Source organism: Saccoglossus kowalevskii, chromosome 18 (genome assembly GCF_978046115.1).
Source record: "Saccoglossus kowalevskii chromosome 18, keSacKowa6.1, whole genome shotgun sequence".
In the NCBI taxonomy this organism is placed as follows: Eukaryota; Metazoa; Hemichordata; class Enteropneusta; family Harrimaniidae; genus Saccoglossus; species Saccoglossus kowalevskii.
The window spans coordinates 12,613,535-12,685,623 of record NC_140658.1 but is presented as its reverse complement, the minus strand read 5'-3'; the positions used below and the strand labels follow the sequence as shown (position 1 = coordinate 12,685,623).

At 37.0% G+C, this 72,089-nt stretch overlaps 1 protein-coding gene and 3 long non-coding RNA genes across 4 annotated transcripts; all 4 read left to right on the top strand.

Annotated features, from left to right (window-relative positions):
• Positions 1-117: 117 nt before the first annotated feature.
• On the top strand, positions 118-13,098 carry LOC146731572 (uncharacterized). Its single transcript, XR_014926991.1, has 3 exons — positions 118-190; positions 8,675-8,760; positions 12,844-13,098. It is a non-coding gene; the product is annotated as an uncharacterized LOC146731572 (long non-coding RNA).
• A 12,320-nt stretch (positions 13,099-25,418) lies between these two features.
• On the top strand, positions 25,419-34,807 carry LOC144360470 (uncharacterized). Its single transcript, XM_085492875.1, has 3 exons — positions 25,419-25,505; positions 28,040-28,110; positions 32,170-34,807. Exon 3 carries the CDS (start codon positions 32,310-32,312, stop codon positions 34,341-34,343), a length of 2,034 nt encoding a protein of 677 aa, XP_085349001.1. The 5' UTR covers positions 25,419-25,505; positions 28,040-28,110; positions 32,170-32,309; the 3' UTR covers positions 34,344-34,807.
• A 7,755-nt stretch (positions 34,808-42,562) lies between these two features.
• On the top strand, positions 42,563-50,894 carry LOC144360469 (uncharacterized). The gene is made up of 3 exons (XR_013422257.2): positions 42,563-42,650; positions 46,394-46,464; positions 50,640-50,894. It is a non-coding gene; the product is annotated as an uncharacterized LOC144360469 (long non-coding RNA).
• A 7,006-nt stretch (positions 50,895-57,900) lies between these two features.
• On the top strand, positions 57,901-66,692 carry LOC146731571 (uncharacterized). The gene is made up of 2 exons (XR_014927075.1): positions 57,901-57,987; positions 66,438-66,692. It is a non-coding gene; the product is annotated as an uncharacterized LOC146731571 (long non-coding RNA).
• Positions 66,693-72,089: the final 5,397 nt, after the last annotated feature.

Genomic DNA, 72,089 nt, shown 5'->3' with positions numbered 1-72,089 from the left:
TGTGATGACCTGTGATACAAAATCATTTAACAAGAGCGCCATCTAGAGGCAATACCACTGTTAATAAATGTTGTCACCGTAGAGGGCATTAATTTGAGGTTAACGGGGTTTCCGCCATTGCGCGATTGAGTGCATGAAACAGATTTTACAGGGCGAGCTTATGTCAGGACTGAGGAATATTCCGAGCGAAGTAAGTGATCTATATCTACGATTAGAGTATACTCGTTAGATATTCATGTTTGAGTTATGGACCTCGTGAAATTATAATTAATACCTGTGAACACTGTATGTATGAACAGAACGCGTTTGTTGTCTCAGCGGCGTGTAATCTCAACACATGCGACCATTCCGTTTCTAGCTTTGCACTGGTGAGGAATAACTGATGGTAATAGTCTCACAGAATCGGGGGCGTTTCCTCGGTATATACGAATTTGTATATACAAATTACAATAACAATACAATTACAATACTTAAAGTGCCTGTGAAATGGCTGCTATTTTCACGTCTAAAATTATCAATTGATACATAAATATTATTAATTTGTATGTTTCTAAGCATAAATTATTTTTTTTAAGTGAAAAAATGTGTTTTAAACTCAGTCTACAGCAACTTTATTTTTTGTATTTTAAAACGAGGCTCCTCATTAGCTATTCATTTCCATACAGAAATTCCCCTTGTGACGTCAGAAAGGGAAGTTGCTGGGCAGCTCGCATTGCCGATACATGTAAATAAGGCAAATTTCTTGTGCAGTTTTCTCGTCTTTGACTAAATTGTCACTTATGTACTTTTTCGTCGAGGAAGAACGGACCATAATGAACACTTGGATATCAAATTTGTTGCATGGGGTTGAGTTAGCTGCGAGATATGTCCGTTCTGGTGTGGCTGGTCGCAGTGATGTCACCGTCCTCAGCGCACGTTTGTAAACTATCGCTGAACCTCGGCACTGGACAACTTTCGAGTCGGTAAGAAGTTCTAGTTTTTTTTGTTCTAGTTGAGCTTACTACTCTTTATAAAATATCTTATCGATAACTTCAAAGAAGTATGTGTGAACTCTTTATTATGCTCGATAAACTTAGATCGCGAATTTCCTCAGAAATATTGCCTGCTTCGTTCAAACGTGCATTGGCATCCATATTGGATTTTCGTTCATGGTCGAAGGCGTGAGTGTCTCGTGTGGCCCGAATGTCATCGGCGTTTTACTTTATCACGTTCGATTTTTTTTTTGCACAAATGAAACTCTTATTTTTTTCCACCATCAACAATTTCTGATATGCTTGTTAGGATCGGCCGACGTCTCTGTGGGTAGCTGCGGTTCCGTAGCTCTTTGATGCGACCTACAATCGAATTTTGCCTTAACAATTTCATTTGGACGTCTTTTTTTTAATTTTGTTGTTGTACGTCGAACATAGAGCTACGGGATCTATCACCGTTTAAAAACAGAAATCTGGCATACGTAAATTAAATCGCTTTTGCTTTCGATTACGATGGTGTGACATACCTTTATTGTGAATTGATAGCTGGATGAATAACATACAAACTTTTGTTTGCAATTTGTGTTTATAAATAAGCAATAATTTGGGATATTTTACAATTACCGCGGAAACCAAGCAAATTACGAGAAAACGACAGCCATTGACATCCCACACTCCTTAGCGCAGAATAAATGTAATCTCGTTTGGCGGTCATGTGATACAGTGGTGGAAGAATAAAACTCACTCTTCCCGTTATTCTAATTGTTCCAACAAAGCAATCACATACAGTATTTATAATTGTATGATTTTTGTTTAATAATAGAAACTAGTTGCGTAAACGCAATTTATCTACTGATTTCGGTCACGTGGTACAAAATTATAGGTCTCGCGTAATTTGCTATAGGTCTCGCGTAACTCTGTGGTCCAAAATGGCGTCTTTCGTCTTGTTATTTTTCTGCGACTCGGTGTACGGTAAATAAAGTCAATTTGTTATGACCACCGTCATCATTTCACAGCGCAAATAGGTTCTGGTCATTGTTTGGAAGTAAATAAACATAGTGAGTACTTTCGAAGGTCTTAAAATGTGATTTTCGCGACGACCAAATTTGGCATGTGGATTTTAACCGGTATTCAGTCGCACAAGGCCCCATAGCCCTATGGGCCGGCCAGAGTCAGTCACGTAAATAATGCGGTCGGCAACATAGGGCTATGATTCCACAGCTACTCTGTGGGCTGCTCTACACACGTAAAATGCCCAATGTTTTGACCTGGCTTCCCTTCACACGAAGCGCGGGTGTGCATTACATCCGCAAGTTTCAAAATTTTAAACGTAAATTTGAAAAATGTTTGGTGAAATAAAATTGACATATTATTATGAAAAGAAAATGAAGGAAAAAAAAATTATTTTTTGAATAATCGTTTGAGAGGATTGGGTGGCAATTGCTTATACTTATGTACTAATTGTAAATGTGTTCAATATTTTTTTCATCCATAATTCAAACACATATATAACATAATAATAGTTTATTATAGTAAAAAAAGATGCATCATAAAACGAATGAATTACGTATAAACAAATGCCAAATAAAGATTGTGACCTTATTTATTTTCTAAACCTCCACAGGTTAACGAGGGGATACTTGAAGTTCCTTGAAAAAGACTACAGTACTACCAGAGTGAGCAGTAACAGATTTATCAATATTTATGTCAGAGAATTATTTAGGACTTAAATTACCAAATCTTGGTTTTTCATAGATTCCAAAATCTGAAGATGTGTTTCCTTTTTTTCATTGTCACACAGTGTCACTCAATTAAAACCATATACTATAGTAATAGTAATCCATGTACAAATTATATTTTATTCACATTATTTTCCTCACATACATGTACAGACAATCCATTGTTTACATTGTCATATTTCTTTGTTCATCACAAGTCTAAATAAAATTTGTGAACTGTGTAACGTAGCCTGTTTTTTATTAGCATAATTGTTGCAGCATCTGGAAATGTATTTACACTGTTATGTGAATCTTGTAGTGTGGCGATGAACTGCCGAGACTTTGTCAGGGTGGGCATACTGGCTGTTGAGTGGCAGGGGTGCATCATCAAGTGTATGTAATACACAATCTCCTCCAACATACAAGTCTAGTGTATTGAAGAGCTCTTCTACGTAATCTGTAAATTATAATGAGAGCATTTTGATTCAACAATAGTAGATAGAAAACCATAAAGAATCATATCATACATGCTCTATTGAAGTACATTTCCAGTAGAAGCATCAAAATTAAAATAAAAAGAAAACATATTTTGACATTCTAGACGTTAAACTATAGTGATCAATAAAATAGGGAAATAACTAAAAAAAACGACAAATCACAGTTACTAAATAAATGACCGCCGCGTGGAAATAGATTCAGTTGAAATGGGTGAACACGTCGGGTCACGACGAGGACAAGTGCGTGACTGGTGGCGTTTAATTGGATAACAAAAATAATTGAGAGCAACACACATACAGACAAATTCAGAGTGGACTCGAGTTAGCGTGATTGTCATACTTATTTACTTGGTGATAACGCATTGACAGCCAAAGCCCGGATTCTTATTCCATAAATGATTTCTAGACATCTCGACCCAAGACATTTCGACCCAAATTGAACATATCGTCCCACCGCATCGACGCGACCCTGTCTCAATGTGGCGACGCGAACCTCTATCTAGTTCAACGTTGATCGACATCTTTTGATTCGAAACATCGTGTACTATCTACTAGTATTTCCAACGCGTGTGGTCGGCGCCTTTGATTGCGTTAATTTTGTTTTTTATTCGCGAAATCTATCACTGGCAGCGTTTGTTTTGTCATGTCTCATAACTGAAAGTCCAAGCTGACATCAGAGTTTTGGCTGTAGGTATGAAAAACGGGTCGGGATTTTTTGGGGTCGAGATGTCCAGTACCCCGATAAATTATTTCGCAGATCAAGCTAGAAGGAAAGTAACAGAGGTGTGAATTCGACATTCAGCACCAATCACCAAACAATTCAGAAACTTTTAGCCTGCGAAAATGAAAACAATTAGCAGTGTGTGAGGACTGCGTAATTTCCTGTTTGTCCGACGCGTCGTTTTCGTGTTACTATCAAAAATTATTGATACCTTTACATAACGCAAACTTAATTGTCTCTATAAAGCGATAATCAGGATGACAAAAAAAGTCAAATGATTTGAAACACTTACCCGACGTCTCTCTCTCTTCTGAAATCCGCCTCGGTGATCATGGGCTGGTTCGGAATCTATTTCCTTCAAAATTGTTGGTATTGCGCCAGGTTTAAGTTGTCGGCGCTTCTCTTTAAAACCTAGTTGTTTTTTTCACGGCCGAAGACAGTTTTTCGAAAAAAGAATCTGAGGTGAAGTGGACACTACATATGACGCTGTAAGGAGAAGGTCCACCCCAACCTTTTTTCGTTGTTTTCACGGCTTTCGTCTACTGACGTCGCACCTTCGGATCGTTTGGAAAAGTGTGAATACTTACACTATGACTATACGTATTACTGCAACCGCCCACAACACAATGTTTAACCATCACAAACGTTTGTTCTGAAAACAACTTCTAAAAACTCTCTATCTCAAAAAAAAAAAAATTGGCAAAAAAAAGAAATGCCGACCGAAAAATGTATATCGTTTAAATGTATGTTGAATCACGCAGTGTTATATAAGTACAACTCAATAGTATGGCTTCCTCTCATATGTTGGCATTTGGTGGCGCACTTTCGGCGAGAGTCGGAAATCCGGAAACAGTCGACCGTTTCAGGATAGGTGGGCGTGGCTACAGCACGAGATATATCTTAAATTTACTTGGATATGAGTAACCATTTTGACAAAAAAAATCAATAACTGCCCACTTCAGTAAGACACGGATCTAAAATAGTTAACGTGAGAGTGGGCATTGCACAGGCACTTTAAGATGTTACACATAAGGTAAAACAAATCACATGACAATATGATAATAACGGTAATAAATCATAGCTTAAAAGTTGAACAGAACGATGAAGGGTCACGTACTTCGTTGCAAAATGGTCGTATGGTCATTTAAAATTATTAAATGAGAGTTGTCTACACCAAAATAATTTGTTCACACATTTATTCTCTCAATTTAACAACTTGTAATTGTGGCAGTTAATCAAACGTGTGTTGTTTACACCAAAATAAGACTCAAATATTAGTCCATACATTTATTCTCTCAATTTAACAACTTGTAATGGTGTAAAATTATTGAACGAGAGTTGTCTACACCAAAATAAGTCTCAATTTATTGTCCACACATTTATTTTCACAATTTAACACCTTTTAATGGTGAAAGTTAATTAAACGTGACTTGTCTACACCAAAATAAGTCTAAAATATTTGTCCACATATTTATTATCACAATTTAACCATTTGTTAATGGTGGAAAGTTAATTAAACGCAACTTGTCTACAGCAAGATAAGTCACAAATTTTTTTCCACACATTTATTCTCTCAATTTAACAACTTGTAATTGTGGGAATTAATCAAACATGAGTTGTTTACACCAAAATTAATATTAAATATTTGTTGAGACATTTATTCTCTCAATTTAACAACTTGTTGTTGTGGGAATTAATCAAACATGAGTTGTTTACACCAAAATAAGTATTAAATATTTGCTGAGACATTTATTCTCTCAATTTAACAACTTGTAATTGTTGGAATTAATCAAACATGAGTTGTTTACACCAAAATAAATATTAAATATTTGTTGAGACATTTATTCTCTCAATTTGACAACTTGTTGTTGTGGGAATTAATCAAACATGAGTTGTTTACACCAAAATAAATATTAAATATTTGTTGAGACATTTATTCTCTCAATTTAACAACTTGTAATTGTGGGAGTTAATCAAACGTGAGTTGTTTACACCAAAATAAGTATTAAATATTTGTTGAGACATTTATTCTCTCAATTTAACAACTTGTAATTGTGGGAATTAATCAAACATGAGTTCTTTACACCAAAATAAGACTCAAATATTAGTCCATACAAATTATTTCCTCAATTTAACAAGTTGTACTGGTGTAAAATTATTAAACGAGAGTTGCCTACACCAAAATAAGTCTCGATTTTTTGTCCACACATTTATTTTCACAATTTAACAACTTGTTATGGTGTAAAATTATTAAATGGTGTAAAAGTATTAAATGAGAGTTGTCTACACCAAAATAATTTGTTCACACATTTATTCTCTCACTTTAACAACTTGTAATTGTGGGAATTAATCAAACGTGAGTTCTTTACACCAAAATAAGACTCAAATATTAGTCCATACATTTATTTCCTCAACTTAACAAATTGTACTGGTGGAAATTAATTACGCGCAACTTGTCTACACCAAAATAAGTCTCAAATATTTTTCCACACAATTATTGTCACAATTTAACCACTTGTTAATAGTGGAAATTACTTAAACACAACTTGTTTAATCAGTTGACTTCAATGCAACTTACTCGCAGACAGTGCACAAAAGAGTATCATTATTGAACAATTATTAACAGGAACGTGTCTTGGCATTAGGGTTAGGGTCGGGTCAGGTATGAACAACGCAAATGGAAAACACCCAATTGGCAGGATGTACACTAACGGGTTATGGGATGCATATAGTTTACACAAGTAAAAACACAAAATGGGCAATTTTTTGGACAATTGTAATTCAAAAATAGAAACGTGTTATATTTCTATATATATGCACACTGTATAGTCTCATCAAATGCAAACACAACCAGTCAATCCATCGTGGTCTTGTGGGTCAGTTGTCAAATTCAAAGTCAAAGGTCATGCACTTTGTTGCAACCTGGCCGTGATTTTAAAACTAGGTCATGGCGAGACAGACAAAGAAGACATCATCAACACTCAAATATTACAATAAAACAGGGAAGTGGTAGCATATTACAACGTAGCAAAATGGGAAATAAAAAAACAAAATACAAACGCCAAGGGTGTGAATTACACTGGATAAACAGATGCAAATACCAAAGCAATCGTTATAGCTTTCCCATTCAACTAATCAGAACATTGAAGTAGTCAGCAAAATGAACACTAGTCAAAGAACAACCCTGTGGAATGGTACACAAATAAAACAAAATTAGCTTTAAAATCAAATAAACTGAAAAACATCAAACCATAAAATGTAAATAAAGAATATTAGAAAAGAAAAACCGCATGATACGCTGCCATGCAGAACTAAAAAAATAAGTAAGAAAACAGCATATTAAGTAAACATGGTAATTAAACTGAAAATTACCTGATTTTGACAAGTAATAAACAGAAACAAAGTTAGTTTTGCTCGATATTAAAGTGTCGAAATGGTGTGCCCTATATTTGCAAAATCAATTCAGGAGAGAGAGGAATACCCTCTGCGGTATAGTGGTATTTATACCCTATGTGGAATTCATTAAGGGTTTGAATTCAGAAGTTAACATTTTTTCAACATCAAATATTCATTCTAAGGATTTATTTCTTTATCTTATGTACTTGCAGTTGTGGAAATTAATCGAACGAGGTATTTACACCATAATTATTTTTTTTCTCAATTTAACAACTTGCGTTCAAAAGTATAAAGAAAATAAATATGACAACAAAAAATACTAAAACCGAGACTTCTTGAAGGAAATGATAAATTTGAAAAGTAATTAACTATCAATGGATCTACCATCACGTCGTTGCCCATGGAAGACTTAACACAATAAAGGATGCTTATTGGTAACCAGAAACACATTTTAATCAGCTATATATTTGCTCACTAATTAGTTCAAGAGTACGGTTTAATTGTTTAGCAAGCACAATTAATTTGAGTAGGAAAATAATTAACAATCTCCGACTTAGATGGATACTTCCTAACTACGTTGTTTTGCATTAGATGTATGGTATGTAAATTACCGGCACGTGTTCAACGCTAACAGCGGAGCATTAAAACAAAGGCTTAGTGACAGAAGGGCTCAAATTTACATAATTCACACCAAAATGATGTAATGATGATTTCAAAGTTATGATTTTATGTTATTTTATTTTATGTAGAAGAGCTGTTGGAGACTGGGTTATACCAATGACTTGTATTCATCATTCAAATCTCTGAACTCTTTGTAGTCTCAATGATTTTGTTTGCTTTATTGTTAATCTTTTGTGTGTAATCAGTGTTTTCCCAAGGTCACAAACAGCTGGTAGCATTGTCATGCTTGGTGGTCAATGCCACGCTCCAAACCATTTCAGATCTATTGTTAATAATTTCAATTGATTATTGTTCTATAAGTCAGAAAGCAGCTAAGTTCAATTAGTTCAACATGTATGTGTAATTAGTCTGGTACGTGACTGGCTAATCATCTCGATGCCAAAGAAAATATTTAAAAAAAATGAAAAATAGCAAATTTATGTCGAAATGTACAACATGCTTATGGTACTTCAGAAATCACGTAGAAATCACGACCAACATCTGATTTGAAAAAAAACGTTTGAAATAATACTAATTCTGGTGTTGAAAATAAAAGTGCTACTCGTACTGAAGAATAAATTAAGCAAATTGCTTGCTAAATATGAGGCAAATTGTTCGCCACTCTTGACACAACCAAACACTGGTATTTTTTATCATTTATACTTTAAGTACTTTAATAACTACATAATCTTTTATACTATTTTAACTTAGATATATATATTGGATAGAATCAGATTGTATAGTGTAGTGTAGTGTAGTGTACAGACTAAAGGTTTCACATGCAGAATCCACTTCAGGTAAGTGTAGTTCATTTCGATAATTTTAAATATGTATATATGTATATTGTTATGTCTTATTCTACTTTCATACATTCTACCAACATTTTATCCACATGTAGCTATCATGCCAGGTTTTGTGGATACATAGAAAACTAGCGTTCTATAGAAAGATATCTCAATACATTGTGTCTACATATTGGTTCTGCACATGAAACTTGTATTCTACCTAAATAGGCTGCTCTGATATCACACCATACTTTTACTTTGGTACATTGCATCTACATTGTATATTATCCATGCTTCTGTAAAGACACAGATAAAACAAGCATGCACTACGTTCAATTACCACTGTAGGCATTATTCTGCCATTCAACCAAGGACGAAGACAAAAATCTATGTCAGGGAAAGCCCTATGACTTCATATATTTTTCTTCCACATCATGAACCACGTCACCGAGGCAAGGCAGGGGACATAATCTTGCCTTATGACTTCACTTCTGTTTTTCTCTGCATCAAGTGAGCATCCTAGCAAAAACAGTGTGATTCAGTCTCCAGTTTTTCGACTGAGATTTCTGAAGAAGCTGTGAACCGTTGGTAACAGTAGACGTAGTGGCTGGTAGGCTAATTTGTTTTTCTTATTTTTGTGTGTGCAAAAGAATTCAGGTTTATCTGAGCGAGCTACAAACGACCTGGCCAAGGCAAATAGGGATTCCACCAATGCAGCCTACGTCCTAAAATGGCGGGCATACGTTGGTGTAGTGGAAGGGAGGTTGATCCATGCCATCTCTGTTGACCATGTAGCTGACGTTTTCATCCATTTGTTTGACGAGTTGGGCTTGTCCTATGCAGCGATCATTGGCCTTGTTACCCACCATCGAGAATTGCTTCTATGCCCAGTTTGGGTGTTGAGTTACTACGAGAATCGTACTAAGGAATCGAGGCATGGCAGCAAGCACATGTTTATGTGTTATGACTAGGGTAAGCAGGACAAACCATTCTCCCCGACTTCCATTTCCTGGTGGATCACTGCGGCAGTGTGCATGATTTATTACTATTGGCTATATGCCAGCATTGTCACCCATCATAGAGAATTGCCTCTATGCCCAGTTCGAGCGTTGAGTTACTACGAGAATCGTACTAGGGAATCGAGGCATGGCAGCAAGCACATGTTCATGTGTTATGACCAGGGTAAGTAGGACAGATCAGTCTACCCGACTTCATTTCCAGGTGAATCACTGCGTCAGTGTGCAAGGTCTGTGACCATCTGGCATCCTCGACACAGGGTCTACAGACACACAGAGTACGAGCACATGGGCTTTGTGCGATCACTGAATCATTGGCTCTTGCATCAGGTGCCCTCCCACTCTAGCATATACCGAGGGCGGGCATTTATTACCAAAGAGACACCCAAACAATTGAGGAAGGTCCTTTTACGGTGGGACCCGTTCTAGTGGGTGAGACTTTGGTTACTGAGCAAGCCCAGATGAACACAGGGATCACTGCGCATAGGGGAAAGAGTAGTCTCTGCTACAGATTTGTGCAGAGAAGTTTCTCCCGTCAGCACTTCTTGGACATGTCCAGGTCTCATTTTCGGCCTATGCCCTCATGCAGAACTGTTTCAGCCTCTTTTTTTTCGGAAAGCAAGTCACTCAAGCATCTGAGTTTAGGTCTAGCATTGTCGGGCAACTCTGTCACCATTTCTGCAGTTGCTTTGTTATGGGTACGACACTGTCAAGTTAAGACACCGTCACTGGTCTTATCTAAGTGGTAGTCGTAAGCAGGGAATATTGTGCCGGGCTGGGACACCCTTTTTTGCATGGAAACCCACCATCTTTCTGCGTCTGACTCAAAATGGTCATTCTAACTGACAAGGTCCCTACTGTGGAAGAAAATCTATGAGCTCATGGGGCTTCCCCTGACCTAGATTTCTCTCTCTGTTGCTGGCTGAATCACAGATAATGTTGACTGACATGAGTCTATGGTGGGTATGAACTATGTGAATAGATGGGTTGAAAACCCTCTGCATAAATTCACTATGATAAATTACCCACCTTAGACTCCAGCCAGTGTCTAATTCTAGCTATATAGTCTGCTATGGTATCACAGCATACTATTACTGTAATACACTGTATCTACATGTATGTAACATTCCAGGCCATTCCATGTATAAGGGGCATACTAGCTAGATAACCTATTACATCACACCATACTTTTACTTTAATACATGTGCATCTACATGTGGGTAAGATTCCAGGCCCTAAAGGGACGCATGTATAAGGGGCATACTAGCTAGATAGGCTGCTCTGATTTAATAACATACTTTCACTTTAATGCAATGCATCTACATGTAGGTAATAATCCAGGCTCAAAAAAGTCAAACATATAACGAGCATTCTAGCAAGCTAAGCCCATCAAATTATATAATACGTTTACTTTAGTACATTGTATATACATGTAATATTTTTGGTTTTACAAAGACACATAGATAACTAGCATTTTGGCTAGTTAGGCTGCTCTGATATCACACCATACTTTATCTTTATTTTAATAAATTACATCCACAATTAGATATTGTTCTTTGTTCTACAAAGACACTTAGATAACTAGCATTCGAGCTAGATAGGCTGCTCTGATATCACATCACACCATACTTTTACTGTATAAGTTATGTGGAAAGCGTCAACAAATTGTTGATTGTTTTTCATGACATGCGCATAGAATTTTATTCCAAGCGATTCTACATTGAACATAATTACTAATAACCGTGAATGGAACGAGATTGTCGATCGACCACACACCATCGTGTGGAGTTTTACTGATGAGCGCAGTGAGCGAAGATTGTTGAATAAATAAAAATGTACATCGAGTGCATATACTAGTATATCATAACTACAGGCAAAATTGTTATTACGGCTTAAGAATGCCGTTTATCGTAGACAAGTTGACTTCAACCACCGTCTGTGTTTTCAGACAGACACTATATATTCTGTCTGGTTTTGACAAACTCTGATTTCTTTCCTGTAATTCATTCCATTGTATGTATCAGCAATGCACCGGTAGCGTTTAATACACCTCATATTCAAAGTAGGCATTTTGAAAACGATGTGGGTGGGGCTTACAGTGCCGGCAAATTGGAAACTCGACGCTTTTGAAAACCATTTTTCCGGCAAAATTCATTACTATTCTTTTTTTATTTATAACTAACCTGAACATTCATGGCGCCACTCACGTTTGAAAAACAGAAATATAATATTTTTTGTGGAGCTTTTATACACAGATATTAATGTGAGTGAGGCGACTTTACTTGAATAATAAACTCCACCCGCGCCTGTTTATAAACCATGTCGATCTTTAATACATTGTATCTACATGTAGGTAATAATCCAGGCTCTAATAAGACAAATATGCAACGAGCATTTTAGCCAGATAAGCTGATCTGATATCACATCATACCATACGTTTACTTTAATACATTGCATCTACATTGTATTATCCATAGTTCTGTGAAGATATGTAGGTAATATTCCAGTCTCCAAACAGAAACGTAAATAACTAGCATTCTAGCTATGTAGGCTGCTCTGATATCACACCTTTCTTTTATTATAATTTTTTATTGTACCAAATGTAGCTATTTTCATAGACTCTGAGACACACAGAAAATTAGCTAGATATGGTGCTTTGTGATCACATAATACTTTTACATTGATACGTTATCTCTAAATAGTATTTACATGTAGCTATGTTGATAAACTCTGTAGAGACACATATAAATCTTATATTACAGATAGATAGGCTGCATTGTTATCACACCATATTTTTATTTAGATACATTCCACTTACAGTGTATTTACATGTATGTTTTATCCTAGGTTCTGTAGAGACACATATAAAACTAGCATTCGAGCTAGACCCGCTTATTATGCTGGAATCATTCTTGTCAGATAACAATCTACAATACCAGTTAATAATATTTTGATAGGTTTAGGCTAGGCTTTGTAGAAGCACATAAATACATGGTATACTGCAGTTAGATATCCATCATTTCATGATGTTGCACTCCAAATATATTTTGTTGTATTGTTTCATTCTGTTATTTTGTAGGTGAAAACTGAACTTGCTGCCAATTTATAGATGAAGAACACTTCACACAATGAAGCCCTGGAACACAATGTAGTACATTTCATTTCCCAAGATTTTCAAGATTTCCAGAGAAGTGAGACGAATTCCTAAACATTTGTATACTCAAGTCACTGAAAATATATATGAAACTTACCAACATATACACATAGAGAATTATGCTTGCAATGTCACATGGTATGCTTTGAATTATTAATGAAAACAACAACACAACTAAAATGTGCGATATTAGAATTGTATATTAGTTCATTGGGGGGAAATGTGTAATGTGATTGCTTGCTGAGTTTTGTTGATTTATTACAATCTAGTATATTTCAAATTTACCACATCCAATAAGATTACCTGCATACAGCATTCTAACCCGTACGCTCAGCTATACTTATATAACCACATAATGGAAGTAAATACAGACTGCAAAAGGCCATATACCAGTACAGCTTTTGACAAAATCAACAGAGAACCTAAATGTGTGCAGTCCATGGAAAAGGTGTTTCAGTGCATGCAATGTAAAAATAGCTTCACTCAGTCTGGTGGTCTAAAACATCATATGCTTACACATACAGGATCGAAGTCATTCCAGTGCAAAACATGTAAGAAGTGTTTTACTCAGTCGTGCCATCTAAAAGACCACATGCTTGTACATTCACGGGTGAAGCCATTTCAGTACAAACAATGTGACAAATGCTTCACTCAGTCGGGTAATCTAAAACAGCACATGCATACACATACAGGATGTAAGCCATTTCAGTGCAAACAATGCAAGGAATGCTTCACTCAGTCTAGTAGTCTAAAATATCACATGCTTATACATACAGGATTGAAGCCATTTCAGTGCAAACAATGCGAGAAATGCTTCACTCAGTCTGGTGGTCAAAAATATCACATGCTTACACATACAGGATTGAAGCCATTTCAGTGCAAACAATGCAAGAAATGCTTCACTCAGTCTGGTGGTCTAAAATATCACATGCTTACACATACAGGATTGAAGCCATTTCAGTGTAAAAAATGTAAGAAGCGTTATACTAGTTTAAGGTATCTAAAAGAGCACATGCTTTGTACATACAGAGGTGAAGCCATTTCAGTGCAAACAATGTGACAAACGCTTTACTCAGTCTTGTAATCTAAAACAGCACATGCTTACACATACAAGATTGAAGCCATTTCAGTGTAAACAACGCGGGAAATGCTTCACCCAGTCTGGTCGTCTAAAAAATCACATGCATACACATACAGGGCTGAAGTTATTCCAGTGCAAAGAATATGACAAGAGTTTTGTATATTCAAGCGATCAAGGAGAGCAAAGGCACACTCGAAATATCCAGTTCATAAAGACCGCTAATCAGCTGGAGAAGAGATCATTGGTCGGGTTAGAATTTTTGAAAAGTACTCAAGAGGACAATAGGAGTGGCATTAAAAAAGTGAGCCAGGGAACAGAGACATTCAGAATGTGCTTTCGTTCTAGAAATAAGAAGGCATTAAAAGGGAATGAGAAGTTGAGCTATAAAATTAATAAACTGGACCAACATTTTGTAAAAAGTAAGGGCACAGAAACCTTCAGACATGTGGTATTTTTCTAATTCGCCATGTATCAAAACGTGTGATGACATTTAGATCATGATATTTTGATATGAAATACAACAGACAACGTTTTTTATTGAATAAAGATGATTATAGGATTGTAAACATGTACATGTTTGTTTTTAAATATAGTGGATAGCAATCTAGTGTGTGTTGCCATTCACATCTGGTCCCAAGGTATAGGTATTGGTACAGTAGGATTATTATTAGTCATGTATCATTGAAAAACAACTTTTATTTTAATTTTATTTTGTACTGTCATATTTAGTATGCAATATTAGAAAAGTATTCCAGTTTATTACTGCATACGTTCCAATCTAGATACATTTATGCAACAAATGTCAACATTAAACAGGAATCTGAGTGTGAGTAAATTTGTATTTTGAAAATATACACATAATGTAATTATAATATTTTAAAGTTTGTTTTAGATTGTTACCCAGTAGTCTGCTGGTAGAGGCATTTAGTACACTGTCAATGAATTATTATTAATAACAATAGTTAAAGATGATTACAATAATATTTCATTCTGTGGCTGATAATTATTTGTGTGATATGTTAGCTATTTATTTAATTTGTCATTAAGTGTTCTTTTCGTACATCAAGTGGATGTAATACTTAAAATTGGATTATACTTTTCTTACATGGACAAGTATGGTGACATTCTCATCTGCGGAAACTCGTGGTATATTATTCGTATTGAATTCATACCACGCTTTGGTCATTGATATTTTTAGCCCGGAAGTACATGGGTATACTGGACTGGAAGTTATAAAAGATTAAGGTCTTTCACAAAGTTCCCGGAATTGTGTGACACAACTAACCAGGATATTTCAGTGTAGTGAAATCGAGATTGGACTGTCGAAAGTCGGTCGTACCTAATATTAATCTGTTATTATTAATAAAAATTGTGTATAAACGTAATAGGCCTGAAATAATTGCAAACGCTGGGACAGAAAGTATGGAGTGCCGTAAGGCACGACCGACTGCCCGGTGCTGCAATTCACTGGTAAGATTTCTTACCAGATCCGGGTACTTTCATATGCAAATGAATAGTCACGCAGATGTCTATCATTTTTACAGTGGCCAATCGTAAAAAGGACCAGGGGTCGCTGGTGACTAGAATCGATAACGACTTACGCGAAGTTTGTTTTGACTGTGTGCGATCGCGACAATTTCCACAGCAGTTTTTGATATCATAACACAAACAAATCTTGACGAATGCATTATAAAAGTGCTGGAACGTTTAGACTACCATGATATTTCTTGCAAAGAATACAAGCGAGACATTATTATCGCAAACTACACAGAAGGGAGAGATGTGTTCGTCTGCGTGCCGTGTTGACATTCGTCTAATCAAAAGAAACTCGTTTCGAAAGCAGGGATCCCTCACTTTCAGTTGCCATTCAGTCGCCTGCGACCTTTCCAATAACTCTCGCTTAGCTTTCTGAAATTCCTTCCTGAACTCATCCATGTTTTATGCAGAGTTGACGCCCTCAGTCTACATTTTCTGCACGCATACGAACTAGCAAAGTGTAGATCGATCGTCTCTGCCACAACAAATTCGCATGTCGTAGTTCAGTTGATCCCGCGAAACAGTACAGGACCGATAAGCAGGACCGATTTGAAACACACATGTGCTTTTAAATTTGTCGAGGCCACTGATTGGGTGGTACCTATGAGTATTGGCATTGCGATACACGATAATAATAAATGTAACTCTGTAGGAAGGTGGTTGTAGAGCAGGGGATCGTCGCTAAAGAAACTAAAGTGTGATGTTACACGTGGCTTATTTTCGATAATTACGTTAATAGGAAGAATGGAGGTGTGGATATGCTAATAACTGTTATTAATCCCTTACATAGCCTATGATTACAGGAACTCGTAGTATATTTACGAGCCGATAGCACTAATACCCATGGGTATCAAGTGTATAACGAGCCAATAAGACTTGCTTCCATAGTGCACAAGTACAGACCTTATCTACTTTGGAATTCCAATGAGAAAATTGATAACGGAACTAATATGGAACAATACAAAGTCATGTGGCATTGATCATTTCTTTGAATTGTGTTTATTTCAATAATGGCGTTCGTCTGAAATGCAGATTTGTCGTTTCATGTACATTTTGCCACCCTCGTATCGTTGTACTACGATGCCACAGCGATGTCCACGATGCCCGTATGCTTAGGGTGTTGTCATGTACACTGCAGTCAACAATTAAAAACAATATTCACTACACGAAGAACACACTTTCGCTCTCGTAAATACAGCTACTATCACATGGAAATAGTAAAGATAATGCATCACTTCGCGCGGCGAAAACCCGGAGACCTGCCACAGCCACTTGTAACGCAAAACAAATGTTATATACCAAATAGTGTACATTTCCTAATGTACATGAGGCCTGTTTTACAAAAGTAAGTCGAAACTTGTATTATGTAAAAGAAATATTTTAGTCATTTGTTCACCCATTTTTAGCGTGGCTACCAATTGTAAAGAAAATAAACATTGTCACAATTTAGCCCGTTAAAAAGCCACCACGTAGGTACACGTTTACAACAGGATTCGTTCATAACCGACAAAAAATGGATTCGTCACATGTAACATAATTGGTCCGTCATCAGCAACTCGAGGGCTCGTGTGGCCCGAGGATAATAATCCCTGTTCCATTTCATGAATACAGTGTTTACCGCCACGTGCACGCTCTCGGGACATAAAAATTAGGAGTAAACAATGCTAACCACAACAAGTAACCTGCAGAATTTTAAACTTATAGTTGCTGTCGACATAGGAAGTAAAGTCAGCAAATAACACCGAATAAACGGCAAGGTAAAGACTATGTCTAATTATAGTAAATACGTACTGCGTGCGTGACTCGAACCGGCGCTCGCGTACGGCACCAAATCGCCTAGCTTCACGCCACTACACGTCTTCCCCTCGGCCACCGGGCATCCCCAAAAAAGGATGCTTAATAACCGAGCTTATTACGTGCAGAGAACATGAAACCCGTCCACGCGATACGCGCCACACAGCATGGCCAGAATGCGGCAAAGGCCTTATAAAAAAGTGTCAAGTCTCCATAGAGTATATCGGAAATGGCATTTTCACTTGGATTTATTTTAGCGGAAAATGTGCATAAAGACGTGTAGTGGCGTGAAGCTAGGCGATTTGGTGCCGTACGCGAGCGGCGGTTCGAGTCACGCACGCAGTACGTATTTACTATAATTAGACATAGTCTTTACCTTGCCGTTTATTCGGTGTTATTTGCTTACTTTACTTCCTATGTCAACAGCAACTATGAGTTTAAAATTATTTCTCAGTACTTATTCACTGTTACAATGCTGTACCATTACTTTCACCATCCTACTACAGCCAGATCTGGAGGCCTTTGCCTTTGATATATATATAATTTTAGAGCCTGTTATTATGTGATTTTTCTAAGTTGTGTTGAAGACTATTCCATAACGAAATCGCTGAAATTAGTTTATCTCATTGTAAAAGGAACGTTGTTGCTTCGACGTTGTTGTCCACGAACGATTGACTTCGAAACGTTCCACCGAGATCGGACGGCGACCTATCGTGCCAATTCTTCGCCATTGTATTCAAACGAATCACGTGTGCGCTGTTCAAACCCGGGATTCTACCAGTAGGGGCGTTTCAGTTAAAAAAAACATCGTAAAGCATACAAATTCAACATTTTCAAATCAGTATACTAAAACAGAAATGCTTAGGAATGCAAAAGGAAGATAGATATAAGTATAAACAAAAGTATTTAAGTATAAACATCTCTGTTGATACAATCCCCCACATATTCTGCTCCCAATTATTCCTGTGTAATATAGAATAGCCCCTTTCCTTGTCAACATTCTGAGCAAAATCACGTGATAGGAAATTACATACTCTTCCGCCGGTCTGGAAAATTTGTTTAATTAGCTCTCTTTCAAGCAAGAATGCAGATATCCCAGTGGGAGTGAAACTGGTTCGACTCTTCCATCGAAAAATAGGGATGTTTCAGCATAAAACGAATAACCCTGGGGTGCACACAATCCACCGAATTTCGGAACAAATCTCACATCAGTTAGAGCAGCAGAATACCGCAGAAATATCAGACAAAACATGAAAACACTACATATTATATAACAGCCTGAACCCTCTCTATTGTAATTCCAGGAATAACCCCCATTTTCCGCCTTGGTATCACCCACTCCTGAAAACATACTCTTAATACCATTCTGACGCGTTTAGTAATGATCATTTCATTGAAAATGACAAAAGGCGTGTATGTACCTCAGGTAGACCTCTCATAGATTTGTTGATTTCATGATGATATCTTCAATTCTCTAATTTTGATGAATATTTGTGTTTTTTGGTAAAAAGTGATATTTTCGACTTATTGCTGAAAACTTTAAGTCTGATTGTTTTGATACATATCGGTATTACATGTGAACTGCTCTCAGATTTGTTCATTTTGTGATTATATCTTTGATTCTCTAATTTTGATGAATACTGTAAAACATGTCTTTTTCGCGAGCATGTCTTTTTAGCGAATTTAGCGAGAGAACTGATTCGCTAATTCAAGATGTAGCTAATGACGTTATTATAAATTCAAAATGTCCACCAAACAACGTCTTTTTTTCCTCAATCACACTTTGTAAAAACAACACAAAGTAAACGTACTGACATAATGAATACACTTTATTGAAAAGTAAATTAACACATAAAAATAAACGCATTCATTGTGGTCATTATTTCAATGAAAATAAATAAATGAATAAATAGCACCAATGAAGTTATACTGATATATAGTTTGTCTTGTCATGCAGTTGATAACTGCGCATTTGTTTTGGCACGCGACAGACAAGTATTGTGAAAACGGGAAATGAACAATGACAAGACAGATTCGCTAAATCAACATTTCGATATTACGTCATTTTACCACAATTCATAGACTTGCTTTTTATTGTTATGATCCGTGGCACGACTACTCCATCCACCGTATGATGTATATGCAAATTTGCGAGCCCAAATATGGCCGGTAAAGTGAGGGCGCTTACACTGATGGCAAGTCTGTTTGGATTTCACAGTCACATGACTTTCGCGTTCATCACTTGTTTAAGTAATTTATATTTATTTTTTCAAGAATGGCAACAGACTGCAAGCAAGTCAACGCAACTCGCTAAAATTGCATGTCACTTTTTCAATGTGTTTTACAGTATTTTTGTAATTTTTGGTAAAACAAGGATATTTTTGATGTCTTGTTGTAAACCGCAAGTCTGATTACTCTGATATTATATAAAAATATCCTACATGTGTACTTCTCTCAGATTTGTTCATTTTGTGATGATATCTTTGATTCTTTAATTTTGATTTTTGTCATTTTTGATGAAAAGGAATCCGATTGCCTTATAATACTATACATATTGTTCATTGTTTGACAATGGGAGTCTTTGTAGTTACCCTATATGTATGTGTGTGTGTCTGACTGCTCCACAGATATCTCAAGAACCGTATGTTGGTTTTTAATGAAACTTGGTGTATAGATACTCTGGGTTAATGTAAAGATTTGATTAGGTTTTAGCTGAAATTCATACATATTAATTACATGATTTGCATGATAATTAGCTATTTTGTAGCTGTTCCTTGACTGTTCGATTGATATCTAAAGAGCCATTCATTAGATGTTAATGAAACTTGATACATAGATGCTCTGAACTAATGCACAGATGTGATTAGTTTTGGGTTAAAATCAGTGCATATTTAATTACCTAATTTGCATAATGATCATATTTTCAGCTTTTACACTGATATCACTAGTACTAATTATTCCTTTCAATGAAACTTTGTATATTGATGCTCCAGAACAATGCACATACCTGCTGAGTTTTTGGGTAAAATCAGATCATAAAAATCATATTTTTTTGTTCTAATCACATTTCAATGAAACTTCGCACATACATGGTCTGTGACACTAATTATCTCAATTCAATGAATCTTGTTACATATTACTCTAACACAATGTGATGATCAAATTAATTTTAGGTTGATATACATCTATAATAATTACCTACTTTCAGCTTTCCACAAATTTTGTTAGGATTAATCATCACATTATAATGAAACTGTGTACATGTGCACCCTGAAACAATATACATGCATCTATGCATAATAATTGCTTAGTTTTAATAATAATTCATTTGGTTCATTGAGGTAATCCACGGACGTGATTAGTTTAATTTTGATAAACATGCATTTTGATTATATATTATTAGCCCATTTCTGATATCTAACAGAATCAGATTTAAATTGAATTCATTGCTCTAGCTCTAATTGGACTAAAAACTGTATGTACTATAATTTTTGATAATGAATCACATTGTTTTCATGTTATGCATCTCAAATAGCAAACAAAAATTTGTTGTCAAGCTACTTGTTTGAAAAGCAAACCTTAAATTTTGAATTAATTTTAATGTGTCTCCAATACTCTCAGCACACGGGAGTTCTTTCTAAACTTCCTTTAATCTAATAATATATTAGGTTCACATGCAGGTATCGAAATATGTCTATGTGGCACATGAATATTTTTGTATTTGCTATAAAACTCCCGATGTATTAGAATAAAGTCGTTTATTTAGATTGATGTGACCATCTTTTTCACATATGTTATGACTTTGTTCGAAATACGTCATAGTTTTGAAAGGCATAATTACCATGTGTTTATGTGGACAATGTATATGAATGTAGTACTCTGATAAATCGGCCTATATGTTTTATATATAACTCCTTGCAATATTCCCTATTCACGGCACATGCCGTGATTATACAACATACAGTTGAATCGTATAATCGAGTAAATATCGGCTTATATATCACGAATATCATAAATATATTTATCAATCTATCGCATAGTGAATAAACTATGGTAAATATTATAACATAGTTTACCCTTAGCAAGTATATTTCCCGCTTTTCAAAATCAACGTACACGTGTGACATCGGCCTAATGTGTTTTGGTTTTAACCTTCTCCAATGTGATTGATATTCTGTTACTTTTAACAAACGAACCAGATCGTAATATGTCGTATATCAAGATAATGGGGGGGGGAGTGATAAATAAAGAAACAAGGCATATTTACCATTGCAGTTTAATTCCGTGTATAATTTGTCTAAATATCCAAACATATGTTAGTATAAGGTAGTAAGTAACAGACTGGAAACAAATTCCCACTTCCGGTCCGGTAAGACTTAAAATACATGACGAATATTCAGATATAATGTTTGGTATGTGTTGGTTATTGGATATTTCAGCTTCGTCGTTCTGCACTTCGTTTAGTAATTGGAACTTCCCAGACTGCGTAAAAACGGACAGTTTCGCGATTTTGAAACGGGAAATGCTTTTGCTAATTATTTGCAGAGGGACGGCCGCTTAGGTATGTGCTCTGTAACTTCCAGCACATGAACCTAAAAGCGTTATTTAATAAAACAAAAATGACGTTGTACTAAAGTTAAAAAGTACGTTCAAGCTCTTCACTCTTTCATAGCATAAAAACGATTTGCTCCCTCGCTTATTGTGACACTCTTTAATCGACTGATTTCCATTCCCCTCAAAAGTCAACAATGGTTTCGTCCTTTCTTTTACGACTCGAAACACCCCTTTCTGCTTCAAGTGTTTATTTGCCTTCAATTACGTGTTGTTGGCTGTCACTGCCGTATTCTGAGTCTTGCCAATAACGTTTTGGTTCAAATTCAAGTAGCTATATACAGATAATAAGCAATGTCAGTTAAACACACCTTTGACAATAAAATGTAAGTGAGAAGTAGCCAATGGTGTAATGCTCAAAGTAATTGAAATGCAAGTTATCCGCGAGTAATAATTTCCAAGTACAGTAAAACTAGAATGAGTAAAGAACGGAATGACTTGCAGTCGATGCCATCTGCTGCCAAAAATTCATAGCACACAAACATATAAATTTGACAATTTCTGTTTCTTGTGATACCAGATACTGGTGTTTATGTCAATCGGCGCATGCATGGAGCGCCCTCAATTTATAAGATTGTGAATTTTGTCTTCTTGTGGGCGCTCTACGCATGCACAGTTGTATCTGGTATCACAAGAAACATAAATTGTCAAATCTCGTCAAAAATGAGTGAAATTTGGAAAAATATATGATTTATATGTAATCGGACGACAGTGTGCAATAACCGAGTATCTTATCAGCACTAATAACTGATTTTGACAATGTGCTTTGTAATTTGAGGGATTATTTTCGGCACCTAAAAAAATGTGTGTGCCACCGCCGCCCTTCGGCGTTCATGGGAACCCGACGGGGTGAGGCAGATGATGAAATCTTCCGAAATCAAAAACCGCATAAGACTCGCACTATTGTACCACAGAGGGCACTATATCACAAAACTGCATACGTGGATATTTAAGCGATAGGAAACAATGACATATAGTACGAGTCTAAATATGCGAAAAGTAAGTGGGGTAACATGTGCATATTTTGTTTCATCCCTTGTCATATATATAGGGCAGGCTGATCGGCCTTGAAAAAGTAATAGTGATTTTCGGGGTTTCGGAGCGTTGGTGCTTCAATTTATTGAAGTAGTATTGCTTTACATTACCAAACTGTTTTAATTATATAATTACCACTATTTTGAGCAAGCGATGACCTTGTACTGGGACATAGTCGCTCCGGCCCATAGACGTCCATGTATTGACGTGGGTAGTTCATCAGGTCCCTTTGTGAATCACCATGATTATCATCATATAAAAATTTGTGTTTACAACTCTTTCCAGGATACTGTATTTTGATTATAACACGATCTAAATCCAACTTAAAGCCTATAAACATTCCATTGTTTTCAGTGTCAAATCCCTTTGTTAAGTACAACAACAAATATTTTGTTGGTGTCTGTGAGCTCTTGTGTGATTGGTCAATGCATGGACAGCTCTTCCAATTCTGTGTTTTACTCTTTATCAATTGGGGTTACGTCCAAACGCCACTCTCTTGACTGGAGATCTATGATGAAAAATATTTCTTTGTTGTTGCGTGTTTACTATATTATTAACAATTCACCCCTAGACGTGTTAATTTCAATTCAATAGTAAAAATCCGTTCTCAAAAATCCAAATAATCACAACATCATCGATATACATTTTCTATTCTTACCCACAAGCCACACCATTCATCAAAACGAGTGTTAGTAATGCTAAATGATAAGTCTGACTATCTATCACGTGAAACCAAATAAAAATCATTCTAAAATAACGTACTATAAGTACGATTTTGATTTGATTTTGGATTTATTGACCCGGGATAAAGAAATTACATTTGCAATAATAATTGTCGAACAGGTTCGGGTTGTAACGTTCGATTGACGAAACAAACGATACAATTTCAACAGTACTGACGTACATGAATGCTAATCAATTTCATATAACCAAATGTTGTTTTTTGCTGTCGTACATTATATTTGGCAATAACTCCGAAAGTGAAGTGTTATATCTTCAACAAAACGTAGCCGTTAAAACTTGCAAAACGAGTCTGTTTCGATCGATCACCGCTTAAGCAGCATACACTTTTTGTTTTGTTTTTTTGTCATTTAAAAAATACGAACGGTGTCAATATTCAAAACTGCATTTTTTATGTCTCTGGCGTGCTTCAGAATGACAGATCTTGGCCGATCGTGTTTTTACAAAGGACCTGAATGTACAGCACTAATTTCACCAAACACCCTGCTCGCTTCTGCTTTTCGATCATTTTATTTTTCACTCGCTTTTGCAACCGCTTGTTGAATAATTTCTGCTTTATTTTTTGACCGCGTGAACCCAGAAATATCGCCCGTCTGCTCGCCCACATTCCAAATACATGGCCGTGGCATATGTTCCTGGTTTCTCTGCTCTCTGTCCTAATGAGTTAGCACGGCCTGTATCACGTTAATGTCTCGATAATCATATTCTTGAATCGCAGTAGCAGCCCTGGATTTAAACGGAACACAGTCCCGCTCTATCAGCTTGTTGTGGAACTTTCACATAACAAGAGGTCATAGTTCAAGTTGCGTTCGCAAAAGATACAAGGTATGATGGATTGGAAGTGTTGTTCGAAATTAAATAATAGTTAACACTCGTTGAATCCCAAACTTTAGCACTAAAACAACCATTTCGACAATACATGTGCCAGTGATCAGTGTTTGAACAAGCGGCCAGTGTTTTTAATAAGCGAGTGAAAAAAGAAAGTGATAAAAATATGGTCGTTTTTCGGTCGAAAATTAAGCGATATGCGGCTGATTAGAATGCGAAAATAGTGAGAGATTGGGCAATTTGAAAATGAGTACTGATTGCGCATTTTTAGCTTGACATGCGTCACCAACTGAGAACATGGTAGGAATTGGAAGTATACGTGGGAGGGAGTCCAGAAAGGGAACAGCCAGCATCCCTTTTACGAGGAAAACGTGAAATCTCGACGGATTAGTTTCGTTCTCACATGTAATATTACGTTTTGAGGGCTTCTGAGTTAAAAAAAGATGACTAAATCAACTGAAAAGCGTGCGTTTAGAGACATACATATGCAGAAGTCGGGTAGCCGCCAGTACTTAATCCACTTTTAACACCTAGGCTACTCAATTGACATTGGCTCTTATTTCATGTTTTTTTAACTTGAGGTGGCTGATAAGCCTTGCCGAAAACGTGCGCAAAATGGTCATTTTGCGCACGTGTTCGACATGGATTAAAACCAGTTGTAAGCAGATATTTTCGTATGAGATACCCTAGAGGTACTGAAGGTAAGTTTTTCTAACAGTACAATATTTATTTAACAATACCTGTCTAAAGCGTGACTACTGTGCAGAATAAACCTGTGATGTGATGACCTGTGATACAAGGAATTCACAAAAGCGCCATCTAGAGGCGATACCACTGTTAAATTAATGCCCTCTACGGTGACAACATTTTATTGAGGTCAACGGGGTTTCCGCCATTGTGCGATTGAGGGTAGATTTTACAGGACGAGCTTATGTCAGGATTGAGGAACATTCCGTGCGAAGTAAGTGATATATATCTACGATTGAAGTATACTCGTCAAACATTCATGTTCGTGGAGTTATGGTTCTTGTGAAATTATAAATAATACCTGTGAACACTGTATGTATGAACGATCGCGTTTGTTGTCTCAACGGCGTGTAATCTCAACACATGCGACCAAGAATGCGACCATTGCGTTTCTTGCTTTGCACTGGTATAGAATAAAGGGAGGTTATAATCTCACGGTAGAACGTTAGTTTTATTGACAAAATTAGTACGTTCAACATTTCAGTTATAATAATATGACATGATTTTTTAATAATGCAATATCCGTTTACGCTGGTTAAAAGTCCAGGTACAATTCCAGAATACAAATCCACACTGTACGAATTGCTGATGTCACAAAAAATGCCCTTCAATAGTGGTCGTTATATATGAATTGCTGTATACAAATAATATAGTGATAATATAATGATAATAACGGTAATAAATCCTAGCTTGTTAAGCAGAACGATCACACATTCAGTCGGGTCAAGCCAAAGATCATGCAACCTGGCCGCGATTTTAAAACTAGGTCATGGCGAGACAGACAAACAAGACATCATTTAACACTCAAACATCACAATAAAACGGGGAAGTGGTCGCAAATTACAACGTAGCAAACATGGCAAATGAAAAACCGCCTAATACAAACGCCAAAAATGCGAATCACACTAGATAAACACTCGCCAATACCAAAGCTATCGTTTTGGCTTTCCCACTCAACTAATTAGGACATCAAAAGTAGTCGTCAAAATGAACAATAGGCAAATAACAACGTTGTGGAATGTTACACAAGTGTGCCATTGCGATAAAACAAAATTAGCTTTAAAATCAAATAAACTGAAAAATATCAAACCATAAAATGTAAATAAAGAATATTAGGTAGGAATAATAAACCTGACAAAACGCCACCACGCAAAACTAAAAAAATAAGTAAGAAAACAGCTTATTAAGTAAATATTAAGTAATTAAACTGACAGTTACCTGATTTTGACAAGAAATAAACAGAAACAAGGTTAGTTATGCTCGATATTAAAGTGTCACAGTGGTGTGGCCTATATTTCAAAAACGATTCAAGAAAAAGAAAAATATCCTCTGCGGTATAGTGGTATTATACCCTCTGTGGAATTCATTAAGGGTTTGAATTCAGGCGTTATAATGTTTTTTTCAACATCAAATATCCAATCTAAGGATTTATTTCTTTATCTTACGAACTTGCAATTGTGGAAATTAATTGATCGAGTTATTTACACCATAATAAGTGTCAAATATTTTTTGAGATATTTTTTTTCTCAATTTAACAACTTGCGTTCAAAAGTGGAAAGAAAATAAATATGACTACAAAATAGACTAAAACCGAGACAGCTTGAAGGAAATGATAACATTGAGAAGTAATTAACTATAAATGAATCTACAATCACTTTTGAATTTGCTTTGGAGTAAAAGTGTTACCCGAGGGTGCTGTGTCCGACCTCCATCGATGCCCATGGAAGAATAGACACAATAAGGGATGTTTATCGGTAAACAGAATCTCTGTTACCAGAGACACATTGTAATAATCAGCTCTATATTTGGTCACAGATTAGGTCAAGAGTATGGTTTAATTGTTTAGCAAGCACAATTAACCTTCAATTTGAGTAGGAAAATGATTAACAATCTCCGACTGAGATTGATACTTCCTAACCAAGTTGTTTTACAATAGATATGTGGTATGCAAATTACCAGCACGTGTTCAACGCTATAATAGGGGCAGTAAAACAAAGGCTTAGTGACAGAAGGGGTCAAATTTACATAATTCACACCACAATTGTAATGATTATATGAATCGTATATAATTGTAAGCAATATTAACTAGTATATTGATGTATCATATTTTAATTAACTAATGTGTTTCACTGTAGAAGAACTGTTGGCGACTGGGTTATAACAATGACTTGTATTCATCATTACAATTTCTGAACTCTTTGTAGTTTTGATGATTTTGTTTGCATTATTGTTAATCTTTTGTGTGTAATCAGGATTTTCCCAAAGCTACAAACAGCGTGGTAGCATTGTCATGATTGGTGGTCAATGCAACGCTCAAAACCATTTCTATTGTTAATAATTTCAATTGATTATTGTTCTATAAGTCAGAAAGCAGCTAAGTTCAATTAGTTCAACATGTATATGTAATTAGTCTGTTACGTGGATGGCTGATCATCTCGATGTCAAAAGAAATATTTAAAGAAAATGTGGAAAATAGCAAATTTATGTCAAAATGTACAATATGCTTACGGTACTTCATATATCCCGTAGTGACCAACATCTGATTTGAAACAAAAAAAAAAAACATTTGAAATAATACTAATTCTTGTGTTGAATATAAAAATGCTGAAGAATAAATCAAGCAAATTGCTTGCTAAACATGATGCAAATTATTCGCCACTCTTGGCACAACCAAACACTGGTATTTATTATCATTCATATTGTAAGTCCTTGAATAACAACATAATCTGTTATACTCTTTTAACATAGATATATATTTTGATTAGAACCAGTTTGTATAGGGTAGTGAGTAAAGGTTTCACATGCAGAATCCACTTCAGGTAAGTGTAGTTCATTTCGGTAATTTTAAATATGTATACAAGTAGATGGTTATGTCTTACTCTACTTTCATGCATCCCACCAGCATTGTATTCACATGTAGCTATCATGCTAGGTTTGTGAATACATAAAAAACTAGGGTTCTATAGAAAGATATCACAACACTTTTACATCTACATATTGGTTCTGCAGTGACACACATGAAACTAGTATTCTAACTAGATAGGCTGCTCTGATATCACACCATACTTTTACTTTGATACATTGCATCTACATTGTATATTAATCCACGGTTATATAAAGACAAAGAGAAAACAAGCAAGCACTGCATCCAATTACACACCATAGAGTGACTCTGGTCGGTCAAAATTACTGTTTTGAACTGTATGCCTTAATCTGTGATTCAACCAACGACGAGGAGAGAAAAATATGTCCCCCCAATGACTCCATTTTTTTCTTACACGTCACAAACCACATGACCGAGACAAGGCAGGTGATACCATCTTGCTTCATGATCACTTTTGTTTTTCACCGCATCAAGTGTGTATCGTAGCAAGAACAGTGTGATTCAGTCTCCAGTTTTTCAAATTTCATTTCTGTGAGCCGTTGGTAGTAGACGTATAGTGGCTGGTGGGCTGAGTTTTTCTTATTTTGGGCCCGCCATTTTGTTTGGTCTTTTTGTGTCAACTTTTAACTGTAAATAATTTCACTCATGCATGCCTTGTTCATTTTACAGATGGAGCAGTCCATTTATAGCCTTCACCTCCTAGGTTGTTCCCCCAAAACTGATTTGGCTGTGCCCCTGAAACATGTTGCTCCTGTGGGTTCCTGTGTGGACTACACCTTACAGCATGCCAGAGTTTGCCTACGAGATTCGGGCTTTGGTTGAGGACCAGCCAGGTCCAATTTTGTCTCTTGCATGTCTGGTAGACAAAATACAGGTGGATCAAGTTGCCTCCACTGCAGTTGCTCCTTGTTCAGCAAGGAGGAAGAAGCACACCAGCAAGAGATATTCGTGTTCAGGGAATGCTTTCTCCTGGGATACCATATGGATTTGGCTCTCCGGCCTCCAATTGGAGGGGAACAAGCAAGGCATATATGTTTTGTACCCCCAAGTAGGCCATCAGAGGTGTCTCGGTCACGCCCTTGCTCATTTTTTCCCTTGCCCGTAGTGTAGTGTAAACAAAGGGGAATGTATAGTATAGGAAAGGTTTTGGCATCGTCTTTGTTGTTCGCATGTCACTATTTCAAAAAATTTAGCCAATTCTTGGTCTCAACTTGCAGACAAGGTTTCAATAGTTTTGATATGTGTTTTTTTTTTCGAAATGTGAAACTGGGTTAATACAGGTGGTGGTGCTACTGCTGCACTGGATGTAGGTACACATCAACCTGTACCTAAACAACTGGTTGCTACACAACCAACAAGTGGTTGTTGGCCGAGCAATTAAGGCTAATACAGGATTTACTACACCATTTGGGCATCCTAGTAAATTGAGAAAAGTCCCATCCACAGCCAATACAGCGTTTGGGATTCTGGGCATGGAGTTCAACATGGACTTAGGCTTGGTACAACCATTGCAGGCTCGTTGCCTAGCACTAAGTGGCATAGCCAAAGTTCTAGTCAACATTCCTTCTGTGTCTCTTCAATAGCTGATCTGTATCATTGGAATGATGACCTCAGTTCACAGGGTAGTTGCCCAGCGTTATGCATTCGCACTTGGTTGCAGCACTAGGCTCACCTATGGGAGCTGAAGTAGTGAGTAACTCGTGTGGGATGCCTTGCCTTGATGAAAGGCAATTGCCAACCTCAGGAAGGGGTTACCTTGGTCCCACTTGCCACGGCTAAGACTCTGATAGCAGTTGCCTCCCTCACAGATTGGAGAGGCACCTGTTATATTAACAAGCCCTGCAACCATATAAATTGGCTCAAACTGAAAGCAGTGCACTTAGCACTGAAACACTTCCTACCGATAGTTTGAGGCCACAGAGTCTTGCTTCACACAAACAACACAGTGGTGGTCTCTATATCAATAAGTAGCGGGGACCAGATCTCCATTGCTGTTAGTTCTGGCAGAGCAAATTCTTCTCTTTTTTTGATCAGTTGACTTGTCATATGCAGCGATCATTGGCTATAGGACAGCCTTTTCACCCACCATCGAGAATTCTTTGGTGACAAGACTAGGCGATAGTTCTCTTATTTGGAGACTGTTTACTGCTTCCCACCTACTGTTTACAGCCTAGACCCTGCACAATAGAACTGCACAATTGGGACTTGTTTTACTGTCAGCTTTAAGCAGACCACCCTTAAAGCCTCTGAGATCAGCACCCTCAAAATATTTGACATAGAAAACAGTCTTTCTACTAGCTCTTGTCTCTGGTAGGCGTCATTCTGAGCTAGGGGCATTGTTCTTCTCAGATGATTGTGTCACCTTTATGGTCAATTAAGCTGAGTTAAAGACGTGAAACGCGTTTCTCACCAAGATCCTATCATCATCCCCCGTCTAGCCAACATTGTCAGCGAGGAGTTGCTTTTATGCCTTGTCCGAGTGTTGAGTTACTACAAGAATCATACTCGGGAGTCGAGGTATGGCAGCAACCACATGTTTATGTGTTATGGCAAGGGTAAGCAGGACAGACCAGCCTCCCGACTTCCATTTCCAGGTGGATCACTGTAACAGTGTGCAAGGTTTATGACCATCTGACTTTCTCGACAAAGGGTCTACAGAGACACCAAGTACGAGCACTTTGGGTTTATGCGATTGCTGATTGGCTGACTGCGATTGGCTGCTGCATTACGTGCCTCCCTTGAGCATTTTGGAGAGCGCAAACGTCTTTACCAGTTATTATTATAAGAGACACCCAAACCATTGAAGAGGGTCCTTTTAAAGGTTGGTTCAATAGTGGGTAATACTATGGTTACTGACCCGGCCCAGATGACCACAGGGTTCACTGTGCATAGATGAAAGAGTAGTCTCTCCTATAGATTTGTGCAGAGAAGTTTCTCCCGTCTGCAAACCTTGGACATGTCATGATCTCGTTTTCGGCCTATGCCCTCATGCAGAACTGTGTCGGCCTCTTTTTTCTTTGGAATGCTAGTCACCTACGCATCTGGGTTTGTCCCAGACTGGGACATCCTTTACTGTTTCTACAGTTTCAAATAGTCATTTTCACTGACTGGAGTCTGCGGTGGGTAATTGAATGTAGTGAATTTAGGCATAGGGTTTTCAACCCGCCTATTCACACAGTTTTTACCCTACCATATACTTCAGGTTCCTTCTGTGGAAGAAAATCTATGAGGTCATGGGGCTTCCCTGACCTGTAATTCTCTCTCTGTCGATGGCTGAATCACAGATAATTTTGACTGACCTGAGTCTATGGTGGGTATGAACTATGTGAACAGGTGGGTTGAAACACTCTGCCTAATTCTAGCTATGTAGGCTGATATGATATCACATCATACCATACTTTTATTTTAATACATTTAATACATCCAAGTGTAGGTAATATTTCAGCCTCTAAAAAGACTCTTTGATAACTAGCATTCTAGCTATGTAGGCTGCTCTGATATCACACCTTACTTTTATTTTTATTTTTTATTGTATCACATGAAGCTATTTTCGTGGACTCTGAGACACACAGAAAATTAGCTAGATATGGTGCTTTGTGATCACATAATACTTATACATTGATACGTTATCTCTAAATAGTATTTACATGTAGCTATGTTGATAAACTCTGTAGAGACACATACAAATCTTGTATTATAGCTAGACAGGCTGCATTGTTATCACACCGTATTTTTATTTACATACATTACACTTTTCTAAGTGTCTCTACAGAACCTAGGATAAACTAGCATTCGAGCTAGACCCGCTTATTATGCTGGAATCATTCTTGTCAGCTAATATTCTACATTGCCAGTTAATAATATTTTGATAGGTTAAGGCTAGGCTCTATAGAAGCACATAAATACATGGTAAACTGCAGTTAGATATCCATCATTTCATGATGTTGCACTCCAAATGTATTTTGTTATATTGTTTCATTCTGTTATTTTGTAGATGAAAACTGAACTTGCTGCCAAGATATAGATGAAGAACACTTCACACAATGAAGCCCTGGAATACAATGTAGTACATTTAAGATTACATTCATACTGCATTCTAATTCGTACACTCAGCTATACTTATAGAACCTAATAATGGAAGTAAATACAGATTGCATTATGCCATCGAAGACAGATACCAGTAGAGGTGTTGACAAAATCAACAGAGAACCTGAATGTGTGCAGTCCATGGAAAAAGGGTTTCAGTGCACGCAATGTGAGAAGTATTTCACTCAGTCGTGCCTTCTAAAACAGCACATGCTTACACATACAGGGCTGAAGCCATTTCAGTGTAAACAATGCAAGAAAAGCTTCACTCAGTCTGGTGGTCTAATAAAGCACATGCGTACACATACAAGACTGAAGCCATTTCAGTGCAAACAATGCAAGAAACGCTTCACTTCTTCTGGTGGTCTAAAATATCACACGCTTACACATACAGGACTGAAACCATTCAAGTGCGAGCAATGTGAGAAATGCTTTACTCAGTGTTGTAATCTAAAACGTCACATGCGTACACATACAGGCTTGAAGCCATATAAGTGCAAACAATGCGAGAAGTGTTTTACTCAGTCGGGGCATCTGAAGGAGCACATGCGTACACATACAGGATTGAAGCCATTCCAGTGCAAACAATGCAAGAAATGCTTCACTCACTCTGGTAGTCTAAAAACGCACATGCTTACACATACAGGATTTAAGCCATTTCAGTGCAAACAATGTGAGAAGCGTTATACTAGATTATGGTATCTGAAAGAGCACATGCTTGTACATACAGAGGTGAACCCATTTCAGTGCAAAAAATGCGAAAAGTGTTTCACTCGCTCTAGCTATCTAAAACAGCATATGCTTGCACATTCAGGGGGGACACCATTTCAGTGCAAACAATGTGACAAATGCTTTATTCAGTCTGGTGGTCTGAAAAATCACATGCTTACACATACAGGATTGAAGCCATTTAAGTGTAAACAATGCGAAAAATGCTTCACTCAGTCTGGTGGTCTGAAAAATCACATGCTTACACATACAGGATTGCAGCCATTTCAGTGCAAACAATGTGAGAAGTGTTTCACTCGCTCTAGCTATCTAAAACAGCATATGCTTGCACATACAGGGGGGAAACCATTTCAGTGCAAACAATGTGACAAATGCTTTATTCAGTCTGGTGGTCTGAAAAATCACATGCTTACACATACAGGATTGAAGCCATTTAAGTGTAAACAATGCGAAAAATGCTTCACTCAGTCTGGTGGTCTGAAAAATCACATGCTTACACATACAGGATTGAAGCCATTTCAGTGCAAACAATGTGAGAAGTGTTTTACTCAGGCGGGGCATCTGAATGAGCACATGCGTACACATACAGGATTGAAGCCATTTCAGTGCAAGCAATGCAGGAAAAGCTTCACTCAGTCTGGTAGTCTAAGAAATCACATGTTTACACATACAGGATTGAAAATATTTCAATGCAAACAATGTGAGAAGCGTTTTGCTCGTTCAACATATCTAAAACAGCACATGCTTACACATAAAGGATTAAAGCCATTTCAATGCGAACAATGCAAGAAAAGCTTCACTCAGTCTGGCCATCTGAAGGAGCACATGCATACACATACAGGATTGAAGCCATTTCAGGGCAAACAATGCGAGAAATGCTTCACTCATTTTGGTAGTCTAAAAAAGCACATGTTTACACATACAGGATTGAAGCCATTTAAGTGTAAACAATGCGAAAAATGCTTCAATCAGCTTGGGGGTGTAAGAAATCATATGCATATACATACAGGGCTGAAGCTATTTCAGTGCAAAGAATGTGACAATAGTTTTGTTCATTCAAGCGATCTAGGAGAACAAATGCACACTCGAAATATCCAATCCATGAAGAACGCTGATCAGCTAGAGAAGAGATCATTGGTCGTGTTAGATTTTTTGAAAAGTACTCAAGAGGATAACAGGAGTGGCATTAAAACAGTGAGTCAGGGAACAGAGACATTCAGAATGTGCTTTCTTTCTAGAAATAAGAAGGCATTGAATGGGAATGAGAATTTGAGCTATAAAATCGATAAACTAGACCAAAACATTTTAAAAAGTAAAGGCACAGAGACATTCAGACATGTGGTATTTTTCTAATTCGTCATGTATGCAAAAGTGTGATGACGTTTCGATCAAGATGTTTTGATATAAAATAGATAAAACATACATTTTATTGAATGACAATTTAAATTTTATTTTGCAATGCCATATTTAGTATGCATTGTTAGAAAATATTACAGTATATTACTGCATACATCCCAAACTAGATACATTTATGCAACAAATGTCAACTATAAACATGGATCTGAGTGTGAGTAAATTTTCATTTTGAAAGTACCACGTTATGTAATTATAATATTTCACAGTTTGATTTAGTTTTGTATTGTTACCCAGTACTTAAATTTATTGCTGGAGGCATTTTGTACACTGTCAATGAATTATTATTAAAAACGATAGTTAAAGATGATTACAATAATATTTCATTATATGGCTGAACATTATTTGTGTGATATGTTATCCATTTATTTAATTTGTCATTAAATGTTCTTTTCACATATCAAGTGCCTGTAATACTTTAAATTGGCTTATACTAATATGATATGGACAAGTATGGTGACATCAGCGGAAACTAGTGATGTAATATTCGTATTGAATTCAAGCCACGCTGTGGTGCTTGATATTTTTAGCCCAGAAAACGGCATAAAATCGCGTGTTTCCGGTACGGTTACACAACGGTTACATGGCGGTTATGCAGTGTAACCGTTGCGTAACCATCGGACTATGGGGGTGGCATATCCGTCGCGTAACCGGCAGCCGGAAATGCTACGTTTATCGTCCATTCAGTGCAACGTAAATCAACGGTAATTTCTGAAAAACCGCAGATTTCCGTTCAACGTTTATAACGTATAATTTTAAATAACCGCTGATTAAGTTGGGCGGAAGAAACGTAAATGCAAAAATATACGCCAATTTACGTTGAAACTGAAACAACATATACAGCTGGGTTACCGATTATTATGTTAACGGTTTCCGGTGTATTCTTGTGTTCTTCCACGTCATGTACGCAGAGTACGCCCATTGTAAATTAACTTATTTTGACGTTTTCCGGGAACTGTCTTTTAATATTTATCCTTACATGGTGTATATAACCGTTTACAATTTAAATGTGCATTAGGTATAAGCGTTGTCCACATATAAAATTATTCCATGTTCGTATATAGCGCCCTCATACAACATGTTTTTAAATTGCTTAAGTACAATTACTGGTCATGATCCCGCAATCAACGACAAACACAGTCGTGGCTTGATAATTGATGTACCCCAGACGTGCTTAGCTCCAATACATCACGCTTCTTTGTACGTCTTTATTAGATCAAATGTATGACATTTCAAAAATCTAAAAAAAAGTCTAGTTGGGCTATGATAGAACGAAGTTCCGACATATTTTATGTTTTGAAAAAAAAAAGGGGCTGTACTTGAACTAAGCCAAGACGCTCACACTTGTTGGTTAATACATTTGCTACGTTCATACGACAGCATTTTATCGGAGCCCAACGGCTCGAGCCAGCAAAAATGGCCGTGTAAACGCGTTCGGCTCGAGCCGGCTCGAGCCAAGTTCGGCTCCACTAAACCCTTGGGGTTGAACTCCGATAGGGTTGAGTCCCGACATGGCTCCGATCGTGAAAACGCATCGGACCCAAATATCGGAGCCGAAATCAGGCCCTCAATCGTCTTCTTCGAGTAACCTCTTATTTCAATTATGGCGGAGACAACATCTTTCATAATTTCACGCAATTTCCCGCTTGAATAAGAGGTACACGTCCTAATAGTAACGAATCATTGCGATAGATTGTTAGCTCAACGGGAAACAAAAAATGGCGTACGAAATTATGCGACAACAACTTGAAAGAACGACAGAACGGAAACTTTTTAAAGACACTAAAGATAAAAATCGTAGAAGCGATCGCGGTACGGTGACGTGTTCCTGATAGGTTTAGATTCTTCCATAGTCCCTCTATGATAGATAGAGAGAATCTGTGATTCTTCCTAGTAGTTTAGATATCACTACAGTTGAATAGTTACTAAATGGTAATTTTGCATGACGATATCTTGAGCGAATAGGCTGTATTAAACGCATTTTAGCTGCCGTGTTTCCTGTTTATTCGAGATACTAGTACATATGCCTAAATCATAATATCAGTCATTGTCTTTTCTACCTCCATGCTCAGGCTCTTTTTTCTCCTAGCTCAACAGCATCATGACATGTAAAGAAAAAACACAAGCACGACGTTAAAATCGTTTTCAGTCACTAATTATTCAAGGGCACTGTTCCGCTCGACTCTGATCGAACTGAATCTAACTCTGGCAAATCTCGGCTCTCGTTCGGCTCCCGAACGAATGAACGCATTGTAGATAATCTCCTGTTAATCCGTGGGAGGAGCAGTAGTTCGGCTCCGATAAAATGCTGCCGAGTGAACATAGCAATTGTTTATGATCATGTGTGTTACTTCTACAATTAAAGAGGTGTTACCACTGTGGCATCAAGTGATATGTGTTTTGTCTGATGTGACTGAACTTATAAACATACTGTTGATTAACCTATGATTAAAACACACAATGAATGTTTCTTAAAACTATTACTTTCAAAAGTTAGAAAAAAAGTGTCAGTGTTAGTATATTGTAGTACGTAATCATTTCTCAACCAAGTCACTTTCGGGTACACATTAGTGGCGTTCACCTTAGAGATCTACTTGAACGCTCGGCACGAAACGAAATCAGTGGTGAATTTTTAGAGAACACATAAATATACATATGATCGGATACAGTAGTAATGATTGAAATCACAGTCACTCCACTAGGTGAGTAGAGTGACTGTGTCGTCGGCGACGAATATTCATGTGCTGCAACCGATATTTTCTTGCAATGCTACATTGACGTAAACAAATAAATATCAAAACTTCTAAGCCACTCATTGCACGATGACTCGCAATAAATACTATAATAACAAAAGGAATTAATTTCAATATGTCAATTATTGTTTTCATCATATGTGTATCCCTTTCCATGTTTGGTTCAACTAACAGATCGACGAATGACAGCGTGATTTCTGCACGAGCCCAGTGGGTCAAGATGTGGGTCCGGACAATCGTAAACCCAGTGCTGTAATTCTCTCCAAACATAAAGGCTTAAAAATTTCGGCGCGTGCCTAGATCCCACCATGTGCAAATAACAATAGCGGATGCTGATGTTGAAAAGACTGGTAGCTGTACAATTCGTAAATAAAATACGCTTGTCGTTACGTCCCTGGAATAAATTACATTCGAAGCCTTGGTACAACTATGCCCGTGTGAGAGACATTATGGAACTGTTAATAATATAATAAAATATTTAAATTTAAAATGTGTATTACAAATTAGGAAATCCGCTGCAATTAATAGTTGGTGGTTTGTTGATGTTAAATGGATAAGACTCAATTCACACACCAAGAGGTGTCATTCTTCAGTTAATCAATACAATATGACAGACTTCAGTCGAATACTGGTGGAAGGTTTGACCTGCTCTTAAAACACGTCTTCATTCCAAATAAGCGATACGACGACAGAATTGGTTCGGTGCCAGTCGATAATGAGCTGATAATAGTTAGTAATGTGAACACGTCGACGCGTTTTATACATCGTACGTTTAACCATGGAGCTCCATGGTTTAACATACAGCCTTACAGTCTTGCTTGAGCCAAATAGTGGAGTATTACTGAATCCAAGTCGCCGCATCGCCGTACGCCATGGCCCCGGCCTCTTTTACGCCAAGCCTAACACAGATTTATTCCGTTGAGTCTCGAAGCGAAAATAAACTCAGGGGCGAAAATGAGTCTCTGAAAATAGTGTACTATAGCTATGGATAGGTTTACCGCATTCCGTAGTTGGACAACCAGAATGCATTGTTCCATACAATTACTACATAGCAACCGGTTTGACATCGAGAAAAATTCATTTTTTTCAAGTTTATATGCAGTCTCTTTCCCCTGTTAAACGATTAGACGGGCATAACTTGCCATGCGCCAAGAAGCGGACCCAAACGGTTCGAAAGTTCTCAAACACATTTCGACAAAGCAACTTTTACTTTGCTTCTATATATATATCTGTTCTATTTTTATAGAAGAACCTTCCCAAATAAATGAAATTCTAAAATTTAAAAATATAAGAGGTAGTCACTAAACCATGTACTTTCACACTCAAGCAAGAGAATTGACATGTTGGTGAACTAGCCTCGCACTGTGAGTGTTTTATTGTTTACACTGTAAAATGCCATTTTTTTTTCACAAATAAAAAAACTTAAAAAAAAAAAACTGCAGACCTCATTTCTTTATATTTTTGAGTGAGCCAGTCTTGTTTCCACATACAAATACAAATACACATAATATTGCTATTTAATTTATTTTATTTAAAAAATATATATATTTTAGAAGCATAACAAAACAACGACTGGATTTGGTGTCACAGTTTGCTCTCAATTCATACTGTAATATTGCCAGCAATAAGTAATAAAGCTTGTTCAGAAAACCATTTATTCCCGACATCATATTCAATGGCTAGTTCTCAGGATCTACAACAGTAAATAAATAAACAGAAATCATTTTGATGCGTGGTTTTCAGACGACACTGCCATATTGCACAGATATTCAACACCACCATATCGAATCACAATCTTTGTTATGCGCTAATGTTATATGCAAATTGTATAGTGTGTCTACATCGCGCATTAAAGGAAAGAGTAGTATAAACAAAGATCAGTGATTACTTGAAATCAATATCAGGTAGGGGGTAAGGGAAAAGTTATATAACATTTTATTATTTAATAATTTATTAAAATACATAAGTTTGTCCAACTCACTGTGGTCACGGTGAATGCATGTTGTCCACGACGTGGCCAACTTGGACTATGTAGTTTGTAAATACCCACCAACTATCTCATCGTTACATAATGTCTAGCTCAGATCAGATCAACGCTTTATGGAAGCAAGCGTGACTGGACTGCTATACCAGGCTCGCTATACACATTGATTAGTGTTATCAGCTTGTTTCTGTAAATAGAAGCTATGCAAGTAATTCGCAACTATGAACACCTCCAATAAACAATTATAATTATGAATACCATGGCTTTGTGGAACGCTGTGATTTACAACGTTTCTCTCCAATAATTCACCGGTGAAACGTCTTTCCCAGTTTTTCATGCTTGGTACAATGTAGCAATATGGTTGCGTGAATGCACTTATACCATTGGTTGACTGTGCCTGCAATGGTCAACGTCATGACAACCAGATATCGGTTCGTTTTCCTCAGTGCCCAGTCTCAGATTACTAGTCTGAGACCCAGTGCACGGTAGTACAGTACCATGGAGGTGCATGCATGTTCACAGACCGCCATACACACACAATCTAATGAAGTTTACGGGGACCCGGAACTTGGACTTGATTTCCATGTCGATCGTGTTTTTGAAAACACTGCGATTTCCCAGTGTTTTTATCACGACAAACGAGAAGATGAATAACAATGAAAATGCTCTCAGTAACCTACAGTACTCCCAGTTGTCCCACTGTCACACATTTCCAATAAAAAAATGATACACAAATGTTATGCAACTATTGATTTATTTATGCTTCCTGTGGTGTGATCCTTCGTTTTGTTTTCCGGTAATCCGCAAAATTTAAACACCGCGAATGGCTTGGACAGCTCATGGTCCATGGACAGCTCAAAACCGCGAAATTAAATGTCAACTCGAAATTCAGAAAAAAGTATTGACATCAACATAAAACAATGCACGCATATGTGTTCCAACGTAATTACACTTTGACAACTGGTCTTCCCAACAAAATATGCCGTTTCGCAGAGCGACACTGCGACCCTTTCGGTGAGTCGCACTATATTTCCCAAGCTCAAGTTGAAGCTCAGGATAGAAGCTCAGCTTGACTCTGAGCTGTAATCAATTTCCCAAGTTCAAGCTCAGGAAACGTGTTTAGAATATCCTATTTGACTTTGACACAGACATTCAGAAGAAAATAAAACTGTAAAAGCAGAAATAAAGATAATAAAAACAGGAAACGTGTTTCACACGTGTGAAACGACTACTTTTAATAAGTGACTTCAACACAGCTGATTTGATCCTAGACGCTCAGGTTAGAGCTCAGAGTCGGCACCCCAACTTTGTTTTCGCCAGCGAGCTCAGAGTCGGCGCCCCAACTTCGTTTTCGCTAGCGAGTATATTTTAATAAGTGACTTCAACACAGCTGGATTTGAGCTCAGGTTGAAGCTCAGCGTCGGCGCCCAAACTTTGTTTTCGCTAGCGAGTATATTTTAATAAGTGACTTCAACACAGCTGATTTGATCTTAGACGCTCAGGTTGAAGCTCATCGTCGGCGCCCCAACTTCATTTTCGCTAGCGAGTATATTTTAATAAGTGACTTCAACGCAGCTGATTTGATCTTAGACGCTCAGATTAGAGCTCAGATTCGGCGCCCCAACTTTGTTTTCGCTAGCGAGTATATTTTAATAAGTGACTTCAACGCAGCAGGTTTGATTGTTGACGCTCAGGTTAGAGCTCAGAGTCGGCGCCCCAACTTTGTTTTCGCTAGCGAGTATATTTTAATAAGTGACTTCAACGCAGCTGATTTGATCTTAGACGCTCAGGTTAGAGCTCAGACTCGGCGCCCCAACTTCGTTTTCGATAGCGAGCTCGGAGTCGGTGGCCCAACTTCGTTTTGAGCTTCTGATGTGAACAACGATATTCCGAGCTCAGGTTGAAGCTCAGGATGGAGCTCAGGTTGACTCTGAGCTGTAAGCAATTTCCCAAGCTCAAGTTGAAGCTCAGAATGGAGCTCAGGTTGACTCTGAGCAAGCTCAGGTTGAAGCTCAGGATTGCCATTACATACCTGACATATTACATGGTGGATAAAGTACGATGAATGCCGTAATTACAGCATAGTTTAACTTCACCGAGTAAATACCCTCATTTCCGGACATAAAGTCATACTAGTGTATCTGTTACACATCAAACATTTATATCACATGTTTCTTCCCACGTCGGACGGTTCCGTCCAGGAATCAGAATTTCCAACCAGGAATAAAAGTTGCAGACCGACACTATTTTATTTGTTTATTATAAACACAGGATGTCGGCCACTGGACCATCATTCTATTGTACTTGATGGTTTTAACACACAACAACACAATGCAATACTTGAAGGAAGACACCGCTGTTCAAAATGAATGAATGAATGAATAAATAAATAAATAAATAAATAAATAAATAAATGAATGAATGAATGAATAAATAAATAAGTTTCCCGATTTTGAAAATGCCTTGGATTAGTTATTTGCTGAGGGACGGCCTATTAGGTATGTTCTCTGTAACTTGCAGCACATGAACCTAAAAGTGTTAGGTAATAAAACAAAAATGACGGTGTACTGAAGAAAAAAAGTACGTTCAAGTTCAACACTTTTTCATGCCATAAAACGAACTTCACCAGAAAAAACAGCCCAAACAACGCAGGGCATGGGCCTCTAACGAAATACGTAAACAGTAAAAGACCGTTAAAAATGACAACAAGCAGCAGTCAGAACGGCCCAAGTAACGCACAAGAAAAAATTAGGAAAATTCACCAAGCGTGCTACAGGGTGATATAACGTATACAATACTATCGAAAACCACATAAGGCTAGCACTAGTGTACCACAAGAGAGCGCTATATCACAAAACGGCATATGTGGATATTTAAGCGATGTAAGACGAACAATGGGCAAAAATCGTATATAGCATGGATCTAAAAATACCCAAAGTAAGCCCGGGTTACATGTGCATATTTTGTTTCATCCCTTGTAATATATAGTGCAGGCTGATTGGTCTTAACAAGTAATAGTGATTTTCGAGGTTTCGGAGCGTTGATAATTCAATTTAATGAAGTAGTATTGCTATACTTTACCAAACTGTGTTAATTATATAATTACCATTATCTTGAGAATGGTTAAGGTCTTGTACTGGGACATAGTTGCTCCGCCCCAAAGACGTCCATGTATTGACGTAAGTAGTTCATCAGGTCCCTGTGTGAATCACCATGATTTTAAGATACCCAAGAGGTACTGAAGGTAAGGTTTTCTTACAGTACAATATCTATTTATTTAACAATACCTGTATAAAGCGGGACTATGATGCAGAATCAACCTGTGCTTTGATATCCTTTGATACAAAAGCAATTAACAAGAGCGCCATCTGGAGGCGATACCACTGTTAATAAAATGTTGTCAGCGTAGAGGGCATTAATTTGAGGTCATCGGGGTTACCGCCATTGTGCAATTTAGTGCAGATTATACAGGACGAGCTTATGTCAGGATTGAGGAATATTCCGAGCGAAGTAAGTGACATATATCTACGATTAAAGTATACTCGTCAAACATTCATGTTTGTAGAGTTATGGACCTCGTGAAATTATAAATAATACCTGTGAACACTGTATGTATGTATGAACGATCGCGTTTGTTGTCTCAGCGGCGTGTAATTTCAATACATGCGACCGTCAATGCCACCATTGCGTTTCTTGCTTTGCACTGGTGTAGAATAATGGTTAGTAATAGTCTAACGGTAGAACAATATTTTTATTGACAAAATTATTATGTTCAAAATTTCAGTTATAATAATATGACATGATTTTTTAATAATGAAATATACACTGGCTAAAAGTCCAGGCACAATTCGAGAATCCAAATCCACACTGTACAAATTGCTGATGTCACAAAAAATGCCCTTCACTAAGGGTCGTTATATATGAATTGCTGTATACAAACAAACAAATCACGTGATAAAATAATGATAATAACGGTAATAAATCTTTGCTTGTTGGCAGAAAAATTATACAGCCAGTCGAATCAAGCCAAAGGTTATGCACTTCGTTGCAAACTGCCCGTGGTTGTAAAATTAGGTCATGGCGTGACAGACAAAGAAGACATCATTTAACACTGAAACATCACAATAAAACGGGGGAAGTGGTTGCATATTACAACGTAGCAAACATTGGAAATGAAAAACCGCCTAATACAAACGCCAAGGGTGCGAATCACAATAGATAAACACTTGCCAATACCAACGCAGTCGCTTTGGCTTTCACATTCGACTAATTAGAACATTGAAGTAGTCGTCAAAATAAACAATAGTCAAAGAACAACGTTGTGGAATGTTACACAAGTGTTCCATTGCGATAAAACAAAATTAGTTTTAAAATCAAATAAATATAGATAACAGGTGCAAACTTTTTAATGCTTAGCAAGATTTAGCAAGGCTGTACATAAACAATAAAAAAGAAACCTGGTGAAAAAAAGAAATGGCAGGATCTCCATATTATGCACTATATTTAACTTTTTTACAAAACGATAATCCATTTAAATTTGGAACTGTTACAGTCATTTTAATTATGAGCATTAGTAAACTTCTTACTGAGTGAATTGTTATGCAAATTAGCAATTATCTCAGCTTCTTTTTAGTGCACATCCCAGAACTTTAAAAAAAATAGCTCCGTGACGTTTTGACGTTTTGTTTTGAAATTTTCACAAATAAATGACAATGTATTTATCTTCAAAACGCCCCCGGGGCATTGTTTTTGGTTGAACAGTGTTACAACAATCTTACAGACAACTAGCCCGGGTGTTCATTTATACATAAACTTGAAGTAGTGAAATTTGAGCTGCTGCCCTGCAAAATTGACAACTGGTAGACAGTTTTCAAGACGGCACTTTCTTCAGAGTAAACAGATGTACCCATAAACCAATTTTGACAGGAAACAGAAGCATGGTTTAGAAGCTAATTTTTTGTAATCACTTTTGAACAAGAAAGCACATTTTTGTGTACATTTCAAACTACAGTGTCCATAAACAAATACTAACAAAATCAAAAAAAAATATACAATAAGCTTTCCGAAAATATATAGTTTTGTGGACAAGGGAGGTCATCTTGGTTTCCTAATTAACTAATTAAAATACCTGTCAGGTAAACTGCATCTCTACCTTAAGTAAACATTGTAATTAAACTGACAGTTACCTGATTTTGACAAAAAAGCACAGAAACAAGGTTAGTTTTGCTCGATATTAAAGTGTCACAATGGTGTATCCTATATTTCGAAAAACAATTCAGGAAAGAGAGGAATATCCTCTGCGGTATAATGGTATTTATACCATGTGTGGAACTCATTGAGGGTTTGAATTCAGGAGTTAACATTGTTTCAACATCAAATATCCAATCTAAAGAATAACTTCCTAATCATAAGAACTTACAATTGTGGAAATTAATTGAACGAGAGTTATTTACACCATAATAAGTCTCAAATATTTTTTTGAAATAATTATTTTCTCAATTCAAGAAAAGTAGAAATAAAATAAATATGACAACACAATAGACTAGAATTGTTGGAAATATAAAATTCAAGTTTGGCCAACCGAGACTGTTTAAAGGAAATGATAAAATTGAGAAGTAATTAACCATCACTTTTGAATTAGCTTTGAAGTAAAAGTGTTACCTGAGAGTGCCAGGGAAATGATTACATCTGTGACCGACCTCCACCGTTGCCCATGGAAGACTAAATTGGCATTTACATAAAATATTCACCCCCACAGTCAAAAAACGCCGCCGCCGCCTCTGACAATGTCCCCTAGGTGATTTTTGAAGTACCGTGAGCATATTGTACATTTTGGCATAAATTTACTGTTTTTCATTTACGATTTATTTTCCACATTTTCTTTAAATGTTTTGTTTTTGACATCGGCTGTGACATGATCAGCCATTTACGTGACAAACTAATTACATATACATATACATGTTTAACTAATTGAACATAGCTGCTTCTGACTTATAGAACAATAATCAATTGAAATGATTAACAATAATGCAAACAAAATCATCAAAACTACAAAGAGTTCATAGATTTGAATGATGAAGTTTTTGTTATAACCCAGTCTCCAACAGGTCTTCTACAGTGCAACACATTAGTTAATTAATATAAAATAAATTAAATGTAAATTTGATTCCTTCTGTCACTAAGCCTTTGTTTTACTGCTCCTATAATAACGTTTAACACGTGCTGGTAATTTGTATACCACATATCTACTGTAAAACAACGTGGTTAGGAAGTATCCATCTCAGTCGGAGATTGTTAATTATTTTCCTACTCAAATTGAAGGTTACTTGTGCTTGCCAAACATTGCACCGTATTCTTGACCTAATCATTGAGCAAATATATCCCTGATGACAGAGCTTCTGTTTACCCGTAAACATCCTTTATTGGTATCTAGTCTTCCATGGGCAACTGTGGAGGTCGGTCACAGTTGTAATCATTTTCTCATAAAATCCCCACGTCGTAACAACACAACATTTTTTATAGTTTTTTTTCTCAGCAAAATGTTCGTTTTCTTCGCAATTTTAGAGTATTTCTGAATCCAGGCCGTTCCAAAGAATGTAACATCTGGAGTCTCCTGCGCCAGAGACTGCATGATGTAAATATTTGTTGATACAAGATGAATCAACTTGTATCAGCAAATCTTATCTTAATACAGGAAAGTATGGAGCGGGGAGTATCACTATAGATACGTTCTCACAGGCCGGTGTTAGCACTGTTTTTTTTTGTGTGTAAATATTATGCTAAATTGTCTGCTCGCGTTCCCACCTAGTTAAAAACACCGGTGTTTCGCGCCCTCAGCGAATCATATAAAAGAAAAGTCAATAAACAAATGGAAGGTCAGTCGACAAAATACAGGAATTAGCGTTTCAGAGGGTCTAGATATCAACATTTTCCCAAGGGCAGGATGCTCCCCGGACCCCCCCCCCCCCCGGAAAAATCGATTTGTTTACATTTACGTAAAATATTCGCCGCACAGTCAAACAAAACCTGCCGCCTCTTTTGACTAACATCTGAATTGAAAAAAAAAACGTTTGAAGTAATACTAATTCTGGTGTTGAATATAAAAGTGCTACTCGCACTGAAGAATAAATTAAGCAAATTGCTTGCTAAATATGAGGTAAATTATTCGCCACTCTTGACACAACCTAACACTGTTTTTTATTACCATACAGTCCTTTAATAACAACATAATCTTTTATACTCTTTTAATATAGATATATATTTGGGTTAGAATCATTTTGTATAGTGTACTGAGTAAAGGTTTCACACGCAGAATCCACTTTAGGTAAGTGTAGTTCATTCCGGCAATTTTAAATATGTATATATGTAGATGGTTATGTCTTTTCCAACTGTCATACATTCCACCAATATTTTATCCACATGTAGCTATCATGCTAGGTTTGTGGATATATAGAAAACTAGCGTTCTATAGAAAGATATCACAACACTTTTACATCTACATTGTATTGCATTCTGTAGCGATACACATGAAACTAGTATTCTAACTAGGTAGGCTGCTCTGATATCACACCACACTTTTACTTTGATACATTGCATCTGCATTGTATATTATCCATGCTTCTGTAAACACACGGAGAAAACAAGCATGCACTACGTTCAATTACCACTGTAGGCATTATTCTGCCATTCAACCAAGGACGAAGACAAAAATCTATGTCAGGGAAAGCCCCATAACTTCATATATTTTCTTCCACATCACGAACCACGTGACCGAGGCAAGGCAGGGGACACCATCTTGCCTTATGATCACTTCTGTTTTTCTATGCATCAAGTGAGCATCCTAGCAAAACCAGTTTGATTCAGTCTCCAGTTTTTCGACTGAGATTTCTGAAGAAGCTGTGAACCATTGGTAACAGTAGACGTAGTGGCTGGTAGGATAAGTTTGTTTTCTTATTTTTGTGTGTGCAAAAAACTCAGGATTATCTGAGCGAGCTGCCAACGTCCTGGCCAAGGCAAATAGGGATTCCACCAATGCAGCCTGCGTCCTAAAATGGCGGGCATATGTTGGTGTAGTGGAAGGGAGATTGATCCATGCCATCTCTCTGTTGACCATGTAGCTGACGTTTTCATCCATTTGTTTGACGAGTTGGGCTTGTCCTAGGCAGCGACCATTGGCCTTGTTACCCACCATCGAGAATTGCTTCTATGCCCAGTTTGGGTGTTGAGTTACTACGAGACTCATACTAAGGATTCAAGGCATGGCAGCAAGCACATGTTTATGTGTTATGACTATGGTAAGCAGGACAGACCATTCTCCCCAACTTCCATTTCCAGGTGAATCACTGCGACAGTGTGCAAGATTTATGACTATTGGCGACAGGCCAGGACAGGCCACCCATCATCGAGAATTGCCTCTATGCCCAGTTCGAGGGTTGAGTTACTACGAGAATCGTACTAAGGAATCAAGACATGACACAGGGTCTACAGAGACACAGAGTACGAGCACATGGGCTTTGTGCGATCGCTGAATAATTGGCTCTTGCCTCAGGTGCCCTCCCCCTCTATCATATACTGAGGGCGGGCTTTAGGAGAGCGCAAACGGGTTTACCAGTCATTACCAAAGAGCCAAACAATTGAGGAAGGTCTTTTTCCGGTGGGACCCGTTCTAGTGGGTGAGACTTTGGTTACTGACCAAGCCCAGATAAACACAAGAATCACTGCGCATAGGCAAAAGAGTAGTCTCTGCTACAGATTTGTGCAGAGAAGTTTCTCCCGTCAGCACTCCTTGGACATGTCACGGTCTCGTTTTAGGCCTTTGCCCTCATGCAGAACTGTTTCAGCCTCTTTTTCTTTTGGAATGCTAGTCACCCAAGCATCTGAATTTGGGTCTAGCATTGTCGGGCAACCCTGTCACCCTATCTGCAGTTGCTTTGTTATGGGTACGACACTGTCAAGTTAAGACACTGTCACTGTACTTATCTAAGTGGTAGTCGTAAGTAGGGAATATTGTGCCGGGCTATGGACACCCTTTTATGCATGGAAACCCACCACCTTTCTGCGTTTGATTCAAAATGGTCATTCTAACTGACTGGAGTCTAAGGTGGGTAATTGAACATAGTGAATTTTTGCAGAGGGTTTTCAACCCGCCTATTCACACAGTTCTTACCCAACATAGACACAAGGTCCCTACTGTGGATGAAAATCTATGAGGTCACGGGGCTTCCCCTGACCTAGATTTCTCTCTCTGTTGCTGGCTGAATGACAGATAATTTTGACTGACATGAGTCTATGGTGGGTATGAACTATGTGAATAGTCGGGTTGAAAACACTCTGCCTAATTCTAGCTATATAGTCTGCTATGGTATCACACCATACTATTACTGTAATACACTGTAAAAGGACATGTGTATAACGAGCATTCTAGCTAGATAGCCTGCTCTCGTATTACACCACACCATACTTTTACTGTAATACATGTGCATCTACATGTGGGTAAGATTCCAGGCCCTAAAGGGACACATATATAAGGGGCATACTAGCTAGATAGGCTGCTCTGATATCACAACATACTTTTACTTTAATGCAATGCATCTACATGTAGGTAATATTCCAGATTTTAAAAAGACACATAGACAACTAGCCTTTTGGCTAGTTAGGCTGCTTTTATATCACAATACTTTAACTTTAATACATTGCTTCTACATGTAGGTAATAATCCAGGCTCTAAAAAGTCAAACATATAACGAGCATTCTATCAAGCGAAGCCCATCACATTATACAATACTTTTACTTTAGTGCATTGTATATACATGTAATATTTTTGGTTTTACAAAGACACGGAGATGACTAGCATTTTGCCTAGTTATGCTGTTCTGATATCACACCATACTTTATCTTTATTTTAATAAATTACATCCACAATTAGATATTATTCTTTGTTCTACAAAGACACTTAGATAACTAGCATTCGAGCTAGATAGGCTGCTCTGATATCACATCACACCATACTTTTACTGTAATAGTGGAAAGCCTCAACAAATTGTAATAGTGGAAAGCCTCAACAAATTGTTGATTGTTTTGTATGACATGCGCATAGAATTTTATTCCAAGCTATTCTACATTGATTTACAAATAACCGTGAATGGAACGAGATTGTCGATCGACCACACACCATCGTGTGGACTTTTCCTGATGAGCGCAGTGAGCGAAGATTGTTGAATAAATAAAAATGTACATCGAGTGCATATACTAGTATATCATAACTTCAGGCAAAATTGTTATTACGGCTTATGAATGCCGTTTATCGTTGACAAGTTGACTTCAACCACCGTCTGTGTTTTCAGAGAGACACTTTATATTCTGTCTGGTTTTGACAACCTCTGTTTTCTTTTTGGTAATTCATTCCATTGTTTGTATCAGCAACGCACGAGTAGCGTTTATTTTACCTCATATTCAAAGTAGGCATTTTGAAAACGATGTGGTGGGGCTTACACTGCCGGCAAATTGGAAACTCGACGATTTTGAAACCCATTTTTCCGGCAAAAGTAAATGGTCTACCTGCCAAATTCAACCCTTTTTTTATTTATAACTACCATGAATATTCATGGCGCCACTCACATTTGAAAAACAGAAAATATAATATGTTTTGTGGAGCTTTTATACACAGATATTAATGTGAGTGAGGGCGACTTTATTTGAATAATAAACTCCACCCGCGCCTGTTTATAAACCATGTCGATCTTTAATACATTGTATCTACATGTAGGTAATAATCCAGGCTCTAATAAGACAAATATGCAACGGGCATTTTAGCCAGATAAGCTGATCTGATATCACATCATACCATATGTTTACTTTTATACATTGCATCTACACTGTATTATCCATAGTTCTGCAAAGATATGGAAAAACAAGCATTCCTAGTCATTGGCTATTCTGATATCACATCATACTATTACTTTAATAAATTGCATCTACCTTCTAGATAAGTAGGCTGCTCTGATATCACACCTTCCTTTTATTTTTATTTTTTTCATGTATCACATGTAGCTATTTTCGTGGACTCTGAGACACGCAGAAAATTAGCTAGATATGGTGCTTTGTGATCACGTAATACTTATACATTGATACGGTATCTCTAAATAGTATTTACATGTAGCTATGTTGATAAACTCTGTAGAGACACATAGAAATGTTGTATTATAGATAGATAGGCTGCATTGTTATCACACCGTATTTTTATTTAGATACATTCCACTTTATCCTAGATTCTGTAGAGACACATAGAAAACTAGCATTCGAGCTAGACCCGCTTATTATGCTGGAATCATTCTTGTCAGCTAATATTCTACAATGCCAGTTAATAATATTTTGATAGGTTAAGGCTAGGCTATGTAGAAGCACATACAGACATGGTAAACTGCAGTTAGATATCCATCATTTCATGATGTTGCACTCCAAATATATTTTGTTATATTGTTTCATTCTGTTATTTTGTAGGTGAAAACTGAACTTGCTGCCAATTTATAGATGAAGAACACTTCACACAATGAAGCCCTGGAATACAATGTAGTACATTTCATTTCCCAAGATTTTCAAGATTTCCAGAGAAGTGATACAAATTCCTAAACACTTATATATTCAAGTCACTGAAAATTTATATGAAAGTTACCAACATATACACATGGAGAATTATGCTTTTTATGTCACATGGTATGCTTTGAATTATTAATGAAAACAACAACACAACTGAAATGTGCGATATTAGAATTGTATATTAGTTCAGAGAACCTAAATGTGTGAAGTCCATGGAAAAACATACAGGATTGAAGCCATTCCAGTGCAAACAATGCGAGAAGTGTTTTACTCAGTCGGGGAATCTGAAGACGCACATGCGTACACATACAGGATTGAAGCCATTTCAGTGCAAACAATGCGAGAAATGCTTCACTCAGTCTTGTGATCTAAAACTTCACATGCGTACACATACAGGATTGAAGCCATTTCAGTGCAAACAATGCGAGAAGTGTTTTACTCAGTCGGGGAATCTGAAGACTCACATGCGTACACATACAGGATTGAAGCCATTTCAGTGCAAACAATGCAACAAATGCTTCAGTCAGTCTGTTAGTCTAAAATATCACATGCTTACACATACAGGATTGAAGCCATTTCAGTGCAAACAATGTGCGAAGCCTTATACTAGTTCAAGTTATCTAAAAGTGCACATGCGTGTACATACAGGGGTAAAGCCATTTCAGTGCAAACAATGTGACAGATGCTTCAATCAGTCTTGTAATCTAAAACAGCACATGCTTACACATACGGGATTGAAGCCATTTCGGTGCAAACAATGCAAGAAATCCTTCACCCAGTCTGGTAGTCTAAAATATCACATGCTTACACATACTGGATTGAAGTCATTTCAGTGCAAACAATGCCAGAAGTGTTTTACTCTGTCGGGGAATCTGAAGAAGCACATGCGTACACATACAGGATTAAAGCCTTTTCAGTGCAAACAATGCAAGAAATGCTTCACTCAGTCTGGTAATCTAAAAACTCACATGCTTACACATACAGGATTGAAGCCATTTCAGTGTAAACAATGCAAGAAATGCTTCACTCAGTCTGGTGGTTTAAAATATCACACACTTACCCATACAGGATTGAAGCCATTTCAGTGCAAACAATGCAAGAAATGCTTCAATCAGTCTGGTGGTCTAAAAAATCACATCCAGTGCAAAGAATGTGAGAAGAGTTTTGTTTATTCAAGCGATCTAGGAGAACAGATGCACACTCGTAATATCCAGTCCATAAAGAACGCTGATCAGCTGGAGAAGGGATCATTGTTCATGTTAGATTTTTTGAAAAGTACTCAAGAGGATAACAGGAGAGGCATTGAACAAGTGAGTCAGGGAACAGAGACATTCAGAATGTACTTTCTTTCTAAAAATGAGATAGCATTGAAAGGGAATGAGAAGTTGAGTTATAAAATCGATAAACTGGACCAAAATGTTGTAAGAAGTAAGGGCACAGAAACCTTCAGACATGTGGTATTTTTCTAATTCGTCATATATGCAAAAGCGTGATGACGTTTAGATCATAATGTTTTGATATGAAATAGATGAAACAGACAACGTTTTCTATTGAATGAAGGTGATCATAGGATTGTAAACATGTACATGTTTGCCTTTAATATGTTGGATATATATCTAGTGTATCTATCTATTCACACCTGGTCTCCAGCTAGTAGTATATTGGTACAGTATGATTTTTGTTTGTCGTGTATCATTGAAATATATTTTGTAATGTAACATTTACTATGCATTATTAGAAAACTATTCCAACGTATTACTACATACATCCCCTTCTAGATACATTTATTCAACGAATGTAAATAATAAGAATTTAGTGTTAGTAAATTTATATTTTGAAAATATACACATTCGTCGTGATATTGCATAACTTGCATTACATTGCGTTTTTTGTGATGCCATCAATTGCGTTTTCAGAATCCCTTATTTTTGTTTCAATGACTGCAGTCACGCACCACATTGTTGAAAACTTCATCATGAAATTCATGTGCAGTAAGTTACGATTTTCTTTCATTGTTTTGGAATTTGTCACCTATTCCTACATCCCCGGGAATCTGTGTTGTTTTTTTGGCTTGAAACACAAGAGCCATAGGACATAGGGCCAAAGTCCTCTCTCTCTACACTCCGAAATGCGACAATGGAACTAGCCCAAAATAGGCTTCCTTTTCAACGCGCCTCTAAAGCAATCAGTGTTGGGGGCTGTGATGTAATCAATAACGTTGACATCGCCGTAAATATAATCACACTCTCGAACTCAACTCAACATTCGGTCTCAGACATCTAAGCAATTATCAGTTAAATCAATCATAAAGACTGATTATTCGATTGATGGCCGGAATAGCTGTATTGCTCATTTATATGCAATTATGATTCTCAATTTCTATGTGCAAATATCGCTGGTGTGGACAGCAACGGCTGATAGACTATTCTCATTCTTTAAGTTTTCTTGACTATTATGACTTTTCCTGACTTTTCCTCCGTCGCATTTTACACTGATAAGTATTAAATTAGTAAACGATCCGGCGCATAGTCAACATGAGTCTCTGAAGGTAGCGTCAACATTAGTAAACATTAGTAAAAGAAATTTACATTACAATATTATGTTTCCAAATAATCCGATAATTATGATGGGAACTGCCAAGTACAAAGTGTAGTCAGTAGTAAACGATACTATGGACCCTATGGTATACATGAACATGATACTTCAAAATAAAAATGCATCTCATTAGAATTTCCGCATGAAATAACACGTTATCATTATTTCTTTTGTTCTGGTTTTATAATGGTAACTATAATTGATAAAAATATAATGGGTATTTTTGTAAAGTGTACCGTTATGTATTGCCGGTAAAATATGCACACCATTAAAATGATAACAAATAACAAAATGCAACCGTAGTACACATACAGAGTAAACAAAATTATCTAGAGTGACTTTCGGATTACCGGTAGTTAAACTTTTGCCAACATGATGTAACATTATATATAAATGGTGGTGGGAACTACCAAGCCATTTTCTAAAATAGTGAGCAAATATTTATTTAACCAACACTAACCGTGAAATACACCCATCATTGTCACTGGTGGAATATTTTATATTGCAATTTCTTAATTTTATTTTGTTGAATTGCAATACATTAGTGATACAGTGACCCCTCGCTAAATCGCAGTTGTCCTGATCCAAACAAAAAACGCGACATATTGGAGTTCGTGAAGGTGGCGGGGAGGGGGTCATGCGTTGAAAACGGATAAATAGCACTTATACACACATGTGTTCACAGTAAGTTTTCTTCAGTGGAAAACATCACAGCTTCCATGCCCACATGGATTCAATACAATGTAGTGAATTTTATAGAGCTATATCAAAGACCAAGAGGTACGTAAAGTCGCGATTTTACACCCTGTCAAAAGCTTGAGTCATGCGGCTGCCACCCTTTGTATCTCAGTAATTGATGGACAGTATGTGTTAAGTTGTCTCCTCCAGTTAACGTATAGCACTTTCATCGTTCGCAACATATTCATAGACTATTGTCAAGTAATATGAGGGGTTCCACTAGAAACTAGCTAGGATATATTACATCCCAAGTAACGTATATCATTTTTATTACTTTACACTAAAATATGAAGTTACACAGATAGAGGAAATGTCTCATGGAATGGACAAATTATTATTGTCTATGTTATATGACAATATGTATTAAAATATACATTCATAGTACACATGCAAAGTAAACAGAATTATGCAAATTTGTATTGGTGGTGGGAATTTCCAAGCCAGTTTATAAAATTGTTAACAAACATTAATTTAAATAACTCTTAACACGGAAAGCGTTTTCTCATTTGTGTGTATCATTTATGCATATAATTATATATCTCATATACTTTATATCATTTTAATTATATATTGTATTCCAGATAACACTGGTTGTTAATGACACAAACTGATGAAAAGTTTTTGCCACTCATCGCAGAAACCAATCATTGCGAAGGCACTCATCGCGAAGCTACTACTAAGGTAAATACAAATCACATCATAGTTCTCGGATATATTCAAATATGAAAATAAAATATGAAAGCTACAGCAAAAGGTTACATCTTAATATTGATGATGATGCTGAATTGTTCGAGTAACCTGCGAAAGTAACAACTATTTATAGCAAATAACATGATTGATAGCCGATGCGTGAATATACAGATACTAAGCAAGAACATTTAAACATCCCTTTGACAATAAAATGTAAGTGAGAAATAGCGAATGGTGTAATGCTCAAAGTAATTGAAATGCTAGTTATACGCGAGTATTCATCTCCAAGTAAAGTGATTCTAGAAAGCGTAAAGCACGGAATGAATGCAGTCATCTGCTGCCAAAAATTCATAGCACACAAACATGAATCGACATCACTTTGTCCAAGATCGTAATGCTGACCACACAATGGGACGAATGCGAATCGGGACGAATCAACTCGTGGGACGAGTTTCAATTTGGACGAATTTACGGTGAATCGACTGGTGAAGCAAAGCTCCTATATGTTTGTTAAATATAATGAATTCAAGCAACCTGCCAGCTTGAATCCTACTTGCATGTGTTTAATTAATTTAATGCATACAGACTCTAGGCTTTGAAGATAAACAGGTTACAAGTCAGTAGGTCATTTTAACCCTATACAATTACAAATTTCACAGTACATACTTCTAAAAAGTACAACTCGTTGCCAAATTCGACTGTAGCGTGTATCACGGTTACATAAGTAAAAATGAGTTTCATGGCATCCGAATATTGAGCAAACATGGAACACTTTAATACTACTAAGTTTGGTTTTAGTTCATCTGTAAAAAGAGTGTCTACACGTTGTTCACATTACACATTATTCGCAACTGTAAGTTGTACGTAGGTCACACTAATGGTCATGATTTTGTTTTTCGATTATCATCGCAAAGGCGATTGAACCACTAAATCTAATTACACAGAAAAACACTAAGTTATCTAAAATAATTGCAATGTGTGCTCTTTTGGCACGACACACAAAGCCCATCCACACTCGGGGTCCTACAAATAACGTTAGGAAGACATGTTTTGGTTACAATGCGGTTTCCCCTTTGTGTTATATGTATTTACAAATTGAATGATTATGTGTTACCATGATTTTCAAGTAGCCAACCGATTTTCATGTAGCCGCTGATTTTCATGTAGCCAATCGTTTTACATTTAGCGGAGCAATTCCCAAGTAGCCAATCGATTTACATGTAGCGGAGCAATTGCCAAGTAGCCAATGATTTACAAGTAGCGGAGCAATTCCTAAGTAGCCAATGATTTACAAGTAGCGGAGCAATTCCTAAGTAGCCAATGATTTACATGTAGCGGAGCAATTGCCAAGTAGCCAACCGATTTTCATGTAGCCGCTGATTTTCATGTAGCCAATCGTTTTACATTTAGCGGAGCAATTCCCAAGTAGCCAATCGATTTACATGTAGCTGAGCAATTCCCAAGTAGCCAATCCATTTACATGTAGCGGTGCAATTCCCAAGTAGCCAATCGATTTAAATGTAGCGGAGCAATTCCCAAGTAGCCAATCGATTTACATGTAGCGGAGCAATTCCCAAGTAGCTAATCGATTTACATGTAGCGGAGCAATTCCTAAGTAGCCAATGATTTACATGTAGCGGAGCAATTGCCAAGTAGCCAATCGATTTACATGTAGCGGAGCAATTCCCAAGTAGCCGACAGATTTTTTTTTCAAGTAGCACAGCGGTGTTCAAGTAGTGGACGAATTTTCATGTAGCGGACAAATTTGTATATATATAGGCCACCATAAAAGTTGGCAAATATCCCACGTTCCTCTCAGCATTACCGGCAGAAAACATGGTGTAACAGATAACATCTTACAACTCATTTCAAATACACACACTTTTGAGAGTTTGTCGCGCATTTTTTTTTTAAATTATAAATTAGTATTGTCTGATCTAAATGCCAGACTAACTAACAAACTGAAAATAAAACAATATTCATGGGGAGAAACTTGCGAAAATTTGATTCCAAAAAATAATAATTTCAAAGTCATAACATATCGTTTCAAAATGCCGCCATAGTTCATAATTTTGTTATTCTAACTCGCTATTTTATTATACGATATCGTAGTTAGCCACTTTGTGTAGTGCGGTGCGTAAATACTTTTAGTGGGTCATATATGAATATATTTTTTTCATAAAATGTCGATAAGAATTAGTGAAATTATATACAGTCTGCGCACACATATTTACATATATACATATATACAAAAAAACAGAACTTGTCATAAACGCGTGAATCGTATAACTGTTTGAATAGCCCAGTATCTATCTTATAAAAATGTGTGCATATATATAGTGCAGGCTGATTGATCGGAAAAAAGTATTAGTGATTTTCGGGGTTTCAGGTCGTTGGTACTTCAATTTAATGATGTATGATTGCTTTATTTACCAAACTGTATTTATTATATGATTTCCATTATTTTGAGCAAGGGTAAGGCCTTGTACAGTAGATCGTCAGGTCCCTGTGTGAATCACCATGATTTTCAGATATACAAGAGGTACTGAAGGTAAGGTTTTCTTTCAGTGCAATACAATACAAATACATTTTAAACTACATCCGATTGTGGAGTCTATGTACGTGGGAGAATGAGGTTACCCTTTGCCACAACTACCTCCAGGTAACCCTTGGGGAAGGTGTAGCACTTGTGAGCCTTGGGTGCCAACTTCCCATATAACAAGTTTGGTTGACGTCAGTAAAGGCACACGGTCGTAAAACTCCTGCACAAACAGATCCGCATAGGTGGAAAATTTGTCATGTAAATATGTATATATTAGTTTCAGTTGTTCTTAGCATTTGGCAGGGGGGGGGGGTCGTAACCTCTTGTGGTGAGAACCAGTGTGACTGGACTGCCAACGGGGTGCTAACGATTTCATTGGAAAAGTTATCAGTTACATCCGTTAATGTAATTTTGTTTTACATACCCGTAAATCAAAAATCACAATACAATACAATAACAATACCTGTCTAAAGCGTGACTACTATGCAGAATCAACCTGTGATGACCTGTGATACAAAATCATTTAACAAGAGCGCCATCTAGAGGCAATACCACTGTTAATTAATGTTGTCACCGTAGAGGGCATTAATTTGAGGTTAACGGGGTTTCCGCCATTGTGCGATTGAGTGCATGAAACAGATTTTACAGGACGAGCTTATGTCTGGACTGAGGAATATTCCGAGCGAAGTAAGTGATCTATATCTACGATTAGAGTATACTCGTTAGATATTCATGTTTGAGTTATGGACCTCGTGAAATTATAATTAATACATGTGAACACTGTATGTATGAACAGAACGCGTTTGTTGTCTCAGCGGCGTGTAATCTCAACACATGCGACCATTCCGTTTCTTGCTTTGCACTGGTGAGGAATAACTGATGGTAATAGTCTCACAGAATCGGGGTCGTTTCCTCAGTATATACGAATTTGTATATACAAATTACAATAACAATACAATTACAATACTTAAGATGTTACACATAAGGTAAAACAAATCACGTGACAATATAATGATAATAACGGTAATAAATCATAGCTTAAAAGTTGAACAGAACGATGAAGGGTCACGCACTTCGTTGCAAAATGGTCGTATGGTCATTTAAAATTATTAAATGAGAGTTGTCTACACCAAAATAATTTGTTCACACATTTATTCTCTCAATTTAAAAACTTGTAATTGTGGCAGTTAATCAAACGTGTGTTGTTTACACCAAAATAAGTATTAAATATTTGTTGAGACATTTATTCTCTCAATTTAACAACTTGTAATTGTTGGAATTAATCAAACATGAGTTGTTTACACCAAAATAAGTATTAAATATTTTTTGAGACATTTATTCTCTCAATTTAACAACTTGTAATTGTGGGAGTTAATCAAACGTGAGTTCTTTACACCAAAATAAGTATTAAATATTTGTTGAGACATTTATTCTCTCAATTTAACAACTTGTAATTGTGGGAATTAATCAAACGTGAGTTCTTTACACCAAAATAAGACTCAAATATTAGTCCATACAAATTATTTCCTCAATTTAACAAGTTGTACTGGTGTAAAATTATTAAACGAGAGTTGCCTACACCAAAATAAGTCTCGATTTTTTGTCCACACATTTATTTTCACAATTTAACAACTTGTTATGGTGTAAAATTATTAAATGGTGTAAAATTATTAAATGAGAGTTGTCTACACCAAAATAATTTGTTCACGCATTTATTCTCTCACTTTAACAACTAGTAATTGTGGGAATTAATCAAACGCGAGTTGTTTACACCAAAATAAGACTCAAATATTAGTCCATACATTTATTTCCTCAATTTAACAAATTGTACTGGTGGAAATTAATTACGCGCAACTTGTCTACACCAAAATAAGTCTCAAATATATTTCCACACATTTATTGTCACAATTTAACCACTTGTTAATAGTGGAAATTACTTAAACACAACTTGTTCAATCAGTTGACATCAATGCAACTTACTCGCAGACAGTGCACAACAGAGTATCATTATTGAACAATTATTAACAGGAACGTGTCTTGGCATTAGGGTTAGGGTCGGGTCAGGTATGAACAACGCAAATGGAAAACAACCAATTGGCAGGATGTACACTAACGGGTTATGGGATGTATATAGTTTACACAAGTAAAAACACAAAATTGGCAATTTTTTGGACAATTGTAATTCAAAAATAGAAACGTGTTATATTTCTATATATATATACTCTGTATAGTCTCATCAAATGCAAACACAACCAGTCAATCCATCGTGGTCTTGTGGGTCAGTTGTCAAATTCAAAGTCAAAGGTCATGCACTTTGTTGCAACCTGGCCGTGATTTTAAAACTAGGTCATGGCGAGACAGACAAAGAAGACATCATCAACACTCAAATATTACAATAAAACAGGGAAGAGGTAGCATATTACAACGTAGCAAAATGGGAAATAAAAAAACAAAATACAAACGCCAAGGGTGTGGATTAAACTGGATAAACAGATGCAAATACCAAATCAATCGTTATAGCTTTCCCATTCAACTAATCAGAACATTGAAGTAGTCAGCAAAATGAACACTAGTCAAAGAACAACCCTGTGGAATGGTACACAAATATGCCATTGCGATAAAACAAAATTAGCTTTAAAATCTAATAAACTGAACAATATCAAACCATAAAATGTAAATAAAGAATATTAGAAAAGAAAAACCGCATGATACGCTGCCATGCAGAACTAAAAAAATAAGTAAGAAAACAGCATATTAAGTAAACATGGTAATTAAACTGACAATTACCTGATTTTGACAAGAAATAAACAGAAACAAAGTTAGTTTTGCTCGATATTAAAGTGTCGAAATGGTGTGCCCTATATTTGCAAAATCAATTCAGGAGAGAGAGGAATACCCTCTGCGGTATAGAGGTATTTATACCCTATGTGGAATTCATTAAGGGTTTGAATTCAGAAGTTAACATTTTTTCAACATCAAATATTCATTCTAAGGATTTATTTCTTTATCTTATGTACTTGCAGTTGTGGAAATTAATCGAACGAGGTATTTACACAATAATTATTTTTTTTCTCAATTTAACAACTTGCGTTCAAAAGTATAAAGAAAATAAATATGACAACAAAAAATACTAAAACCGAGACTTCTTGAAGGAAATGATAAATTTGAAAAGTAATTAACTATCAATGGATCTACCATCACGTCGTTGCCCATGGAAGACTTAACACAATAAAGGATGCTTATTGGTAACCAGAAACACATTTTAATCAGCTATATATTTGCTCACTAATTAGATCAAGAGTACGGTTTAATTGTTTAGCAAGCACAATTAATTTGAGTAGGAAAATAATTAACAATCTCCGACTTAGATGGATACTTCCTAACTACGTTGTTTTGCATTAGATGTATGGTATGTAAATTACCAGCACGTGTTCAACGCTAACAGCGGAGCAGTAAAACAAAGGCTTAGTGACAGAAGGGCTCAAATTTACATAATTCACACCAAAATGATGTAATGATGATTTCAAAGTTATGATTTTATGTTATTTGATTTTATGTAGAAGAGCTGTTGGAGACTGGGTTATACCAATGACTTGTATTCATCATTCAAATCTCTGAACTCTTTGTAGTTTCAATGATTTTGTTTGCTTTATTGTTAATCTTTTGTGTGTAATCAGTGTTTTCCCAAGGTCACAAACAGCTGGTAGCATTGTCATGCTTGGTGGTCAATGCCACGCTCCAAACCATTTCAGATCTATTGTTAATAATTTCAATTGATTATTGTTCTATAAGTCAGAAAGCAGCTAAGTTCAATTAGTTCAACATGTATATGTAATTAGTCTGGTACGTGACTGGCTAATCATCTCGATGCCAAAGAAAATATTTAAAGAAAATGAAAAATAGCAAATTTATGTCGAAATGTACAACATGCTTATGGTACTTCAGAAATCACGTAGAAATCACGACCAACATCTGATTTGAAAAAAAAAACGTTTGAAATAATACTAATTCTGGTGTTGAAAATAAAAGTGCTACTCGTACTGAAGAATAAATTAAGCAAATTGCTTGCTAAATATGAGGCAAATTGTTCGCCACTCTTGACACAACCAAACACTGGTATTTTTTTGTCATTTATACTTTAAGTCCTTTAATAACAACATAATCTTTTATACTATGTTAACTTAGATATATATATTGGATAGAATCAGATTGTATAGTGTAGTGTAGTGTAGTGTAGTGTACAGACTAAAGGTTTCACATGCAGAATCCACTTCAAGTAAGTGTAGTTCATTTTGATAATTTTAAATATGTATATATGTAGATTGTTATGTCTTATTCTACTTTCATACATTCTACCAACATTTTATCCACATGTAGCTATCATGCCAGGTTTTGTGGATACATAGAAAACTAGCGTTCTATAGAAAGATATCTCAATACATTGTGTCTACATATTGGTTCTGCACATGAAACTTGTATTCTACCTAAATAGGCTGCTCTGATATCACACCATACTTTTACTTTGGTACATTGCATCTACATTGTATATTATCCATGCTTCTGTAAAGACACAAAGAAAACAAGCATGCACTACGTTCAATTACCACTGTAGGCATTATTCTGCCATTCAACCAAGGACGAAGACAAAAATCTATGTCAGGGAAAGCCCTATGACTTCATATATTTTTCTTCCACATCATGAACCACGTCACCGAGGCAAGGCAGGGGACATCATCTTGCCTTATGACTTCACTTCTGTTTTTCTCTGCATCAAGTGAGCATCCTAGCAAAAACAGTGTGATTCAGTCTCCAGTTTTTCGACTGAGATTTCTGAAGAAGCTGTGAACCGTTGGTAACATAGACGTAGTGGCTAGTAGGCTAATTTGTTTTTCTTATTTTTGTGTGTGCAAAAGAACTCAGGTTTATCTGAGCGAGCTACAAACGACCTGGCCAAGGCAAATAGGGATTCCACCAATGCAGCCTACGTCCTAAAATGGCGGGCATACGTTGGTGTAGTGGAAGGGAGGTTGATCCATGCCATCTCTGTTGACCATGTAGCTGACGTTTATATCCATTTGTTTGACGAGTTGGGCTTGTCCTATGCAGCGATCATTGGCCTTGTTACCCACCATCGAGAATTGCTTCTATGCCCAGTTTGGGTGTTGAGTTACTACGAGAATCGTACTAAGGAATCGAGGCATGGCAGCAAGCACATGTTTATGTGTTATGACTAGGGTAAGCAGGACAAACCATTCTCCCCGACTTCCATTTCCAGGTGGATCACTGCGGCAGTGTGCAAGATTTATTACTATTGGCTATATGCCAGCATTGTCACCCATCATAGAGAATTGCCTCTATGCCCAGTTCGAGCGTTGAGTTACTACGAGAATCGTACTAGGGAATCGAGGCATGGCAGCAAGCACATGTTCATGTGTTATGACCAGGGTAAGTAGGACAGATCAGTCTACCCGACTTCATTTCCAGGTGAATCACTGCGTCAGTGTGCAAGGTCTGTGACCATCTGGCATCCTCGACACAGGGTCTACAGAGACACAGAGTACGAGCACATGGGCTTTGTGCGATCACTGAATCATTGGCTCTTGCATCAGGTGCCCTCCCACTCTAGCATATACTGAGGGCGGGCATTTATTACCAAAGAGACACCCAAACAATTGAGGAAGGTCCTTTTACGGTGGGACCCGTTCTAGTGGGTGAGACTTTGGTTACTGAGCAAGCCCAGATGAACACAGGAATCACTGCGCATAGGGGAAAGAGTAGTCTCTGCTACAGATTTGTGCAGAGAAGTTTCTCCCGTCAGCACTTCTTGGATATGTCCAGGTCTCATTTTCGGCCTATGCCCTCATGCAGAACTGTTTCAGCCTCTTTTTTTCGGAATGCTAGTCACTCAAGCATCTGAGTTTAGGTCTAGCATTGTCGGGCAACTCTGTCACCCTTTCTGCAGTTGCTTTCTTGTGGGCCCGACACTGTCAAGTTAAGACACCGTCACTGGTCTTATCTAAGTGGTAGTCGTAAGCAGGGAATATTGTGCCGGGCTGGGACACCCTTTTTTGCATGGAAACCCACCATCTTTCTGCGTCTGACTCAAAATGGTCATTCTAACTGACTGGAGTCTGCGGTGGGTAATTGAATGTAGTGAATTTATGCAGAAGGTTTACAACCCCCCTATTCACACAGTTCTTACCCAACATAGACACAAGGTCCCTACTGTGGAAGAAAATCTATGAGCTCATGGGGCTTCCCCTGACCTAGATTTCTCTCTCTGCTGCTGGCTGAATCGCAGATAATGTTGACTGACATGAGTCTATGGTGGGTATGAACTATGTGAATAGATGGGTTGAAAACCCTCTGCATAAATTCACTATGATAAATTACCCACCTTAGACTCCAGTCAGTGTCTAATTCTAGCTATATAGTCTGCTATGGTATCACACCATACTATTACTGTAATACACTGTATCTACATGTATGTAACATTCCAGGCCATTCCATGTATAAGGGGCATACTAGCTAGATAGGCTGCTCTGATTTAATAACATACTTTCACTTTAATTCAATGCATCTACATGTAGGTAATAATCCAGGCTCAAAAAAGTCAAACATATAACGAGCATTCTAGCAAGCTAAGCCCATCAAATTATATAATACGTTTACTTTAGTACATTGTATATACATGTAATATTTTTGGTTTTACAAAGACACATAGATAACTAGCATTTTGGCTAGTTAGGCTGCTCTGATATCACACCATACTTTATCTTTATTTAAATAAATTACATCCACAATTAGATATTGTTCTTTGTTCTACAAAGACACTTAGATAACTAGCATTCGAGATAGATAGGCTGCTCTGATATCACATCACACCATACTTTTACTGTATAAGTTATGTGGAAAGCGTCAACAAATTGTTGATTGTTTTTCATGACATGCGCATAGAATTTTATTCCAAGCGATTCTACATTGAACATAATTACTAATAACCGTGAATGGAACGAGATTGTCGATCGACCACACACCATCGTGTGGAGTTTTCCTGATGAGCGCAGTGAGCGAAGATTGTTGAATAAATAAAAATGTACATCGAGTGCATATACTAGTATATCATAACTACAGGCAAAATTGTTATTACGGCTTAAGAATGCCGTTTATCGTAGACAAGTTGACTTCAACCACCGTCTGTGGTGGATAAGTTTATATCGCAAAACTAGGCGTTGGGGTGTTCTTTTCGTCACATAAAACGAACTGACTAATCATGCGGAATTGTTATTGAAACGGACATCGATTGCGTTGTGTTTTCTTGAGTTGAACAGACGTGAGATATAATTCAAATTGGTTTATTTGTACTCAACATGAACATCAATACGTTGTACAGCAAATACTTCTTGGTATAAAATATAGATCGCTAAATAATAGCTCCATGAGGAGTTGGCATCGTAGAGAGCATAGAAAGGAGGGTGTGCATAACGAGCATCAAGTTGCGAAGCTACCATAGAAGGAATTACAGCGACGGCCTGAATCGGACTTCTCACGACAGCGCTTTGCCTGGTTAATGTAATTGTCAACGTTAGAGCGGCATTTGTCTCGGTGACAGCTAATCGGAGAAGTGCCAAACATGTGTTTGTACTCTAGAATATATCATGTCAAAACGTTCCGAAAATAAAACAACGCTAATGATTGGCGCATACAAACGAAACGTAGCGCTGTCATTCCATATTAAGAGTGACACGTGACTAACACGAGGCAGAACTTTGGTGGGAATTTTGGGCGGTAAACAGACAAGTACCGCGAGAACGCAATGGGAAACAATGTAGCGAACGTTTGGATATAGCGTCACGGTTGCTACAGAAACCGATCTAGTCTCTCAGGACTCAACTCGTGGTTATCAAAACAATGTCTGAAATTACAAACTAGCTTAGAGAACATCATACAGAAAGTAAAATTTGTTCATGTTAGATAACTGCGCGCGACACCGTCTGTGTTTTCAGACAGACACTTTATATTCTGTCTGGTTTTGACAAACTCTGATTTCTTTCCTGTAATTCATTCCATTGTATGTATCAGCAATGCACCGGTAGCGTTTAATACACCTCATATTCAAAGTAGGCATTTTGAAAACGATGTGGGAGGGCCTTACAGTGCCGGCAAATTGGAAACTCGACGCTTTTGAAAACCATTTTTCCGGCAAAATTCATTACTATTCTTTTTTTATTTATAACTAACCTGAACATTCATGGCGCCACTCACGTTTGAAAAACAGAAATATAATATTTTTTGTGGAGCTTTTATACACAGATATTAATGTGAGTGAGGCGACTTTACTTGAATAATAAACTCCACCCGCGCCTGTTTATAAACCATGTCGATCTTTAATACATTGTATCTACATGTAGGTAATAATCCAGGCTCTAATAAGACAAATATGCAACGAGCATTTTAGCCAGATAAGCTGATCTGATATCACATCATACCATACGTTTACTTTAATACATTGCATCTACATTGTATTATCCATAGTTCTGTGAAGATATGTAGGTAATATTCCAGGCTCCAAACAGAAACGTAAATAACTAGCATTCTAGCTATGTAGGCTGCTCTGATATCACACCTTTCTTTTATTATCATTTTTTATTGTACCACATGTAGCTATTTTCATAGACTCTGAGACACACAGAAAATTAGCTAGATGTGGTGCTTTGTGATCACATAATACTTTTACATTGATACGTTATCTCTAAATAGTATTTACATGTAGCTATGTTGATAAACTCTGTAGAGACACATATAAATCTTATATTACAGATAGATAGGCTGCATTGTTATCACACCGTATTTTTATTTAGATACATTCCACTTACAGTGTATTTACATATATGTTTTATCCTAGGTTCTGTAGAGACACATATAAAACTAGCATTCGAGCTAGACCCGCTTATTATGCTGGAATCATTCTTGTCAGATAACAATCTACAATGCCAGTTAATAATATTTTGATAGGTTTAGGCTAGGCTATGTAGAAGCACATACAGACATGGTAAACTGCAGTTAGATATCCATCATTTCATGATGTTGCACTCCAAATATATTTTGTTGTATTGTTTCATTCTGTTATTTTGTAGGTGAAAACTGAACTTGCTGCCAATTTATAGATGAAGAACACTTCACACAATGAAGCCCTGGAACACAATGTAGTACATTTCATTTCCCAAGATTTTCAAGATTTCCAGAGAAGTGAGACGAATTCCTAAACATTTGTATACTCAAGTCACTGAAAATATATATGAAACTTACCAACATATACACATAGAGAATTATGCTTGCAATGTCACATGGTATGCTTTGAATTATTAATGAAAACAACAACACAACTAAAATGTGCGATATTAGAATTGTATATTAGTTCATTGGGGGGAAATGTGTAATGTGATTGCTTGCTGAGTTTTGTTGATTTATTACAATCTAGTACATTTCAAACTGACCACATCCAATAAGATTACCTTCATACTGCATTCTAACCCGTACGCTCAGCTATACTTATATAACCTCATAATGGAAGTAAATACAGACTGCAAAATGCCATATACCAGTAGAGGATTTGACAAAATCAACAGAGAACCTAAATGTGTGCAGTCCATGGAAAAGGTGTTTCAGTGCATGCAATGTAAAAATAGCTTCACTCAGTCTGGTGGTCTAAAACATCATATGCTTACACATACAGGATCGAAGTCATTCCAGTGCAAAACATGTAAGAAGTGTTTTACTCAGTCGTGCCATCTAAAAGACCACATGCTTGTACATTCAGGGGTGAAGCCATTTCAGTACAAACAATGTGACAAATGCTTCACTCAGTCGGGTAATCTAAAACAGCACATGCATACACATACAGGATGTAAGCTATTTCAGTGCAAACAATGCAAGGAATGCTTCACTCAGTCTAGTAGTGTAAAATATCACATGCTTATACATACAAGATTGAAGCCATTTCAGTGCAAACAATGCGAGAAATGCTTCACTCAGTCTGGTAACCTAAATAATCACATGCTTACACATACAGAATTGAAGCCATTTCAGTGCAAACATCGCGCGAAATGCTTCACCCAGTCTGGTCGTCTAAAAAATCACATGCATACTACACACACAGGGCTGAAGTTATTCCAGTGCAAAGAATATGACAAGAGTTTTGTATATGCAAGCGATCTAGGAGAGCAAAAGCACACTCGAAATATCCAGTCCATAAAGAACGCTGATCAACTGGAGAAGGGATCATTGTTCATGTTAGATTTTTTGAAAAGTACTCAAGAGGACAATAGGAGTGGCATTAAAAAAGTGAGTCAGGGAACAGAGACATTCAGAATGTGCTTTCGTTCTAGAAATAAGAAGGCATTAAAAGGGAATGAGAAGTTGAGCTATAAAATTAATAAACTGGACCAACATTTTGTAAAAGGTAAGGGCACAGAAACCTTCAGACATGTGGTATTTTTCTAATTCGCCATGTATCAAAACGTGTGATGACATTTAGATCATGATATTTTGATATGAAATACAACAGACAACGTTTTTTATTGAATAAAGATGATTATAGGATTGTAAACATGTACATGTTTGTTTTTAAATATAGTGGATAGCAATCTAGTGTGTGTTGCCATTCACATCTGGTCCCAAGGCATAGGTATTGGTACAGTAGGATTATTATTAGTCATGTATCATTGAAAAACAACTTTTATTTTAATTTTATTTTGTACTGTCATATTTAGTATGCAATATTAGAAAAGTATTCCAGTTTATTACTGCATACGTTCCAATCTAGATACATTTATGCAACAAATGTCAACATTAAACAGGAATCTGAGTGTGAGTAAATTTGTATTTTGAAAATATACACATAATGTAATTATAATATTTTAAAGTTTGTTTTAGATTGTTACCCAGTAGTCTGCTGGTAGAGGCATTTAGTACACTGTCAATGAATTATTATTAATAACAATAGTTAAAGATGATTACAATAATATTTCATTCTGTGGCTGATAATTATTTGTGTGATATGTTAGCTATTTATTTAATTTGTCATTAAGTGTTCTTTTCGTACATCAAGTGGATGTAATACTTAAAATTGGATTATACTTTTCTTACATGGACAAGTATGGTGACATTCTCATCAGTGGAAACTCGTGGTATATTATTCGTATTGAATTCATACCACGCTTTGGTCATTGATATTTTTAGCCCGGAAGTACATGTGTATACTGGACTGGAAGTTATAAAAGTTTAAGGTCTTTCACAAAGTTCCCGGAATTGTGTGACACAACTAACCAGGATATTTCAGTGTAGTGAAATCGAGATTGGACTGTCGAAAGTCGGTCGTACCTAATATTAATCTGTTATTATTAATAAAAATTGTGTATAAACGTAATAGGCCTGAAATAATTGCAAACGCTGGGACAGAAAGTATGGAGTGCCGTAAGGCACGACCGACTGTCCGGTGCTGCAATTCACTGGTAAGATTTCTTACCAGATCCGGGTACTTTCATATGCAAATGAATAGTCACGCAGATGTCTATCATTTTTACAGTGGCCAATCGTAAAAAGGACCAGGGGTCGCTGGCGACTAGAATCGATAACGACTTACGCGAAGTTTGTTTTGACTGTATGCGATCGCGACAATTTCCACAGCAGTTTTTGATATCATAACACAAACAAATCTTGACGAATGCATTATAAAAGTGCTGGAACGTTTAGACTACCATGATATTTCTTGCAAAGAATACAAGCGAGTAATTATTATCGCAAACTACACAGAAGGGGGAGATGTGTTCGTCTGCGTGCCGTGTTGACATTCGTCTAATCAAAAGAAACTCGTTTCGAAAGCAGGGATCCCTCACTTTCAGTTGCCATTCAGTCGCCTGCGACCTTTCTAATAACTCTCGCTTAGCTTTCTGAAATTCCTTCCTGAACTCATCCATGTTTTATGCAGAGTTGACGCTCTCAGTCTACATTTTCTGCACGCATACGAACTGGCAAAGTGTAGATCGATCGTCTCTGCCACAACAAATTCGCATGTCGTAGTTCTGTTGATCCCGCGAAACAGTACAGGACCGATAAGCAGGACCGATTTGAAACACTCGTGTGCTTTTAAATTTGTCGAGGCCACTGATTGGGTGGTACCTATGAGTCTTGGCATTGCGATACACGATAATAATAAATGTAACTCTGTAGGAAGGTGGTTGTAGAGCAGGGGATCGTCGCTAAAGAAACTAAAGTGTGATGTTACACGTGGCTTATTTTCGATAATTACGTTAATAGGAAGAATGGAGGTGTGGATATGCTAATAACTGTTATTAATCCCTTACATAGCCTATGTTTACAGGAACTCGTAGTATATTTACGAGCCGATAGCACTAATACCCATGGGTATCAAGTGTATAACGAGCCAATAAGACTTGCTTCCATAGTGCACAAGTACAGACCTTATCTACTTTGGCATTCCAATGAGAAAATTGATAACGGAACTAATATGGAACAATACAAAGTCATGTGGCATTGATCATTTCTTTGAATTGTGTTTATTTCATTAATGGCGTTCGTCTGAAATGCAGATTTGTCGTTTCATATACATTTTGCCACCCTCGTATCGTTGTACTACGATGCCACAGCGATGTCCACGATGCCCGTATGCTTAGGGTGTTGTCATGTACACTGCAGTCAACAATTAAAAACAATATTCACTACACGAAGAACACACTTTCGCTCTCGTAAATACAGCTACTATCACATGGAAATAGTAAAGATAATGCATCACTTCGCGCGGCGAAAACCCGGAGACCTGCCATAGCCACTTGTAACGCAAAACAAATGTTATATACCAAATAGTGTACATTTCCTAATGTACATGAGGCCTGTTTTACAAAAGTAAGTCGAAACTTGTATTATGTAAAAGAAATATTTTAGTCATTTGTTCACCCATTTTTAGCGTGACTACCAATTGTAAAGAGAATAAACATTGTCACAATTTAGCCCGATAAAAAGCCACCACGTAGATACACGTTTACAACAGGATTTGTTCATAACCGACAAAAAATGGATTCGTCACATGTAACATAATTGGTCTTTCATCAGCAACTCGAGGGCTCGTGTGGCCCGGGGATAATAATGCCTGTTCCATTTCATGAATACAGTTTTTATCGCCACGTGCACGCTCTCAGGACATAAAAATTAGGAGTAAACAATACTAACCACAACAAGTAACCTGCAGAATTTTAAACTCATAGTTGCTGTCGACATAGGAAGTAAAGTCAGTAAATAACACCGAATAAACGGCAAGGTAAAGACTATGTCCAATTATAGTAAATACGTACTGCAGGCGTGACTCGAACCGGCGCTCGCGCACGGCACCAAATCGCCTAGCTTCACGCCACTACACGTCTTCCCCTCGGCCACCGGGCATCCCCAAAAAAGGATGCTTAATAACCGAGCTTATTACGTGCAGAGAACATGAAACCCGTCCACGCGATACGCGCCACACAGCATGGCCAGAATGCGGCAAAGGCCTTATAAAAAAAGTGTCAAGTCTCCATAGAGTATATCGGAAATGGCATTTTCACTTGGATTTATTTTAGCGGAAAATGTGCATAAAGACGTGTAGTGGCGTGAAGCTAGGCGATTTGGTGCCGTACGCGAGCGCCGGTTCGAGTCACGCACGCAGTACGTATTTACTATAATTATACATAGTCTTTACCTTGCCGTTTATTCGGTGTTATTTGCTTACTTTACTTCCTGTGTCAACAGCAACTATGAGTTTAAAATTATTTCTCAGTACTTATTCACTGTTACAATGCTGTACCATTACATTCACCATCCTACTACAGCCAGATCTGAAGGCCTTTGCCTTTGATATATATATATAATTTTAGAGCCTGTTATTATGTGATTTTTCTAAGTTGTGTTGAAGACTATTCCATAACGAAATCGCTGAAATTAGTTTATCTCATTGTAAAAGGAACGTTGTTGCTTCGACGTTGTTGTCCACGAACGACTGACTTCGAAACGTTCCACCGAGATCGGACGGCGACCTATCGTGCCAATTCTTCGCCATTGTATTCAAACGAATGACGTGTGCGCTGTTCAAACCCGGGATTCTACCAGTAGGGGCGTTTCAGTTAAAAAAAACATCGTAAAGCATACAAATTCAACATTTTCAAATCAGTATACTAAAACAGAAATGCTTAGGAATGCAAAAGGAAGATAGATATAAGTATAAACAAAAGTATTTAAGTATAAACATCTCTGTTGATACAATCCCCCACATATTCTGCTCCCAATTATTCCTGCGTAATATAGAATAGCCCCTTTCCTTGTCAACATTCTGAGTAAAATCACGTGATAGGAAATTACATACTCTTCCGCCGGTTTGGAAAATTTGTTTAATTAGCTCTCTTTCAAGCAAGAATGCAGATTTCCCAGTGGGAGTGAAACTGGTTCGACTCTTCCATCGAAAAATAGGGGTGTTTCAGCATAAAACGAATAACCCTGGGGTGCACACAATCCACCGAATTTCGGAACAAATCTCACATCAGTTAGAGCAGCAGAATACCGCAGAAATATCAGACAAAACATGAAAACACTACATATTATATAACAGCCTGAACCCTCTCTATTGCAATTCCAGGAATAACCCCCATTTTCCGGCTTGGTATCACCCACTCCTGAAAACAAACTCTTAATACCACTCTCATGCGTTTAGTAATGATCATTTCATTGAAAATGACAAAATGTGT

Coding starts and splice junctions, on each gene's coding strand:
- LOC144360470 (XM_085492875.1), top strand. CDS start 32,310: ATGGAAGTAAATACAGATTGCATTATGCCATCGAAGACAGATACCAGT.